At 44.8% G+C, this 72,089-nt stretch overlaps 1 protein-coding gene across 1 annotated transcript; it reads left to right on the top strand.

Moving 5' to 3' along the window:
- The first annotated feature begins 13,342 nt into the window (after nucleotides 1-13,342).
- On the top strand, nucleotides 13,343-59,955 carry LOC141161201 (melanin-concentrating hormone receptor 1-like). The gene is made up of 3 exons (XM_073645979.1): nucleotides 13,343-13,560; nucleotides 15,099-15,195; nucleotides 57,078-59,955. Exons 2-3 carry the CDS (start codon nucleotides 15,111-15,113, stop codon nucleotides 58,115-58,117), a joined length of 1,125 nt encoding a protein of 374 aa, XP_073502080.1. The 5' UTR covers nucleotides 13,343-13,560; nucleotides 15,099-15,110; the 3' UTR covers nucleotides 58,118-59,955.
- The last annotated feature ends 12,134 nt before the right edge of the window (nucleotides 59,956-72,089 follow it).

Raw genomic sequence — 72,089 nt, 5'->3', positions numbered from 1 at the left:
GGCCCTGACCTGGTGCAGAGTAGGGAAAGGCCCTGACCTGGTGCAGAGTAGGGAAAGGCCCTGACCTGGGGTGGAGTAGGGGAAGGCCCTGACCTGGTGCAGAGTACGGAAAGGCCGTGACCTGGTGCAGAGTAGGGAAAGGTCCTGACCTGGGGCGGAGTAGGGGAAGGCCCTGACCTGGGGCGAAGTAGGGGAAGGCCCTGACCTGGGGCGGAGTAGGGGAAGGCCCTGACCTGGGGCGGAGTAGTGGAAGGCCCTGACCTGGGGCAGAGTAGGGGAAGGCCCTGTCACGCAAGGTGTGGGAAAGACTTAGTGCAACACAGAGGGAATAGGGAAAGGGAGCCCAGACCCTAGGGAAAGGGTGGAGTGGAGACCTAGTCTGGTCTAGTGTCACCCTGTCTCAACTATCGACCCTATATTGACTCTTCACTAATCGCTGCACGCGTTCCTCGCCCTGTCTTTCCCTAGCGTTAGACTCAGGCTTCGGAAGGGAAGAGATGAGCACTAGTCGATCTCCACTGAACTCTAAAGACTAAAAGGACGGACAAACAGGGGAAATCGCTTAGCTTTTAGACGACACCAGACAAATGCGCACACGTCCTCAAACACCAGAGAGGAGGAAGTACTGCTCTTGCTGAAGTCTCACAAGGCGTAATGAATATCGCCGGCACCTCCCTCTGTGCACAGCAGGTATTTATACACCCAGACAGGGAGTTAATTAGCCAGAGGAAGGTAGCCGCTAAGTCCTAGAGACAGCCTCTAAGAAGATATCTGTAATGCCAAAAGTAGAGATCTCCTGCAACCAACTGCAGAGCGACTGTCTGTCACTTCTGACACACCCGTGACAGTACGTTCCCCTCTACGAGTGGCCTCCGGACACTCAGGACCCTGTTTCTCAGAATAAGAGGCGTGAAATGAACGAACCAACCTGGGAGCGTTCACCTCTGATGCAGAAACCCACTCCTCCTCTGGACCATAGCCTTTCCAGTGCACCAAAGTATTGTAGAGAACGACGTTGGAGACGAGACTCTACAATCCTCGAAATCTGGAACTCCAGATTACCATCATCCATTACAGGGGGCGGTGGTAGAGGTAAGGGCTCAAGAGGTTCCACATACTTTTTGTGTAAGGACTTAAGGGCCTGAGGAAGTTCAAGACGAAACGCTGCTGGGTTAATGATGGCGGTTATTTTATAGGGACCAATAAACCTAGGTCCCAGCTTCCAAGAAGGAACTTTAAATCTTATATTCCTGGTAGACAACCACACAAAGTCATTCACATTCAGGTCCGGACCTGGCAAGTGTTTTCTGTCAGCCATACGTTTATACCTGTCTCCCATGATCTTTAAATTACTCAGCACACCCTGCCATACCGAGGAGAGCGACGAAGCAAACCGTTCCTCCTCAGGAACTCCTGAAGCTCTTCCTCCGCTAAAGGCACCAAACGGTGGGTGATAACCGTAAGCACCGAAGAACGGTGACCTGCCAGTGGATTCTTGACGATGATTATTAATGGCAAATTCTGCCAGAGGTAAGTAGGATGCCCAATCCTGATTTTAAGGCACGAAACACCTGAGGTAGGTCTCCAAATTCTGATTGACACGCTCAGTCTGTCCATTCGACTGAGGGGAAAAGGACAGCTGCACCCCAAGTCGAGAACAGAATGCTTTCTAGAACTTGGAAACAAACTGGGTCCCCCGATCTGACAAATCGGAGGGAACCCCGTGAAGCTTCACAATCTCATTAATGAACACCTGAGCAAGTGTCTTGGCATTTGGAATTGCAGGTAATGCAACAAAGTGAACCATTTTACTGAACATATCTACAACCATCAAAACCACCGTTTTGCCTGCAGAAACTGGTAGGTCAGTAATAAAATCCATGGACAAGTGTGTCCATGGCCTACTAGCGATAGGTAGCAGAAGAAGAGTACCAGATGGACGGGTATGCGAAACCTTAGAAAGCGCGCAAATACTACAAGCAGCTTCGTGTTCAATCACATCCCAAAGCAACCCTGTCCACAAAAAATGACGAGAGAGGAGGTCCGCTGTTGCCTTACCACCGGGATGTCCAGCAAGCACAGAGTTATGATGTTCATTAATTACTTTGCGGTGCAGATTAGATGGTACAAATAACTTTCCTGAAGGGCAGGAGACAGGGGTGTCCAACTGTGCCCCCAACACCTCACCCTCCAGTTCAGGATAAAGTGCCGAAATGACTACCCCTTTTTGTAATATCGAGGCAGGGTTCTCATAGTCAACACCACAAGGGAAGTTCCCGGACAAAGCATCAGCCTTGACATTTTTGACCCCTGGACGAAAAGTGACAACAAAATTGAACCTAGTAAAAAACAGGGACCATCTGGCTTGCCTAGGGTTGAGACGTTTAGCTGACTGGAGATATCACAGGCTCTTATGGTCAGTAATAACAGTAATAGGATGGACAGCCCCCTCCAACCAATGTTGCCATTCTTCGAACGCGAAGACAATTTTTTAGAAAAGAAGGAGCATGGACGCCATTTACCAGGGGATGGACCCTGAGACAACACAGCCCCAGCCACGACATCAGCCGCATCAAACTCCACAATAAAGGGTTGGGAAACATCGGGTTGACTGAGTATAGGTGCAGTGGCAAAATTATTCTTTAAGGAAGAAAAAGCCTGGAGGGAGGCATCGACCATTTGGAAAAATCAGACCCCTTCTTAGTCATGTCAGTAAGGGGTTTCACAATAACAGAGTAATTTTGGATGAATTTCCGGTAAAAATGTGTAAAGCCCAGAAAGCGTTGTAGAGCCTTCAGGTTCTCGGGACGTTCCCAATCAAGGACTGCACGGATCTTCTCCGGATCCATCCGAAAACCCGAAGACGAAAAGTACCCCAAAAACTGCACCTCCTGAACAGCAAAAACACATTTTTCCAGTTTGGCATAAAGTTTGTTGTCCCTTAATATCTGGAGCACCTGCTTAACATGCCCCCGATGAGTCTCAAAATCAGGTGAATAAACCAAAATATCATCCAGATAGACCACCACAAACCTTCCCACCAAATGATGGAAAATATCATTTATGAAATGCTGGAATACCGCAGGTGCATTGGTCAAACCAAAAGGCATCACCAGACTCTCGAAATGTCCTTCCGGAGTATTGAAAGCTGTTTTCCATTCGTCCCCTTCTCTGATTCTAACCAGATTGTAGGCTTCCCTTAAATCCAACTTGGAGAATACCTTGGCTCCCACAACCTGGCTGAACAAATCAGGAATCAGAGGAAGAGGGTATGGATCACGGATGGTAATTTGATTTAATTCCTGGAAATCTAAACAGGGACGCAGACCGCCATCTTTTTTCTTCACAAAGAAGAACCCTGCCGCCACGGGCGAAGATGAGGGTCTGATGTGTCCCTTCTCCAGACTCTCCGCAATGAATTCCTTCATGGCTTGTCTCTCAGAAAGATTATACAGTCTGGACTTCGGTAGTTTAGCTCCGGGGGTCAGGTTAGTAGGACAGTCATAAGCACGATGAGGAGGCAAATCCTGACACCCCTTCTCAGAAAAAGCGCCCTCGAAACCAGACAGATAAACAGGTAATATTTCCGTAGAGACAGTAGCAAGGGAAATATCTAAACAGTTCTCATGGCAGTAATCTCCCCGGTTTGCCAATCCACCAACGGATTATGTTTAACAAGCCACAGAATACCCAAAACAATCGGTGTGGGAAGATTGTCCAGGACATAGCAAGGGATTATTTCACAATGAAAAAACATACCCCTTTTCTCTTGAGAATCTCCAGGGAGATGTATGATGCAGAGACATCCTCTAACTGCATGGGTTCCTCCACCTCCCCCAGTACTGGTTCACCCCCAGATCGCTCCCCCGGCAGAGGTACACAACCCGGGCAAGTAGGTCTCATCCATCTATCCCGAAGGTGTCTATCAAGACGTATGGCCAACGACATGGCAGCCTCCAAGGACTGAGGGGTTTCATATACTGCCAAGGCATCTTTCAACCTTTCAGTAAGCCCCTCACAAAATTGACTTCAAAGGGCTGAGTCATTCTATTTAGAATCCGTCACCCATCTACGGAATTCCAAACTGTATGTTTCTACTGACTGAATCCCCTGCTGAAGGCGATGTAGGCTAGACTCAGCCAAGGCTACTCGGTCAGGGTCATCATAGATGAGGGCCAGAGCCCCGAAAAACCCCTCCACAGACTGGAGACAAACCGAGCCCTGCTGTAACGAAAACGCCCATGATAGAGGATCGCCCTGCAGTAGGGAGATCACAATTCCAACCTGTTGCTCCTCATTTCCGGAGGAGTAAGGACGAAGTTTAAAATACAGTTTGCAGGCCTCCTTGAATACAAAAAAACTTGTCTCTACCTCCTGAAAACCTGTCCGGGAGGGAAACTTTGGGTTCAGGCTGGACAGGCCTACCTGCAGAGACCCCCACATTGGTGACCTGTTGCTGATGCTGCTGTACCTCACAGCGGAGGTTATTCACCTCCAGAGACAGCCTGTGCAGCCGCTCTGCAAGATCTGCAACTGAACCCATACCAAGGGAGAAAGGAAAAAAAAAGGTCCACGCCCAAAAACACACAGAAAAAAAATCCCCAAAGTGTCAGTTTTCTTTTTTTTTTTTTCTTTTCAAAACGTGCTCGGCCAGCGATAATGTCACACAAGGTGTGGGAAAGACTTAGTGCAACACAGAGGGAAGAGGGAAAGGGAGCCCAGACTCTAGGGAAAAGGAGGAGTGGAGACCTCCTAGTCTTGTCTAGTGTCAACCAGTCTCAACTATCGGCCCTATATTGGCTCTTAACCAATCGCCGCACGCGTTCCTCGCCCTGTCTTTCCCTGGCGTTAGACTCAGGCTAGGGAAGGGAGGAGATGAGCACTAGTCGATCTCCACTGAGCTCTAAAGACAAAATGGAAGGACAAACGGGAAATCGCTTATCTTTTAGACGACTCCAGACAAATGCGCACACGTCCTCAAACACCAGAGCGGACGAAGTACTGCTCTTGCTAAAGCCTCACAAGTAGTAATGAATATCGCCGGCACCTCCCTCTCATAATACACCCAGGTCAAGGAGCTAATTAGCCAGAGGGAGGTAGCCGCTAGGTCCTAGAGACAGCCAGCCTCTAAGAAGATGTCTGTAATGCCAAACGTAGAGATCTCCTGCAACCAACTGCAGGGTGAGTGTCTGTCACTTCTGACACACCCGTGACAGGCCCTGACCTGGGACGGAGTGGGGGGACCCTGACCTGGGGCGGATTAGGGGAAGACCCTGACCTGGGGTGGAGTAGAGGAAGCCCTGACCTGAGGTGGAGTAGGGGAAGGCCCTAACATGGGGTGAAGGGGAAGGCCCTAACATGGGGTGAAGGGGAAGGCCCTGACCTGGGGCGGATTAGGGGAAGACCCTGACCTGGGGCGGAGTAGAGGAAGCCCTGACCTGGGGCGGAGTAGAGGAAGCCCTGACCTGGGGTGGAGTAGAGGAAGCCCTGACCTGGGGTGGAGTAGAGGAAGCCCTGACCTGGGGTGGAGTAGGGGAAGGCCCTAACATGGGGCGGATTAGGGGAAGACCCTGACCTTGGGCACAGTGGAGGGGCCCTGACCTCGGGTGAATTAGGGGAAGACCCTGACCTGTGGCGGAGTGGAGGGCCCTGACCTGGTACAGAGTTGGGTGGGTCCCTGACCTGCAGCAGATTGGGGGGCCCTGACCTGGTACGGAGTAGGGGGGGGTCCCTGACCTGCAGCAGAGTGGGGGGCCCTGACCTGGTACGGAGTAGGGGGGGGTCCCTGACCTGCAGCAGAGTGGGGGGCCCTGACCTGTAATGGTATGCCACCCTGGTGTATATAATCGGCACTAACATTACTCATTCGGATATTATACAGGATTTCCCGGCTTCGGTGATATCCGCATTATTAATAGACGCAGAGGGATAAGCAGCAATTATTTTTGGTTTTGGTTTAAATTATTGTCAGGATCTATTCTACGTGTTTCTCGTCCTTCTCTGATCCGCAGCTTTCATCTCAGGCAGAATGAGTCACAATCCACACAGTGCAACGAAAAATGAGTCATCGCTGCCTCCTGTGCTCACCCTCTGCCGGCAAGAGCAGCATCCCAGCTCCCAAACTGCTTCCCCTTGAGCTGCCCTCAGCTGTCAGGATGCTTCTCATTCTGTACAGTCACATCTTAGTTTTATCTGTTCCTGGGAAAGCTGGGTGATAAGGGGTACAACGTACAAATGACCACCAAATAGTCCCCCGACATATGTTTAATGCTGCGCTGAGTTACACCCTGTTCATGCTCCATTCACATCCAGAGCTGCAAAATGAGATCTTGAGAACGGTGAGAAAGTGAAACACAGAGTATATTAGAAAGTTGCAGAACTTTTCCTTCTACGATAGATATAGTCTGTCGACGGTGATTGTCCTGTATTTTGCAGAGCAGTCTGGTGACGTGTGCCGCCAGTCACAGGGGGAGACATGGAGCGCGTCGCCTTGTCCACTGCAGCAGAAGTTTATTGAGTTTCTAAACTCCGGGGATCTTAATGGCCGTGAGACAGGAGCGGCCGCCGCTCGCGGCTTTTTTGTCTTCTTTTCCATAGGAATTTGCAATAATGTGATAAGCGGTTTTCACGCTGCGCTTGAGTCATTGTTGCGCTGCAGACGTCAGTCACAAAACCCCGTCTGCTTCCTCGACAGGATCCTCCAGAATACAAAATACCTCTGCGACGTTTCGGGACCAAGCGCTCAATGTCTTCACCCGCTACAGAGTCGTGTGGTCGTACAGAACACTTCTACTGTTTACCGCTGTGTAACGTAACGGAGAATATCCTTCTGCGGAGGACGGAGACGACTCTGAGCCTGATCGGCCACTTACCTATATAGGGGTCACCAGACTGTTCCCAATGTCAGGTGTCAGGGAAAAGAAGGATCGGGCATGTCGTATTTCAATATGCCTGATCCTTTGCTCAAGCAGGAGATAAGCCGCTGTTAGGCTTAATGACAGCCAATCATATATGTGTAGGAGAATGTCATTAGAAATAGCTAAAGTATTAATGATATAGTGACATCATCAGTGCTGTAACATCATCAATATAGTGACATCTCCTTATGTGACATCATCAGTGAAGTAGCATCATCGATATAGCAATATCACCTAATGTGATACTATTAGTACAGTGACATCTTTTAATATGACATAATCAGTCCAGTGACATCATCAATGTAGTGACATCATCAGAGTAGTGACATCTCAATGTGTCATCATAAGTACAGTGACATCAATATAATGACATCTCTTAACCTTAGTATGACGTCATCGATCTTAGTTTGACATCATCAATGTAATGACAACTCATAATGTTATAAATTCAGTTTAGTGACATCATCAATGTAGCAACACCTCATAATGGTATATAATCATTTCAGTAACATCATCAATGTAGTGGGAAAGTTCTGGGAAAGTTCTGTGACAACCAATATGCCTCCCCAGACCACGCACACTTCTTCCCATAACGCTGAATGGCAGATCAGCCGACAATACAGTGATCAGATGGCTGATGACCTTAACCATCTGGTGATGGATGAACTCAGAGACACTAATGTAGTTTTATGTGCAGGTGATGGTCGGACTTAAAGGTCATCGGGAAAATGTAATTTCTCAAAAATAATTTGCTTTCTCCTCACCATTTATCACTAAGGAAAAGAGATTTTTGGCAAAACCATTAACATTTAACTCACAAATGGAAGTCAACTAAGAAGTCAACGACTGCACACAGAGGCGATCACATGCAGGTCTGTGTAATGTACAGTCCAGTATAGAGGGTCCAACATAGAGAACTACTGGATATACAGTAAGCAGGACCTACACTAAGAACCACCACCCAATATCCCGGACAGTCAAAACCCACATTGTACTAATGCTAACCCATGAAGAAAATATAACTACTATAATACTGCTCCTAAATACAAGATTATAACTACTATAACACTGCCCCTATGTACAAGAATATAACTACTATAATACTGCCCCCTATATACAAGACTATAACTACTATAATACTGCCCCTATGTACAAGAATATAACTACTATAATAATGTTCCCTATGTACAAGAATATAACTACTATAATACTACCCCTATGTATAAGAATATAACTACTATAATACTGCTCCTATATACAGGAATATAACTACTATAATACTGCCCCCTATATACAAGACTATAACTACTATAATACTGCCCCCTATATACAAGAATATAACTACTATTATACTGCCCCCTATGTACAAGAATATAACTACTATAATACTGCCCCCTATGTACAAGAATATAACTACTATAATACTGTCCCCTATGTACAGGAATATAACTACTATAATACTGCCCCTATGTACAAGAATATAACTACTATAATACTGCTCCTATGTACAAGAATATAACTACTATAATACTGCTCCTATGTACACGAATATAGCTACTATAATAATGTTCCCTATGTACAAGAATATAACTACTATAATACTGCTCCTATGTACAAGAATATAGCTACTATAATACTGCTCCCCTATATACAAGAATATAACTACTATAATACTGCTCATATGTACAAGAATATAGCTACTGTAATAATGTTCCCTATGTACAAGAATATAACTACTATAATACTGCTCCTATGTGCAAGAATATAGCTACTATAATACTGCTCCCCTATATACAAGAATATAACTACTATAATACTGCTCCTATGTACGAGAATATAACTACTATAATACTGCCCCTATGTACAAGACTATAACTACTATAATACTGCCCCCTATGTACAAGAATATAACTACTATAATACTGCCCCCTATGTACAAGAATATACCTACTATAATACTGCCCCTATGTACAAGAATATAACTACTATAATACTGCTCCTATGTACAAGAATATAACTACTATAATACTGCCCCCTATGTACAAGAATATAACTACTATAGTACTGCTCCTATGTACAAGAATATAACTACTATAATACTGCTCCTACGTACAAGAATATAACTACTATAATACTGCTCCTACGTACAAGAATATAACTACTATAATACTGCCCCCTATGTACAAGAATATAACTACTATAGTACTGCTCCTATGTACAAGAATATAACTACTATAATACTGCTCCTATGTACAAGAATATAACTACTATAATACTGCTCCTATGTACAGGAATATAACTACTATAATACTGTCCCTATGTACTAGAATATAACTACTATACTACTGCCCCCTATGTACAAGAATATAACTACTATAATACTGCTCCTATGTACAGGAATATAACTACTATAATACTGTCCCTATGTACTAGAATATAACTACTATACTACTGCCCCCTATGTACAAGAATATAACTACTATAATACTGCTCCTATGTACAAGAATATAACTACTATAATACTGCCCCCTATGTACAAGAATATAACTACTATAATACTGCCCCTATGTACAAGAATATAACTACTATAATACTGCCCCTATGTACAAGAATATAACTACTATAATACTGCCCCTATGTACAAGAATATAACTACTATAATACTGCCCCTATGTACAAGAATATAACTACTAGAATACTGTCTCCTATGTACAAGAATATAACTACTATAATACTGCTCCCTATGTCCCAGAATATAACTACTATAATACTGCTCCTATGTACACAATATAACTACTAGAATACTGTCTCCTATGTACAAGAATATAACTACTATAATACTGCTCCCTATGTCCCAGAATATAACTACTATAATACTGCTCCTATGTACAGAATATAACTACTAGAATACTGTCTCCTATGTACAAGAATATAGCTACTATAATACTGCCCCCTATGTACAAGAATATAACTACTATAATACTGCCCCCTATGTACAAGAATATAACTACTATAATAATGTTCCCTATGTACAAGAATATAACTACTATAATACTACCCCTATGTATAAGAATATAACTACTATAATACTGCTCCTATATACAGGAATATAACTACTATAATACTGCCCCCTATATACAAGACTATAACTACTATAATACTGCCCCCTATATACAAGAATATAACTACTATTATACTGCCCCCTATGTACAAGAATATAACTACTATAATACTGCCCCCTATGTACAAGAATATAACTACTATAATACTGTCCCCTATGTACAAGAATATAACTACTATAATACTGCCCCTATGTACAAGAATATAACTACTATAATACTGCTCCTATGTACAAGAATATAACTACTATAATACTGCTCCTATGTACACGAATATAGCTACTATAATAATGTTCCCTATGTACAAGAATATAACTACTATAATACTGCTCCTATGTACAAGAATATAGCTACTATAATACTGCTCCCCTATATACAAGAATATAACTACTATAATACTGCTCATATGTACAAGAATATAGCTACTGTAATAATGTTCCCTATGTACAAGAATATAACTACTATAATACTGCTCCTATGTACAAGAATATAGCTACTATAATACTGCTCCCCTATATACAAGAATATAACTACTATAATACTGCTCCTATGTACAAGAATATAACTACTATAATACTGCCCCTATGTACAAGAATATAACTACTATAATACTGCCCCCTATGTACAAGAATATAACTACTATAGTACTGCTCCTATGTACAAGAATATAACTACTATAATACTGCTCCTATGTACAAGAATATGACTACTATAATACTGCCCCCTATGTACAAGAATATAACTACTATAGTACTGCTCCTATGTACAAGAATATAACTACTATAATACTGCTCCTATGTACAAGAATATAACTAATATAATACTGCTCCTATGTACAGGAATATAACTACTATAATACTGTCCCTATGTACTAGAATATAACTACTATACTACTGCCCCCTATGTACAAGAATATAACTACTATAATACTGCTCCTATGTACAGGAATATAACTACTATAATACTGTCCCTATGTACTAGAATATAACTACTATACTACTGCCCCCTATGTACAAGAATATAACTACTATAATACTGCTCCTATGTACAAGAATATAACTACTATAATACTGCCCCCTATGTACAAGAATATAACTACTATAGTACTGCTCCTATGTACAAGAATATAACTACTATAATACTGCTCCTATGTACAAGAATATAACTACTATAATACTGCCCCTATATACAAGAATATAATTACTATAATACTGCTCCTATGTACAAGAATATAACTACTATAATACTGCCCCCTATGTACAAGAATATAACTAATATAATACTGCTCCTATGTACAAGAATATAACTACTATAATACTGCCCCCTATGTACAAGAATATAACTACTATAATACTGCCCCTATGTACAAGAATATAACTACTATAATACTGCCCCTATGTACAAGAATATAACTACTATAATACTGCCCCTATGTACAAGAATATAACTACTAGAATACTGTCTCCTATGTACAAGAATATAACTACTATAATACTGCTCCCTATGTCCCAGAATATAACTACTATAATACTGCTACTATGTACAGAATATAACTACTAGAATACTGTCTCCTATGTACAAGAATATAACTACTATAATACTGCTCCCTATGTCCCAGAATATAACTACTATAATACTGCTCCTATGTACAAGAATATAACTACTATAATACTGCTCCCTATGTACAAGAATATAACTACTAGAATACTGTCTCCTATGTACAAGAATATAACTACTAGAATACTGCTCCCTATGTCCCAGAATATAACTACTAGAATACTGCTCCTATGTACAAGAATATAACTACTATAATACTGCCCCCTATGTACAAGAATATAACTACTATAATACTGCTCCTATGTACAAGAATATAACTACTATAATACTGCTCCCTATGTCCCAGAATATAACTACTATAATACTGCTCCTATGTACAGAATATAACTACTAGAATACTGCCCCCTATGTACAAGAATATAACTACTATAGTACTGCTCCTATGTACAAGAATATAACTACTATAATACTGCTCCTATGTACAAGAATATAACTACTATAATACTGCCCCCTATGTACAAGAATATAACTACTATAGTACTGCTCCTATGTACAAGAATATAACTACTATAATACTGCTCCTATGTACAAGAATATAACTACTATAATACTGCTCTTATGTACAGGAATATAACTACTATAATACTGTCCCTATGTACTAGAATATAACTACTATACTACTGCCCCCTATGTACAAGAATATAACTACTATAATACTGCTCCTATGTACAGGAATATAACTACTATAATACTGTCCCTATGTACTAGAATATAACTACTATACTACTGCCCCCTATGTACAAGAATATAACTACTATAATACTGCTCCTATGTACAAGAATATAACTACTATAATACTGCCCCCTATGTACAAGAATATAACTACTATAGTACTGCTCCTATGTACAAGAATATAACTACTATAATACTGCTCCTATGTACAAGAATATAACTACTATAATACTGCCCCTATATACAAGAATATAATTACTATAATACTGCTCCTATGTACAAGAATATAAGTACTATAATACTGCCCCCTATGTACAAGAATATAACTACTATAATACTGCTCCTATGTACAAGAATATAACTACTATAATACTGAGCCCTATGTACAAGAATATAACTACTATAATACTGCCCCCTATGTACAAGAATATAATTACTATAATACTGCTCCTATGTACAAGAATATAACTACTATAATACTGCCCCCTATGTACAAGAATATAACTACTATAATACTGCCCCTATGTACAAGAATATAACTACTATAATACTGCCCCTATGTACAAGAATATAACTACTAGAATACTGTCTCCTATGTACAAGAATATAACTACTATAATACTGCTCCCTATGTCCCAGAATATAACTACTATAATACTGCTCCTATGTACAAGAATATAACTACTATAATACTGCTCCTATGTACAAGAATATAACTACTATAATACTGCTCCCTATGTACAAGAATATAACTACTATAATACTGCCCCCTATGTACAAGAATATAACTACTAGAATACTGTCTCCTATGTATAAGAATATAACTACTATAATACTGCTCCTATGTCCCAGAATATAACTACTATAATAGGTGAAATTGGTTTTTCAGAGTTCTCTTTTGCAGACAGTTCCTTTACGTTCACCCCCCAATAATTCATTATTATTATTACGGAATGTCTATATATAGGATGACAGTTTTACGCTCCATGATCCCTGGATCCATCTGCCGCCACCATCCTCGGCTGCATCTAGTTTAGTCGTCAGCTGGCATCGTGTTGAGTGCGTGCACTGATGCTTCGCTCTTCGTCTGCTGGTGGCTGGAGGGCTTCGTGCCCCCATTGGCTGCCTGCGTTTCACGCTGCCCAGGATCACACAAAACCCTGACTGTAGCTCAGTTGTGCAGTGATTGGAGGGACGGCGAGCTTCATTCACAGAGACGGCAGCTTCCTCACAAGGTAGGTTCTGATAGACTTTGCTGGGGGTGGGGTGATTATTATTTGGATTCATGGGGGGGGGGGGGGGGGATTGTCAGAGGTTTGGTATATCTTGACTATAACAGTTCCGATGGACATTTTCAACCTATGCCGAGATGTAGCAGAGCTGAAGAGATCATTAAACTCTGATGAGGTACGATAATATAATAGTTTCTCCTGCAGTCCTATGTAAATGCAACGAGAACACTCATCATGATCTTGCGCCAAACGTTAAACCCAGGTAATGATGAATACACAGCCCAGGTCCAAATAGCTGAAGTTTGGATGGGAGTACCTCCGTTACATGTATAATGGATGGGTTATAACGCTCCAGTACAAAGTCACCTGTTTGATTTAACAGCAGCTTGACGGCTATCCTTCATGTCATGCTCACCGGGGTCCTAGATGTTGAGATATTGGGGGCTGAGAGATGATGGTCACCGGTGGTCAGTGGGAATTATTGGTCCAAAATAGATCTTGATGGCGGAGCAGGCGGCTCAGAGCCGTCCTTCCCCCCACATGTTGGGCTATTGAAGTTGTATTTAGCATTCAGAATTTGCATATTCAGCTCATCAGACAGAAGAAAATGAATTCAGCAGCTTGGATCTAAAAGGCTGACGATAGAAAACAGCCCCTTTATGAATAATCCATAAAAACGTAAACTTTTTTTTTTCTTTTTTTTTTAAAGTCTCGTCCATATGAAAATTTTATAGTAAAATCTAATTGTCCCGATAACGACTAGAAATATTGTAATTGGTTCCTATAATATTTTCTTCTGATTTCTCTCTGGAAAAAGTGTGTAAAGGGGAGAGCTTCTGCCAAAATCTGAAAAGCTGCTGTGCTCTATAGAGTAGTCAGGGCTCCGCCCACCTTTGCTATGATTGGATCAGAGGAGTTGCAACAATGTTGCAGTTCTCTTCATGGCAATTAACCCCTTAGGGTGAATTCTGCTCCATTCAAGAGCTTGTAATCCCAGTAGATGATATAAGTACATGCTTATGGAGAATTACTAGGTTTATGATTCACATGAGGGTTCCTGAAAGATACCCCCCCCCCAACACATTTTTATTAACGCACACAGATCGTAAGAATTTTTTCCACGAATGTGATTACTACATTTTCCGGAAACCTATGCATGGCATCAGTTGCACAATGTGTAGTACCGCTGTGTGACCAGCAGATGTCACTGCTGCTACGTAATCGGACGGAACCGTCCGCATAAGGTCAGACAATCGCAAAGTGGTAATTACATGACATTTGTATCCGGACTAGAAGAGAGCGAGAACCACAAAATGCCGCCATATCTGTGTACAATATCTACTAAAATAATCTCCAAGGTAAAAAAGAAAACAGATAACAAAAATAATGTTGCCCTTTAAAATAAAAAAAAATGTTAAAAAGTGATAAAACCTAAAGCTACTAGCAGCTAACAGTCCAGAAAATCCCCCCCAGTATTTTTTCTATGAGGCGCTACTACTTTATAATAATTTCCTTTACCCATCACTGCGTCTATATTACAGGGCTCCAGAAAGATGACGGAGCTGGAAAATTGGGTCCCCTTAGCCCTGCGCATCTACAATGACTCCAATCTAACTGGCACTGGAACGCCATCTGCAGGTAATTCCTTATAATTACAGCTGGATTATAAAAGGCTACATAACCCTGTAACTATTTGCACCCCCAGGAGATCTCAAGTGCCTCTTCATAGTGCTCCAAATCTCCTACTCATCGAGTTACAGCACACATTTGTGTTCCTGCCTGCAGTCACCACTAGAGGGAGCTCAGCTCCTACTGAACCCAATCATTAGTTTGTCTTCAGTAAGCTCCTGAGCTCCCTCTAGTGCTGGCTGCAGGTAGTCATAATTTTATCATATTTGGAGAGGTAGATCTGTATCTGTAAAAGTATATTATCAGATGAATCATCACAGAATTCTGGAGAGTGAGCCCACCAAGGCAACGGCATTTTCCTTCTTCATTATATTTCTTCTTCATTAATTCTTCCAGAAATGCACTGAAAAATTTGGATATAATCTGTAATTAGCTGCAAACGCTGCCGTACTGGAAACCATCCAGATATTACACAGTAACACGTGGGTTCAGGAGACAGATGTCTATTAGGGCTCTCAGCAGGCAAACATTTGCATTTCACATGAAGGGTATATATATATATATATACAGTGATGCTCTGGGAAGAAGGATATAAGGCAGATAACCTAACCTCCGCAGATCTTCCATGTGGAGGAGATCATTACAGTGTGGGGGGAAGGGAAGTGACAACCAGCCTGGATTTACAGGTCTTAGATCTGCAGTTGGGATGGGGAGGCGGTGAGCTGTGACTTCAGTTATATAGTTACCTATATATATATATATACGTATTACCTGTGATTGTAATGGCAGAGTGTTGTGGGCATGCTCTGTGACCTGTGCAGAGGTCATTGTGCTGGGAGGCAGGAGGTGAGCTGTGACTTCAGCTATATAGTTACCTATTACCTGTAACTGTAATGGCAGAGTGTTGTGGGCATGCTCTGTGACCAGTGCAGAGGTCATTGTACAGGAGGAGGAGGTGAGCTGTGACTTCAGCTATATAGTTACCTCTATATACGTATTACCTGTAATTGTAATGGCAGTGTTGTGGGCATGCTCCGCGACCTGTGCAGAGGTCATTGTACAAGAGGAGGAGGCGAGCTGTGACTTCAGCTATAGTGAATGGTGGATCCTGTGTTATCTATATATAGGTGTTACCTGTAATTGTAATGGCAGAGTGTTGTGGGCATGCTCTGTGACCAATGGAGAGGTCATTGTACAGGAGGAGGAGGAAGTGAGCTGTGACTTCAGCTATAGTGAATGGTGGATCCTGTGTTATCTATATATAGGTGTTACCTGTAATTGTAATGGCAGAGTATTGTGGGCATGCTCTGTGACCTGTGCAGATGTCTTTGTGCAGGGAGGCAGGAGGTGAGCTGTGATATCACCTATTTTGATTCCCGGACGCTCTGTGATCTATATTTAGGTTTATTTCTTATTGTAATTTTGCCTGTGATAATAAAGAGATTGCTGAGAAGTGATCACTACACAACAGGAAATACCAGACTATAATGATGATTAGTGACCAGAGTAAAAGTATATTCCCTCAATGCCCTGTTTTATCATCTATATAAGAGACTGACCCCAGTGCTGCACAGACTTGTTTTAGATTGCTATCCATCAGACAGCAGAAAACACGAGGAGGCAGGTGGTGGAGAAAAGCGATTGGACGTTAAGAAGAAGGAGGGGAAGTGCAGACTAATACCAATCAGAACTGAAATACTATGACAGCAGGGGACGATGTGCTGTTTTTGTGGGAGGCAGTGACCTCTACACTTATATTAGTAAGGAACGGTAGTAAGAGCAATGCCAGGATGAGTAATATAGTCTCTCAGTAGCACAGAGTATTTTAGGACAGGAGTGTGCTGATTTTGTGCAGGGCAGTGACCTTTTATTAGTGAGGACAGGCTGTACTTGTCAATGGCAGTGTCTTGAGAAGTAGGGTTGCTCAACTGCATTGAGTAGGAGTGTGTTGATCTTGTAGAGGGAAGTGACCTGTGAGAATAGGGTTCGTCTGTGACAAAGTTTAATGAGAATAAGAGTTGTGTAGCAGCACAGAGTATTTCAGAAAGGAGTGCTGATTTTCTAAGGAGTTGCAGTTAACATGCCGCACAGAGTATTTTGGAGGAAGAGTGTGTTGCTTTTGTGGAAGGGCAGTAACCTCTGAGTACAGTTTTGTCTAGAGTCATTCGGCAGCACAGTGGATGTAAGCAGAAGAGTGTGTTGATTTTGTTAGAGCAGTGCCCTGGGAGGGCCAGTGTTCATTAAAAAAAAAGGTAAAGTCATAACGATGTCACTCAGCAGCACAGAGAATTTCAGGGAAGAGTGTGCTGACAATGCTGTGAGGCATAGGGCCGGACAGCAGTACAGAGTGTTTCAGGGGAAGAGTGTGCTGACAATGCTGTGAGGCATAGGGCCGGACAGCAGTACAGAGTGTTTCAGGGGAAGAGTGTGCTGACAATGCTGTGAGGCATAGGGCCGGACAGCAGTACAGAGTGTTTCAGGGGAAGAGTGTGCTGACAATGCTGTGAGGCATAGGGCCGGACAGCAGTACAGAGTGTTTCAGGGGAAGAGTGTGCTGACAATGCTGTGAGGCATAGGGCCGGACAGCAGTACAGAGTGTTTCAGGGGAAGAGTGTGCTGACAATGCTGTGAGGCATAGGGCCGGACAGCAGTACAGAGTGTTTCAGGGGAAGAGTGTGCTGACAATGCTGTGAGGCATAGGGCCGGACAGCAGTACAGAGTGTTTCAGGGGAAGAGTGTGCTGATTTTGTGGTAGGGCAGTAAGCTTTGTAGTGGGTTTGCCTGTGACTTGTTGTGATATGAGGCGTATTTCATCCTGCATAGAAAATGATATTTCCGCTCGGATAGTGTTTTTGTTTTGTACGCGTGGACAACCTTGTGGCCTAATGGAGTGGAGCGCCCCGTACGTCTCGTCTCGGTGCAGGATGAGTCACCGACTCCTTAATCCGCCATCTGATCCCTCAGCGCTGACAGCTCGCTATACGTCTCCCGCAGACATAACAACACAGGCCGCACTCCACCGACACGCGTCTCGTGGTTCCTTTATTACCCCGAATAAATGAAGTGGATAATGCATTTTTTTTTTTAATTAAAATTTCTTCCGGATTAGACGCTGCGGCCCTTCCTTTCAGATGATCTTTCGATTTGTAGAACGTCTATGGTGGGGGAGGGGTGACAAATCTGATTGATTTAATTGGGACATGAAGAATCTCAGTTTAACCCCTACATTGCCGATTGCCAACTCTTCCAGAGATTTGGCAACTCTTCTAGGAGTCCAGGAGAACTCCCCTTTTAACTGCGTTCCCTCCTCAGCCAGGAGAGTTCACAAATTGCTGTCATAAAATGTGAATACCGCCATACTGTGCTCAAAATAATACCAACATACAGTGACCAAATAATATGTAAAACAGTCATATAACCGCTATAATGCTGGTCCATTGCTGGTATCTCTGTACTCCCATGGGCTTCATAGGAAACCATTTTTATATAAATATATATATATATATATATATATATATATATATATATATATACACACATTTATGTATGTGTATATATAATATATATACAGTGCTGGCCAAAAGTATTGGCACCCCTGCAATTCTGTCGGATAATACTCAGTTTCTTCCTGAAAATGATTGCAATCACAAATTCTTTGGTATTATTCTCTTCATTTAATTTGCTTGCAAGGAAAAAACACAAAAGAGAATGAAGCAAAAATCAAATCATTGATCATTTCACACAAAACTCCAAAAATGGGCCAGACAAAAGTATTGGCACCCTCAGCCTAATACTTGGTTGCACAACCTTTAGCCAAAATAACTGCGAACAACCTCTTCCGGTAACCATCAATGAGTTTCTTACAATGCTCTGCTGGAATTGTAGACCATTCTTCTTTGGCAAACTGCTCCAGGTCCCTGATATTTGAAGGGTGCCTTCTCCAAACTGCCATTTTGAGATCTCTCCACAGGTGTTCTATGGGATTCAGGTCTGGACTCATTGCTGGCCACCTTAGAAGTCTCCAGTGCTTTCTCTCCAACCATTTTATAGTGCTTTTGGAAGTGTGTTTTGGGTCATTGTCCTGCTGGAAGACCCATGACCTCTGAGGGAGACCCAGCTTTCTCACACTGGGCCCTACATTATGCTGCAAAATTTGTTGGTAGTCTTCAGACTTCATAATGCCATGCACACGGTCAAGCAGTCCAGTGCCAGAGGCAGCAAAGCAACCCCAAAACATAAGGGAACCTCCGCCATGTTTGACTGTAGGGACCGTGTTCTTTTCTTTGAATGACTCTTTTTTTTCCTGTACACTCTATGTTGATGCTTTTTCCCAAAAAGCTCTAGTTTTGTCTCATCTGACCAGAGAACATTCTTCCAAAACGTTTTAGGCTTTCTCAGGTAAGTTTTGGCAAACTCCAGCCTGGCTTTTTTATGTCTCGGGGTAAGAAGTGGGGTCTTCCTGGGTATCCTACCATACAGTCCCTTTTCATTCAGACGCCGACGGATAGTACGGGTTGACACTGTTGTACCCTCGGACTACAGGGCAGCTTGAACTTGTTTGGATGTTAGTCGAGGTTCTTTATCCACCATCTGCACAATCTTGCGTTGAAATCTCTCGTCAATTTTTCTTTTCCGTCCACATCTAGGGAGGTTAGCCACAGTGCCATGGGCTTTACACTTCTTGATGACACTGCGCACGGAAGACACAGGAACATTCAGGTCTTTGGAGATGGACTTGTAGCCTTGAGATTGCTCATGCTTCCTCACAATTTGGTTTCTCAAGTCCTCAGACAGTTCTTTGGTCTTCTTTCTTTTCTCCATGCTCAATGTGGTACACACAAGGACACAGGACAGAGGTTGAGTCAACTTTAATCCATGTTAACTGGCTGCAAGTGTGATTTAGTTATTGCCAACACCTGGTAGGTGCCACAGGTAAGTTACAGGTGCTTTTAATTACACGAATTAGAGAAGCATCACATGATTTTTCAAAGGGTGCCAATACTTTTGTCCACCCCCTTTTTTAGGTTTGGTGTGGAATTATATCCAATTTGGCTTTAGGACAATTCTTTTTGTGTTTTTTTCATTGAAGACAAATTAAATGAAGATAATAATACCAAAGAATTTGTGATTGCAATCATTTTCAGGAAGAAACTGAGTATTAACTGACAGAATTGCAGGGGTGCCAATACTTTTGGCCAGCACTGTATATAGATATATATATATATATATATATATATATACACACACATATACATATATATATATATATATATATACATATACACATACATTATTATTATTTATTATTATAGCGCCATTTATTCCATGGCACTTTACATGTGATAGGGATATACATAGCAAAAACATTTATATAATCTTGAACAAAACGCGGCGGCGACTGGTACAGGAGGAGAGAGGACTCTGCCTGCGAGGGCTCACAGTCTACAAGGGATAGGTGAGGATACAGTAGGTCTGGGTAGAGCTGGTCGTGCAGTGGTATGGTGGAGCGAGGGTTACTGCAGGTTGTAGGTTTGTCGGAAGAGGTGGGTCTTCAGGTTTCTTTTGAAGGCTTCCATGGTAGGCGAGAGTCTGATGTGTTGGGATAGAGAGTTCCAGAGTAGGGGCGATGCACGGGAGAAATCTTGTATGCGATTGTGGGAAGAGGAGATAGGAGGGGAATAGAGAAGGAGATCTTGTGAGGATCGGAGGTTGCGTGCAGGTATGTACCGGGAGACTAGGTCACAGATGTATGGAGGAGACAGGTTGAGGATGGCTTTGTATGCCAGGGTTAGGGTTTTGAACTGGAGTCTATAGGCAATGGGGAGGCAGTGAAGGGATTGACAGGAGAGGAGAGGCCGGGGAATAGCGGGGGGACAGGTGGATTAGTCTGGCAGCAGAGTTTAGGATAGATAGGAGGGGTGCGAGAGTGTTAGAAGCGAGGCCACAGAGCAGGAGGTTGCAGTAATTGAGGCGGGAGATGATGAGGGCATGTACTAGTGTTTTTGCAGAGTCTTTGCTGAGGAATGCATGGATCCGGGAGATATTTTTGAGTTGGAGTCGGCAGGAAGTGGAAAGGGCTTGGATATGTGGTTTGAAGGAGAGGTCAGAGTCCAGGGTTACCCCAAGGCAGCGAGCTTGAGGGACTGGGGAGAGTGGACAGCCATTGACGTTGATAGATAGGTCAGTTGGGGGGGTTGAATGAGATGGCAGAAAGATGATGAATTCAGTTTTATCCATGTTAAGTTTTAGAAATCTAGCAGAGAAAAAGGATGAAATAGCAGACAGATGACGCGCCCCTGGGCCTACTTGGTGTAGTGTTGCGCACGCGGGGACTACCCGGAGCCGGGCCTGTTGGGGGTAGTAGTCTCGTGGCGGTGACCCGGTCCGTGCCCAGGGAGTCAAACTGTGTGGCTGAGTATTAGCAGTAGATGTTGGACGACTACGCCACCCGTTGAATGCAGCTATGGAGCTGCCGCTGCAGGGCAGACCGCTGAGGCCGGTGATACGATTGTGCAGCGTAGATGGTATAACCCCCAACGGGAGGGGTATGGCCTCAGGGCAGCCGACGTGGATGATGGGGGTAGCAGGAACCACTCAGAGACGATGCGGTGTAGTTCAGGGTCTTTACTGGTGATAAAGATAGACCCTCCCGGAGTACTGGCTAGCGATCGGGGCCTGGTCAGTCTTTGAGCAGATGGGATTTCCCCTGGCCAGGCGGAGTTGTAGGCCTCCCCAACTAATTGTACTCTTCCGGCTACCTTGCTAGAGGCGGGTAAAAGTAGCCCACGTCCCTGAGTGTACCGTGTGGTGCTCACCCGTATGGCCGATGACTCGGGGCCTTCTAGTGGCTTCCGCTCCACGACAGCGGTGCTGGTCCCACGCGTGTGACCGTGCCTTCGGGTTTCTTGGCCAGAGGACCTGAAATCCCCTGCCGGTCGGTTTCTGCTGCTGGGTAAGGATTAGTCCCCACAGCCTCGGACTCCGGGTCCGGTGGTAACTCTTCAATCAGGGCGAGCTCTACAGCTGCCAGCCCCTGATTCCTTTTAGCACGACTTCCCCAGAGCTCCTGATCTCTCTTTCCTATAGCTGCTTCTCTTCTTCTCAACTCCCTAACCCTGCCTCAGCCCCAGTTTTTTATAGGGGAAGTTCTTCCCCTCCCAGGACTGGGCAGGAGGTGTGGCATGCATAGGATTCCTGACCAAGAGACCTCCCACCTGCTCTCAGACGTAATATCTCTATTACTGTGGCAACCAGACCCCTGGGGTGTCACATTCCCCCCTAGTGAAATTTAGTACTCCGGGACTAAACATATTTTTGTAAAACATAACAAGTAAAAACAGAAACAGTACAATAAAGAAAAACACATTAGGATGGTCACGGCGTGTCCGCAACCGGGTGCAGTTTTTCAAGAAAACAAGGGTGTCCATTTCACCAAAAACAGGGAGACGTAACCAGGTAGGGGTCTGTCCTGCCCCGAGTCCTTAACAGTCTTTAGTCCGTCCTGGGTTACGCTCCAACTATATGCACAAAGGATTCCCGGTAAATCCACCAAAGACTCCTACAATTAACTAGAAACACATAATTATACACAAGCAACAATAAACAGGTAAATACAAATAAACAGTCTAAACACTTAGATCCTCCAACGTACGGGTAACTGGCCTCTAGTGGCCCTAGTGGACCTACGGAGCTGGCTGACTGGTCCTGAGCTACAGGGTATAGGAGCTGTCAAGGGTAAACTGGGCAGCCGTCTACGGACTCTTTGGCTCACTAGGGGTATGGCAGGCTCACTATAAGCAGAGGGTTGATTCTCCGGGTCTGCTTGTGTAGGGTCTTCTGCCTCCTGGACCGGCTGTTCTTCCAGTTCTACCTGTGTCTCCGTAGGCACTTGGGATGCTGGTTGGAGGAACGTGAGGACGGGTACCACAACAGCACCATTGACTTGAGTCCAAGACCGAGGGAAGTCTCCGAGCACAGTACTAACCATATCTTCCCTTTCCTCTACGGGTCGAGGGTCTTCTTGTTCCTCTTCAGGGTTCCGTAGCTGTTCGGGACACTTCTTCAGGTGATCCCGGGATACAATGGCTGTGGTTTCCCCTCCGTCTTTACTGATTGTACAGATCTTTGGGTTGTCGTGGCTTGAGGGCAGTACGGTGTACGGGTCCTTCTCCCACTGGTCGTCCAACTTGTGGAGCCGTCTTTTCCTCTTCAAGACCTGCTCTCCGGGCACCAGGGGAACAGCGGGAGCATACTGGTTGTAAGTTTTCTCTTGTCTTTCCCTAGCTTGACAGAGACTTCGCTCCACGCTCTCCTGTACTTTCCGGTACTGCTGCTGCCTCTCTGTGTCCCAGTCTGCTTCTGGTGAAGTGTCCTCGGGTGTCAGGACTCCCATCTCCAGATCAACAGGAAGCTTACCAGGTCTTGCCCTCATTAGGTAAGCCGGGGTACAGTTGGTGGAACCTACAGGGATGTGGTTGTATAGGTCCACCAGGTCGGGCAGCTTTTCAGGCCACAGACTACGTTCTTCCAGGGGCAATGTTTTCAGAAGATCTATCACCACCTGGTTCATTTTCTCACAAAGTCCATTAGTTTGCGGGTGATAGGGTGTTGTTCTAATCTTCCGGCAGCCATACAGGGTGCAGAACTCCTGGAAGACTTCCGCTTCAAAGGCAGGCCCCTGGTCCGTCAGCACCTGCTCCGGGTATCCGTGCGCACGGCAGAAGTGCTGCTGGAAGGCTCTAGCTGCTGTTTGAGCCGTTAAGTCCTTGACGGGGACGACAACCAAGAACCGGGAGTAGTGATCCACGATGGTTAATGCGTAGACGTAGCCACTTCTGCTTGGGGTCAGTTTTACATGATCCAAGGCTACCAGTTCCAACGGCTGTCTGGTGATGATGGACTGCAGGGGAGTCTTCTGGCTGGCACGGTCCCTCCTTCTTAGGTTGCATGGGCCACAGTCTCTGCACCACCTCTCGATGGTCCCTCTCATGCCTACCCAATGGAACCGCCCGCGCAGCAGAAACTCCAGCTTCTTCCATCCGAAGTGCCCAGCTCCGTCGTGGTATGCCTCCATCACCATAGCTGCGTCTCTTCTTGGCACCACTACTTGCCAGATTAGTTCATGCGTCCGGGAGTTAACCATTCTGCGGCACAACTTCCCCTTGTAAAGGAACAGTCGACTCTTCTCAGCCCACAGTTGCTTGGCTTCCTCCGGAGCGTCTGGGTCAAGGCGTGCATCTGGCCGAGTCAGCATCTCCTTTACCAGTCGGACGGCAGGGTCACTGTCTTGCGTCTCCGCCCAGTTGTAATGAGGTAATGGGTTGAACGTAGCGGATTGCTTACTCCTTACACGGTGGGAATACTGGATAGTCCCATGACGGTGGAACGCGGGGAGTTCAACTTCTTCCAGTTCCTCTGAATCTTCCCCTACGTCCGGTAGGTTCGGCATCCTGGACAGGGCGTCCGCATTGGTATTGGAGCGTCCTGCCCGGTATTTGATTGTAAACTCATAGTTTGACAAGCGGGCCATCCATCTCTGCTCTAGGGCACCGAGTCTTGCAGTGTCCAGGTGTGTCAACGGGTTGTTATCCGTGTACACGGTGAACCGGGAAGCAGCGAGGTAGTGCTTAAAGCGTTCGGTGACTGCCCACACCACTGCCAGGAATTCTAGCTTAAATGAGCTGTAATTCTCAGGGTTTCTTTCGGTGGGTCGCAGTTTTTGGCTGGCGTAAGCAATTACCCGTTCCTTCCCCTGCTGGATCTGGGACAGTACGGCTCCTAGCCCGACGTTACTGGCGTCGGTGTAGAGGATAAAGGGCTGGCTATAATCAGGGTACGCCAGGATTTCATCCCCCGTGAGGGCCATCTTCAGCTGGCGGAAGGACTCTTCTTCCAGCTTCTCCCATCTGAAGGGTGGCTTCTGGTTCTTGGCCTTCCTGGACTGGCCTATCAGGAGGTCCTGCATAGGAGCTGCCTTTTTGGTGAAACCGGGAATGAACCTTCAGTAGTAGCCTACCAACCCGAGGAACTGCCTCACTTCCTTTACGCTGGAGGGGCTTGGCCATTCCTTAATTGCGGTGATCTTATCAGGGTCGGGAGCCACTCCGTCAGCACTCACCACGTGTCCCAGGTACTGCACCTTTGGCTTCAGGAGGTGACACTTGGAGGGTTTCACCTTTAGGCCGTAACTTGCCAGAGCTTCGAACACTTCCGCCAGGTGTTTCAGGTGGTCCTCCTAGGTCTTGGAATAGACGATGACATCGTCCAGGTATAACAGGACCGTCTCAAAGTTTCGGTGTCCCAGACAGCATTCCATCAATCGCTGGAAGGTTCCTGGTGCGTTGCAGAGTCCGAACGGCATGCAGGTAAACTCGCTAAGTCCCATCGGGGTGGTGAATGCGGTCTTCTCCCGGTCCGCCTCTGCTACAGGAACCTGCCAGTACCCGCTAGTGAGATCCAAGGTGGAGAAGAAGTTAGCAGATTTTAAAGCAGCCAAAGACTCCTCTATTCTTGGTAAGGGGTACGCATCTTTGTGTGTGATACGGTTAATTTTCCGGTAATCTACACACATTCTCATGGTGTTGTCTTTCTTTTTGACCAAGACTAGTGGAGCTGCCCAGGGGCTACAGCTATCCCTGATTACCCCAGCCTCCTTCATGTCTCTAAGCATCCCCTTGGCGTGTTGGTAGTGTGCAGGGGGTACGGGTCGATACCTCTCTTTTATGGGAGGATGGTCTCCCGTGGGGATGTGGTGTTCTACCCCCTTGACTCGCCCGAAGTCTAACGGGTGTTTACTAAACACTCTCTCGTACTCTCGAACCACCCGGTAGACTCCCTGTTTCTGGTGGGAGGGAGTGGAGTCAGTACCCAAATGTAGTTGCTGACACCAATCCTCCATTATTTTCGTAGAGCCGTTACCTTCCTCCGGGTGAGATGGAGGCAAGGGTTCCACAGACTGTATAGAATTTTGGTTGATAGTATATAATTTGGCTAGCGTAGCATACCGGGGCAGGTATACTTCCCTTTTCCCGATATTTATTATACGAACGGGCACCCTCCCATGGCGTACATCAACTACCCCCCGTGCTGTCAAAATGGTGGGCCTACTGTCTGAGTAGACTGGTTCTACCATGGCCTGGTAATCTCTACCTCTCAGACCAATAGCTGCCCGGCACCAAATCATCATTTCACTTTTCGGGGGCATGGCAATAGGAAAAGGGTCACACATTCTTACGCTACCAATCTCACCACCGGAGAGTTCCACCTGTTGCCGTCGCATAAGTGCCCGGATCTCTTTCTGGAGCACTCGCTGCTGGCCAGAGCTGGCGTTCTTGGCAACCTGCTGTAAAATGAAAATCACCTCTGCAAGACAATTTTCAATCACATTAGTTCCTAGAGTTATCTTTGGGTGACTCTCGCGCTTGTCAATGTCTACAATGATCAGTCCCTGTGCTGCCAGCTCGACTCTACCGATTTTAATGGTCATTTCTTTAAATCCGATCTGTGGCACGGGCTGACCATTACTGGCGATGATACTCAAGTCGTCGTCTGGATAGCGGGTTATATCCGAGTCATTCCAGTACTGCTTAAAGAGCACGTACGGGATGGTGGTGACCTGTGACCCGGTGTCCAGTAGGGCACTCATAGGGATGCCATCCAGTACCACAGGCAAGACTGGACGTCCTCCCACATATTTGTCGCGCCAGTTCGATGGGCCTGGTGATCTTTTTCCTGGGGGTTGGCCCTCTACCCCAGGTTGTGCCAGTTTAAAGGACAGTACCTTGCCATATGTCCGGGTTGATTGCAGCGGCGGCAGATGGGTTGTCCGTCCTCGTTGTATCGGTCGCTGGGTCTTCCTCTGGCCGGTGGGGTCCTCCTTGGTCGACGCCACGGGATGTCCTCCGGTCCGGATGCCAGCTGGATCTTCCCTGGAGTGGAAACCTGTAAAGACTGCACAGTTCGGGTTAGCGCAGCAACGCTTTTAGCTAGCTCTTGGACCTGATGGTGCAGGTCCGGAGCCGGGTCATTGTTCAAAGCCTGCGCATCAGCCCCCACAGGCCCTGCCGACAAGGGCGCCGCCTCCTGGTGGTAAGTGATAGCTGGGCGCCTGTGGGTCACAACGCCACCCGGTGCCGGTTCTCGGAGCACCCGGATGGCTCTGTCCTTGAACTGTGCAAAGTCCAGATGAGGATCCTGTAAGGCTATGGCCCGCAACTGGGTTCGGTGGACATTGCAATATAGTCCCTCTATAAATTGCTCGGTCAACAGCCTGTCCTCGTTTCCCACGCTGTCAGGGTCGGTCTGCTTAATGGCTCTCAGGGCCTCTTGTAGGTTTAGCGCATAGTCCCTTATACTCTCATGTGCTCGCTACTTGCACCCATAGAATCTAAGCTTAATCTCGGCTGAGGTGCGGGTATCAAAGGTGTCCCTCAGCCGGGTTAGTATCCCTGCGACAGTCCTCCTCCCAGGTGGCCAGGACTTTACCTCCCTTTGGGCTGCCCCGGTTAGTTGGGCCACCAGGATGCTCACTTTTTGCTCTTCTGTGAGGGGGTACACCTGGAAGAGGCTATCCAGCTTTTCTTTAAAGTCATTCAGGGTATGTGACTCCCCTGAGTACTGGGGTAGCCAGGCTGCTCCCGGGATATAGGGCATGGTGAAAGGCATGACTGCAGCAGCGGTGGCGCTGGTGGGGGTTGAGGCAGTGAAGCTCTCCTCCGTATCCGACATCTTTCTCCCCCCCCTAGTGGACCGTGGCCTACCTTGCGATGATCCTCTTCCGTAGGCCGCGGCTCCGCAGTGGATCGTCAGGGTCGAGGACCTTCCGTCGCGCTCCTGTGACGTCGGCGTCTGCTGGGCTCCTTCCAGGACCTTACGCAACGTCCGGACGTGAGGCGGGGCTTCAGTTCTCGCGCGCTTTCGGAGTCCACGCCCCTCTTCTTCCCGCGCGGCGCCTTCAAGATGGCGTCCAACGGCGGGAAAACTCCACGGATGGCGGGAAGAAGGCAGAAGATGGCGCCGGATGGCGGGAAAACTTCGCGGATGGCGGGAAGAAGGTAGAAGATGGCGCCGGATGGCGGGAAACCTCCACGGATGGCGGGAATCTTCACCACTGGTAAGTTTGAACAGTCTTTTTCAGGCACGCAGTACCCGGTGGTTGCGGGCACGAGATCCTGCCGACTACGCCAAAGTTGACGCGCCCCTGGGCCTACTTGGTGTAGCGTTGCGCACGCGGGGACTACCCGGAGCCGGGCCTGTTGGGGGTAGTAGTCTCGTGGCGGTGACCCGGTCCGTGCCCAGGGAGTCAAACTGTGTGGCTGAGTATTAGCAGTAGATGTTGGACGACTACGCCACCCGTTGAATGCAGCTATGGAGCTGCCGCTGCAGGGCAGACCGCTGAGGCCGGTGATACGATTGTGCAGCGTAGATGGTATAACCCCCAACGGGAGGGGTATGGCCTCAGGGCAGCTGACGTGGATGATGGGGGTAGCAGGAACCACTCAGAGACGATGCGGTGTAGTTCAGGGTCTTTACTGGTGATAAAGATAGACCCTCCCGGAGTACTGGCTAGCGATCGGGGCCTGGTCAGTCCTTGAGCAGATGGGATTTCCCCTGGCCAGGCGGAGTTGTAGGCCTCCCCAACTAATTGTACTCTTCCGGCTACCTTGCTAGAGGCGGGTAAAAGTAGCCCACGTCCCTGAGTGTACCGTGTGGTGCTCACCCGTATGGCCGGTGACTCGGGGCCTTCTAGTGGCTTCCGCTCCACGACGGCGGTGCTGGTCCCACGCGTGTGACCGTGCCTTCGGGTTTCTTGGCCAGAGGACCTGAAATCCCCTGCCGGTCGGTTTCTGCTGCTGGGTAAGGATTAGTCCCCACAGCCTCGGACTCCGGGTCCGGTGGTAACTCTTCAATCAGGGCGAGCTCTACAGCTGCCAGCCCCTGATTCCTTTTAGCACGACTTCCCCAGAGCTCCTGATCTCTCTTTCCTATAGCTGCTTCTCTTCTTCTCAACTCCCTAACCCTGCCTCAGCCCCAGTTTTTTATAGGGGAAGTTCTTCCCCTCCCAGGACTGGGCAGGAGGTGTGGCATGCATAGGATTCCTGACCAAGAGACCTCCCACCTGCTCTCAGACGTAATATCTCTATTACTGTGGCAACCAGACCCCTGGGGTGTCACACAGACATAGTGGGATTTGGGTTAGAAGGGAGGAGATATCGGGTTCAGAGAGGTAGATCTGTGTGTCGTCAGCATAGAGGTGATACTGAAAGCCGTGAGACTCTATGAGCTGTCCTAGGCCGAAGGTGTAGATGGAGAAGAGCAGGGGTCCTAGAACTGAACCTTGGGGAACACCGACAGATAGGGGATGAGATGAGGAGGTGGTGTGTGAGTGGGACTATCCTGTCTGTTAGGTATAAGGAGATCCAAAATAGGGCCAAGTCTGTGATGCCGAGAGATGAGAGAGTCTGTAGTAAGAGGGAATGGTGCACTGTGTCGAAGGCAGTTGAGAAGTCCAGGAGGAGGAGGACAGAGTAGTGTCGCTTGGATTTGGCAGTTAGTAGGTCGTTGGTGACTTTAGTCAGGGCAGTTTCAGTAGAGTGATGCAGTCGGAAACCAGATTGTAGGCGGTCGAAGAGGGAGCAGGAGGAGAGGTGGGAGGACAGCTCAAGATGGACGTGCTGTTCCAGTAGTTTTGAGGCATAGGAGAGAAGTGATATGGGGCGATAGCTAGTCAGAGAGGATGGGTGATGGAAGGGCTTTTTGAGGATGGGTGTGATCGAGGAATGTTTGAAGCATGAGGGGAAGACGCCAGTAAACAATGTTTGTGTTTGTTTTCACTCTCACCCCCTTAATCCTTCACTTTTTACAACCACCCCTAATCCCTACACCTAGTAATGAACTCTTCATCTCTCCCTCCATCGTCCCCATTCATCTCACCTCCTCCTCAGAACTATTCCTCAACATTCTATCCTGTATCTCAAAACTTTGTACAGAACAAAGTATTCAATGAGAATATTTCATTCATTCAGATCTAGGATGTGTTATTTCAGTGTTCCCTTTATTTGTTTGAGCAGTGTAGATATCTATCTATATAGATATATATCTATATAGACATATATATATATATATACCTATATAGATATATATGTATATACACTGCTCAAAAAATAAAGGGAACACTGAAATAACACATCCTAGATCTGAATGAATGAAATATTCTCATTGAATACTTTGTTCTGTACAAAGTTGAATGCGCTGACAACAAAATCACACAAAAATCATCAATGGAAATCAAATTTATTAACCAATGGAGGCCTGGATTTGGAGTCACCCCCAAAATTAAAGTGGAAAAAACACTACAGTCTGATCCAACTCTAATGTAATGTCCTTAAAACAAGTCAGAATGAGTCTCAGTATTGTGTGTGGCCTCCACATGCCTGTATGACCTCCCTACAACGCCTGGGCATGCTCCTGATGAGGCTGAGTATTGTGTGTGGCCTCCACGTCCCTGTATGACCTCCCTACAACGCCTGGGCATGCTCCTGATGAGGCTGAGTATTGTGTGTGGCCTCCACGTGCCTGTATGACCTCCCTACAACGCCTGGGCATGCTCCTGATGAGGCTGAGTATTGTGTGTGGCCTCCACGTGCCTGTATGACCTCCCTACAAAGCCTGGGCATGCTCCTGATGAGGTTGCGGATGGTCTCTTGTGGGATCTCCTCCCAGACCTGGACTAAAGCATCCGCCAACTACTGGACAGTCTGTGGTGCAATGTGACGTTGGTGGATGGAGCGAGACATGATGTCCCAGATGTGCTCAATCGGATTCAGGTCTGGGGAACGGGCGGGCTAGTCCATAGCTTCAATGCCTTCATCTTGCAGGAACTGCTGACACACTCCAGCCACATGAGGTCTGGCATTGTCCTGCATTAGGAGGAACCCAGGGCCAACCACACCACCATATGGTCTCACAAGGGGTCTGAGGATCTCATCTCGGTACCTAATGGCAGTCAGGCTACCTCTGGCGAGCACATGGAGGGCTGTGCGGCCCTCCAAAGAAATGCCACCCCACACCATTACTGACCCACTGCCAAACCGGTCATGCTGAAGGATGTTGCAGGCAGCAGATCGCTCTCCACGGCGTCTCCAGACTCTGTCACGTCTGTCACATGTGCTCAGTGTGAACCTGCTTTCATCTGTGAAGAGCACAGGGCGCCAGTGGCGACTTTGCCAATCCTGGTGCTCTGTGGCAAATACCAAGCGTCCTGCACGGTGTTGGGCTGTGAGCACAACCCCCATCTGTGGACGTCGGGCCCTCATTCCACCTTCATGGAGTTGGTTTATAACCGTTTGTGCAGACACATGCACATTTGTGGCCTGCTGGAGGTCATTTTGCAGGGCTCTGGCAGTGGTCCTCTTGTTCCTCCTTGCACAAAGGTGGAGGTAGCGGTCCTGCTGCTGGGTTGTTGCCCTCCTACGGCCCCCTCCACGTCTCCTGGTGTACTGGCCTGTCTCCTGGTAACACCTCCAGCCTCTGGACACTACGCTGACAGACACAGCAAACCTTCTTGCCACAGCTCGCATTGATGTGCATCCTGGATGAGCTGCATTACCTGAGCAACTTCTGTGGGTTGTAGAGTCCGCCTCATGCTACCACGAGTGTGAAAGCACAACCAACATTCAAAAGTGACCAAAACATCAGCCAGAAAGCATTGGTACTGAGATGTGGTCTGTGGTCCCCACCTGTAGAACCTCTCCTTTATTGAGGGTGTCTTGATAATGGCCAATAATTTCAATCTATCGTCTATTCCATTTGCTCAACAGCATGTGAAATTGATTATCAATCAGTGTTGCTTCCTAAGTGGACAGTTTGATTTCACAGAAGTTTGATTTACTTGGAGTTATATTCTGCTGTTTAAGTGTTCCCTTTATTTTTTTGAGCAGTGTATATAAGTCTATAGCTATATCTATCTATCTATATATACAGTGCCTACAAGTAGTATTCAACCTCCTGCAGATTTAGCTGGTTTGATAAGATGCAAATAAGTTAGAGCCTTCAAACTGCAAACGAGAGTAGGTTTTATGAACAGAAGCATAAATCTTACAAACCAAAAAGTTATGTTGCTCAGTTGAATTTTATTAAATTTTAAACATAAAAGTGTGGGTCAATTATTATACAACCCCTATGTTTAATATTTTGTGGAATAACCCTTGGTTGCAATTACAGCTAATAATCGTCTTTTATAAGACCTGATCAGGCCGGCACAGGTCTGTGGAGTTATCTTGGCCCACTCCTCCATGCAGATCTTCTCCAAGTTATCTAGGTTCTTTGGGTGTCTCATGTGGACTTTATTCTTGAGCTCCTTCCACAAGTTTTCAATTGGGTTAAGGTCAGGAGACTGACTAGGCCACTCCAACACCTTGACTTTTTCCCTATTGAACCAGGCCTTGGTTTTCTTGGCTGTGTGCTTTGGGTCGTTGTCTTGTTGGAAGATGAAATTACGACCCATCTTAAGATCCTTGATGGAGGAGCGGAGGTTCTTGGCCAAAATCTCCAGGTAGGCCGTGCTATCCATCTTCCCATGGATGCGGACCAGATGGCCAGGCCCCTTGGCAGAGAAACAGCCCCACAGCATGATGCTGCCACCACCATGCTTGACTGTAGGGATGGTATTCTTGGGGTCGTATGCAGTGCCATCCAGTCTCCAAACGTCACGTGTGTGGTTGGCACCAAAGATCTCGATTTTGGTCTCATCAGACCATAGAACCTTGAACCAGTCTGTCTCAGAGTCCTCCAAGAGATCATGAGCAAACTGTAGACGAGCCTTGACATGACGCTTTGAAAGTCAAGGTACCTTACGGGCTCGTCTGGAACGGAGACCATTGCGGTGGAGTACGTTACTTATGGTATTGACTGAAACCAATGTCCCCACTGCCATGAGATCTTCCCGGAGCTCCTTCCTTGTTGTCCTTGGGTTAGCCTTGACTCTTCGGACAAGCCTGGCCTCGGCACGGGAGGACACTTTCAAAGGCTGTCCTGGCCGTGGAAGGCTAACAGTAGTTCCATAAGCCTTCCACTTACGGATGATGCTCCCAACAGTGGAGACAGGTAGGCCCAACTCCTTGGAAAGGGTTTTGTACCCCTTGCCAGCCTTGTGACCCTCCACGATCTTGTCTCTGATGGCCAAGGAATGCTCCTTTGTCTTTCCCATGTTGACCATGTCTGAGTGCTGTTCACAAGTTTGGGGAGGGTCTAAAATAGTCAGAAAAGGCTGGCAAAAGAGATCTTTAATCCACACATGTGAAGCTCATTATTCTTGGTGCCTGAACTACTTCTTAATACTTTAGGGGGACCAAACAGAATTCTTGTGGTTTGAGGGGTTGAATAATAAATGACACTCTGAATTAACTTTTTACGTTTTAAAAAAAAACAAAAAACAAAAACAAAAACAAAATTTGCTGCAGTGCATTTCCCACTTCCAGGCTGATCTACAGTACAAATGTCACAATGCCAAGTTAATTCCGCATGTGTCAACCAGCTAAATCTGCAGGGGGTTGAATACTACTTGTAGGCACTGTACAACTATATGTTGCACTATATATGATGAACGACCGCAGGTTCAAGCCAAGTAAAACAACAAAAAAAATAAAAAAAAACATTTCTTTATAAATATAAAAACATTATTTTCCAGTTCAAAAATTAAGAACTGAAAAAAAAGAAAGAAAGATGCTCGATATCGACATGTCCGTAAAAGTCCGATCCATGAAAATAAAATTAACCAATATAAAAGAAAGAATATAGGACGTCATAATTGCCATTTTTTAAGTGCTACACCCCTCTAAATAATGGTATAAAAGGCGATCAAAATGTTGTATGTACCCCAAAGTGCTATAAAAATATATATATATATATATAAATCGCAAAAAAATAATCCCTGATATGTCTATTGTGACCGAAAACTAAACAAGTTATGGATCTTGGATAAAAGAATGGTTTAAATGCGATTCCTTAACATTTCCCTAAATATTCATCTCACCGTTGTGATAAAAAAACACTCATAAAACATATAACACTGCCCACCCTGAATGAATAAAACTACATCTACAGTGAGGACTGACACCGTTGGCAGAGCAATAGGAAGTTTGCAATGAAATCTGTGTGTTGACCCCGATGAGCGATGTAATGGCTGCCATTATTTTGTCACCCAGTGTCCGTTTCATTACATTAATTTATTTTAAAAAGTTTGTTCACATCTTATTTCTAAGCTGAGATATGATGGCTTGAAGTTACAGGCCTGAAGCCTGAGGCTGTACTACTGTTGAGATGTTCGTTTCGGATGGTGTTGTCATGGAGACCTGGATCAAACACCGTCCACATCAATGTCCGCACGTATACAGACACAACAGGCACTAATCGGGAGAAGGCAGATATAGATATTGATGAGGAAGAGGACAGGATCCATACACAGTCTCCATGACAACAATCTGTGAGAGACACGCTCCTATGTCCCCCCCACTAGGCTGCGGCCTGGTCTCAGTTTTGCTATGGCCCCCACCATTTCTGTGTACACCGCTAATCCGGAAATTTAGGTTTTCGCGCCTTTATAGGCACTGTATGGAATGTATGGAATGACTGAATGTGATAAGATGGCGGCCATCTTTATGACTGCGTTTACCTACAGGCTTATAAAGCAGATGACCAACAACATCAATGGAGGAAATGGCTGATTTGCATATAGATTGGGTGAGGGTCCGGGGGACGTCATGTCGTATTATAACCCCGCCAGTAGCGGAAGATCAGAGACACTGCAGTTCTCTATCCTAATTAAGTTCCTGGCATGACAGATCCTGCAGACGGGGAAGAAATCGCGAGTCTGGGCTTCAGCTTCTAATTAGCGAGGAGGAATTAATAATCCAAATGACCCATGATTTACTGTACACCATTGTAATAGATCTCAGCATCTCTGTGCCCCCAAAATGTCGGACCCCTGTACATCAGCAGCACCCCAGCCCCATACAGCCCTACATGGCAGAAGAAACGTGATAACTAGTGTTAAGCGAGCACTAAAATGCTCGGGTGCTCAAAGCTCGCCCTGAGCTCGCCGTGATACTCGGGTTCTCGACCTGAGCAACGAGCCCAATGTTAGTCTATGGGAGACCCGAGCATTTTTGCGGTGGCACCCCCGGCAGTCTGTAGAAAGCCTAAAAAGTGCCCAAAACGATAGTGACAGTGCTCAAATGACATGGGGACAGCATGGGGATCGCCCCAGGAAGCATTTCTGACCCCCAGGTCACTGCTGTCAAGAACGTGGTCAGAGGTATTAAGCCACTTTTACGGGCTCACAATAAAACGTTCAAAAACTAAACTGAAACTGTTTTCCTGTGAAATATGTTAAGGAACATCCTTTCCAGGGTAAAGACTTGTGTATAAGGTAAAATAAATAACCCCCCAAAAAAATACTCCTCCACACCTTGGGCTATGTTCACAAGTAGCACTTTTTATGCGTTTTTGCACTTTTGTATTGCTTTCAACCGTGACAAATGCATTCACCGGGAAATGTCATTTTAACATTTTACAATCTTATCTGGCCATGTGCTGTGTGACACATGCATACAGTGCTGAAAAGACATGGGAACAGCATGGGGAAGACCCCTGGAAGCATCTCTGACACCCAGGTCACTGCCTGAATGTGTGCCCATCAGAAGTGATCCTTGCCGCATCAGAAGATGCAGACTTGCAACTATCCCCGTGCAAGTCCTTGTCCCAGGGCAATGCAAGCGCAAGTATGCAGCCTGCCACCCACCCACCCCCAGGCTGCAATACCATACTGCTTGCTTGCTTGCACTTGAAATTGGGCCTTTTAGGCATGTGGAGGAGGAATCTGGCCACCACGTCATAGCTGCGTCGGCGGCCTGGTATCCATACTCAGTCCCCAGCCGCCCGGCGGCCGGGTGTCCACGCTTGGTCCCCAGCTGCCAAGGGGCAGCCGGGTGTCCATACTCGGTCCCCAGCCGCCCCTATTTGTCCCGGTAACCTTCCCCACACTTTTCTTAGCCTGGCCTGCTTTAGGGCAGCATTGGCCGAGCCCACCAGACAACCAGACTCCTCCGGTGGGCCCTGGCTTCTCCATCAGGGGAGTTGAGAGTGCAAAGGTGAGGAGCATGATGATGATGATAGAAGTTAGCATCTGCTTTGTTTTCTTGGAATGCAAGCGTAAGTGTGCAGCCTGCCACCCACCAACCCCCAGGCTGCAATACCATACTGCTAGCTTGCTTGCACTTGAAATGTGGCCTTTTAGGCTTGTGGAGGCAGACGCCGGCCACCAATTCATGGCTGCGTTGGCGGCCTGGTCTCCATACTCAGTCCCCAGCCGCTCGGGGGCCGGGTGCCCACACTCGGTCCCCAACCGCCAGGGGGCGGCCGGGAGTCCATACTCGGTCCCCAGCCGCCCCTATTTGTCCCGGTAACCTTCCCCACACTTTTCTTAGCCTGGCCTGCTTTAAGGCAGCATTGGCCGAGCCCACCAGACAACCAGACTCCTCCGGTGGGCCCTGGCTTCTCCATCAGGGGAGTTGAGAGAGCCAAGGTGAGGAGCATGATGATGATGATAGAAGTTAGCATCTGCTTTGTTTTCTTGAAATGCAAGGGTAAGTGTGCAGCCTGCCACCCACCAACCCCCAGGCTGCAATACCATACTGCTAGCTTGCTTGCACTTGAAATGAGGCCTTTTAGGCTTGTGGAGGCAGACGCCGGCCACCATGTCATGGCTGCGTCGGCGGCCTGGTATCCATACTCAGTCCCCAGCTGCCCGGCGTCCGGGTGTCCATACTCGGTCCCCAGCCGCCCCGCGGCCGGGTGCCCACACACGGTCCCCAGCCGCCTTGGGGCGGCCGGGTGTCCTTAAACGGTCCCCAGCCGCCCCTATTTGTCACGGTGCGCCTTATACACAAGCGTGCATACCAAAACATTACCTGTGCCCTCCCCAGTGCATTTAGTGGGAAGGACAGCCTAACCACAAACACGTGGACAAATCAATGGGGCCAGAGATGGTCCATCTCACTGACGCCTTCACACTGGGTTAATATTGTGGAAGCCGGGACACAGTTGGACACTGGGATGCAATACGTCCTCCAGACATAAAGGATTGCGGGTCGTGGGTCAATCATGCTTCAACACAAAGTTCAGAAGGTAGACAGCAGCAGTGGTCGGCCTCCTACACAACGAGTAAATTATTCATGATCATGAGGCCATCCATCTCCTTAGCTTTCTGTTCCTTGGAATGCAAGCGCATGTATGTAGTAGCGGCTAGGCCTGAGGTGGTCAGCGTTTTGGCGCATATCCTACCTCCTCCGAGGATAGCTGGATGTTTTCCTGCTACTATCTCAGTTCTATGACTCCCGTTAAAACAAAGCTTCAGGTGATGAATGATGGATGAGGTGGTGGCAAAGGAGAAAGAGCAGGAGGAACAGGGACCATTCACATCAATATCAGGCCAGTCAACTACACATGTCTTGTAGGATATGTTTCTGTACCAAAAGGAGCGGTTCGGCTACACAGTTATAGGGCATACAGTGAGTGCAAAGCCTACCAAAAATTTCGAAGCACTCCAATGCCCCTTGGAAGTGACATGGAGGTCAGAGGGCCTTAACTAAACTGTTTTTTCCATTTATAGCAACTGGGTCTCCTGTACACTGTTGGCCTAAGCAGTGAATGGAAGGTTTTCCAAAAATTATGAGGAACTGCAATGTCCCTTGAAACAGACGTGGATTACAGCGTACTAAAAACCTTCTACCCATTATTGGGGAGTGGGTCTCCCTTAGTGTTTGCCTATGCATTGAAAAGGAAAAGCTGACTAAAATTAGGAGGAAATGCAATGCCCGTTGGAAGAGTCATGGAGGTTAGAGATAATTAGAAACAACATTTCAATGCCCCTTGGAAAAGCTGTGGAGTTCAGAGTGGTTTAACAAGACGGTTTTAATGCCCCCTGGAAGAGACGTGGAGGTCACAGTAGCTTAACAAGACTCTTTTAATGCCCCTTGGAAGAGTGGTGGAGGTCGCAGTGGAATAAAAAGACAATATCAATGCTCCTTGGAAGAGTGGTGGAGGTAGCAGTGGAAAAAAAAGACAATATCAATGCCCCTTGGAAGAGACGTGGAGGTCACAGTAGCTTAACAAGATGGTTTTAATGCCCCTTGGAAGAGTGGTGGAGGTCGCAGTGGAATAAAAAGACTATATCAATGCCTCTTGGAAGAGTGGTGGAGGTCGCAGTGGAATAAAAAGACAATATTAATGCCTCGTGTAAGAGACGTGGAGGTCACAGTAGCTGAACAAGACGGTTTTAATGCCCCTTGGAAGAGACGTGGAGGTCACAGTAGCTTAACAAGACTGTTTTAATGCCCCTTGGAAGAGTGGTGGAGGTCGCAGTGGAATAAAAAGACAATATCAATGCTCCTTTGAAGAGTGGTGGAGGTCGCAATGGAAAAAAAAGACAATATCAATGCCCCTTGGAAGAGTGGTGGAGGTCGCAGTGGAATAAAAAGACAATATCAATGCCCCGTGGAAGAGATGTGGAGGTCACAGTAGCTTAACAAGACGGTTTTAATGCCCCTTGGAAGAGTGGTGAAGGTCGCAGTGGAATAAAAAGACAATATCAATGCCCCGTGGAAGAGACGTGGAGGTCACAGTAGCTTAACAAGACGATTTTAATGCCCCTTGGAAGAGTGGTGGAGGTCGCAGAGGAATAAAAAGACAATATCAATGCCCCTTGAAAGAGTGGTGGAGGTCGCAGTGGAATAAAAAGACAATATCAATGTCCCGTGGAAGAGACGTGGAGGTCACAGTAGCTTAACAAGACGGTTTTAATGCCCCTTGGAAGAGTGGTGGAGATAGCAGTGGAATAAAAAGACAATATCAATGCCCCTTGGAAGAGTGGTGGAGGTCGCAGTGGAATAAAAAGACAATATCAATGCCCCGTGGAAGAGAAGTGGAGGTCACAGTAGCTTAACAAGACGATTTTAATGCCCCTTACAAGAGCCATGCAGTACAGCATATTAAAAACATTATTTCCATTATTGGGGAGTGGGTCTCCCATAGTCTTTGCCTATGCCTTCCAAGCAAAAGCTGCCAAAAATTAGGATGGAGGAACTTGCAATGTCCCGTACAAGAGCCATGCAGTACAGCATATTAAAAACATTATTCCCATTATGGGGGAGTGGGTCTCCCATAGTCTTTGCCTATGCCTTCCAAGCAAAAGCTGCCAAAAATTAGGACGGAGGAACTTGCAATGCCCCGTACAAGAGCCATGCAGTACAGCATATTAAAAACATTATTCCCATTATGGGGGAGTGGGTCTCCCATAGTCTTTGCCTATGCCTTCCAAGCAAAAGCTGCCAAAAATTAGGACGGAGGAATTTGCAATGCTGGCAACACGGACAACGGTCACCCTGGTGGTATAGTGGTGGTGGAGGCTGAGGATAAGGAGAAGAGCAAAAAACAGCCGAAATGAGGACGCGTATACCCATGTGTAGGTGTGAAGAGGTGCATGAGAATACACCTCCCGAAACAACACAGTGGATTTGACTTTATGTTACTCTGCTGTCATTTGAGGGTGATGAGAAGTCTGGCCCAATCCAGCCCTTGTTCATTTTGATAAGGGTCAGCTTGTCAGCATTGTCAGTTGACAGGCGAGTGCGCTTATCAGTTATAATTCCCCCAGTGGCACTAAAAACACGCTCCGATAACACGCTAGCGGCAGGGCAGGCCAGGACCTCCAAGGCGTACAGAGCGAGTTCATTCCAAGTGTCCAGCTTGGATACCCAATAATTAAAAGGCACAGAGGAATCACAGAGGACGCTGGTACGGTCGGCAAGGTACTCCCTCACCATCTTTTGAAACTTTCCACTCCTTGTGAGAGTACCCCACACCTCAGGGCCTGTAAGCTGGGCGGGTCTCAGAAAACTGTCCCAGAACAGTGTTCCCCTGCCTCTGCTGGATTGGAGTTGCGTCTCTCTCGCCTGTACGACTTGGTTGGTCAACGAACTGTGACCTCTGCCGCTAGCATGTTCAGATGGGAATTTTTTTAACAGTTCTGCAGCAAGGGCCTTCTGGTACTGCCCCATTTTTGTAGACCTCTCCACCTCAGGAATAAGAGAGTGAAAGTTCTCCTTGTAGCGGGGGTCTAAAAGTGTCACCAACCAGTAATGACTGTCACCCAACATTTTGACAACGCGAGGGTCACGGTTAAGGAAGCGTAACAAAGTCAGCCATGCGTGCCAGACTGGTAACGGGCAAGACTTCCGTGTCCTCACCAAGATGACGACTGACCATGCTCTCCTCCTCCTCCCCCCTGTCCTCAGGCCACCCACGCTGAACCGACGGTATGACAGTTGTACAGGTAAGACCGTCTACAGCGCATGATACCAGCTCCTGATCTTCCTCCTCCTCCTTTCCCTCATTGTCCCCCAATGCACGTTGGGATGAGATGAGGCTGGGATGTGTGTAATCGCCCGCTACGGCTTCTTGATCCATCTCATCATACTCTGGCTGCAATGCTTCCTCTTTAATTCTCTGCATAGAGCGTTGCAAAAGACAGACGCATTGCAAAAGACAGACAAGTGGGATGCTGACGCTAATGACGGCATCATCGCCACTCACCATCTTGGTGGACTCCTCAAAGTTCGTCAGGATGGTACATATGTCAGACATCCAGGTCTACTCCTGAGGTCTTATGTGTGGAGTCTGACCTGAATATCGACGGCCTTGTTGCAGCTGGTACTCCACAACTGCTCTCTTCTGCTCACAAATCCTTTGCAACATGTGGAGGGTAGAGTTCCAACTTGTGGGGACATCACACACCAGTCGGTGTGCCGGAAGCTGCAAACGCTGCTGCAACACAGCAAGGGCGGCGGAAGCTGTAGCCGACTTCCGAAAATGAGCTGACAGGTGGCGTACTTTGACGAGCAGATCTGGCAACTCGGGGTACGATTTAAGAAACCGCTGAACCACGAGGTTAAGCACATGAGCCAGGCATGGTAAGTGTGTGATCTCGCCTCGCCTCAGAGCCGCCACCAGGTTACGGCCATTGTCACACATGACCATGCCTGGATGTAGGTTCAGCGGTCTCAGCCACAGATCTGCCTGCTCTTTCACAGCTGCCCACAACTCACAAGCAGTGTGAGGTTTATCAGTTAAGCTTATGAGTTTCAGCACAGCCTGTTGTCGCTTGGCTGAGGCAGTACTGCAGTGCTTCCAGCTTGTAACTGATGTGGTGATATCTGAGATGGAGGTTGAACATGTGGAGGAGGAGGAGGATGATGTGCAGGAGCTGTACACTGTGGGGGCAACTCTGACTGACATAGGGCCCGCAATCCTCGGTATGGGGAGGATGTGTTCCGTCCCAAGGTCTGACTGGGTCCCGGCTTCCACTATATTTACCCAGTATGCCGTCAGGGAGATGTACCGTCCCTGGCCACAAGCACTTGTCCACATGTCCGTTGTCAGGTGGACTCTCCCAGTAACTGTGTTGTTGAGGGCACAGCAGATGTTTTGGGACACGTGCTTGTGTAGTGCGGGGATGGCACACCGGGCAAAATAGTGTCGGCTGGGGACTGAGTACCGAGGGACGGCTACCGCCATAAGGTTGTGGAAGGATTCCATCTCCACCAGCCTAAAATGCAGCATTTTCAACGCAAGCAGTCGTGAAATGTGCGAATTTAGGACTGTGGCCTGTGTGGCGTTGGCTGCGAATTTGCGCTTTCGTTCAAAGGTCTGGGATATGGACAATTGAACGCTGTGGTGGGACGTGGACGTTGATGCTGTTTCTTGAGAAACTGCAATAACAAGTGAAGACTGAGAGGAGGGGGCATCTTTGCATGCAGTATGGACAGGGGATTGCCTTGCACACACAACAGGGGGTTCTCTTACACGCACAACAGCGGAAGAAGCAGTGGTGACACCCGCTGACACTGGTCATGGACCCTGGGGTTCGCCCCACAAAGTCGGGTGCTTTGCTGACATGTGCCTGATCATGCTGGTGGTGGTCAGGCTGGTAGTTTTGTCACCCCTGCTGATGCTGGCCTGGCAGGTGGTACAAATGGCCTTTTTGGGGTTATCAGCAGAGTCTTTAAAAAAATTCCAGACTCTGTAAGACCTACCGGTTGTACTGGCAACGTCCCTCGTGTTGGTGTTACGCGTTAACGGTAGCCCACCTTCTGTCTGTGGCCACCACACTGCTTCTTCCTGCCTGTTGGGGTACTCTGCCTCCCTCCCCCTGTGTGCTGCTGGCCTCGCTCTGCGTGTCCTCCTGCCACATTGGGTCAGTTACTAGATCATCCACCACCTCCTCCTCTTCCACACCACGGTCCTCCTCCTCACTTCGTGGCAATTGTGTCTCGTCATCGTCCACCTTTTGTGACAAATTGCCAGTGTCGCCTTCCTGTGGCCGTGGCTGTTCAAATATTTGGCCATCGCTACATGGGATCTCCTCTTCCACCACTTCAAGTGGAGCAGGCGAGGGGCCCAAATATGGAAATAGACCAGTGAACAGCTCTTCAGAGTGTCCAAGTGTGGGATCACTTGCTGTCTGACGACACTCAGCATGGTGGGAGGAAGGAGCATCAGGGTGAGGAGGAGTATGCAGTCGAGACTCACGGCTACTAACACTTGACCGTGTGGAAGACAGACCGGAGGTGGTGGTGCCCAGGTGACTAGAAGTATTATCTGCTGTCCAATTAATAACCTGTTCACACTGATCGGTTCGCAATACTGGTGTTGTAGTGTGCTTCCCTAGTAATTCGGTCAAGAACTGGGAGCGAGAAGATGTGGCTGTTGGTTGTGGCACATTTTCACCTTGGCCACGGCCCCGTCCTCTACACGCACCATCACCAGAACGTCCAGTTCCACGTCCCTTGCCACGCGCCTTGCCCATTGTAAATGAAGTAAAATAGCTTACACTCGCACTATCAATGGCAAAAGGGTAATAAAAAGGAGATTAGAACCGTGGAAGATGAAAATCACAGTTCTATTTCTCTGGCCTACACCAGAATCTTTTAAACAGATATATTGGTGTCAGAAAAGTCAGCGAGACACTGAAAATGTTTTTTTTTTATGGAAAAAAGACAAAAAAGTGGATAATACAGAGATCTGAACCGTAGAACTGCTAAACCACAGTTATAATTTCCTGGTGTATACGAGACTTGTTAAAATAGATATATTTGTGTCTGAACAGTCAGCGACACACTCATTTTTTTTTGGGGGGACGGGGAAATACCAAGAGGTTAATAAGACGTGTATTTGTACAGTCTGACTGAGGAAAAAAAACAAAACCAGGATTTAGATGAAAAAAAAAGGATTTTTCCTGGCCCCTGAGACCGGGGGATAAGTCTAGCAATATGACCAGCAGGAGCACACAGGACTGTAATGCAGCGTTTGCTGGTATAACCACTGCGTCTCCTATACAGCCTACCTGCCTGATATCTGGGATGGATATTAGTCCTGAGAAGGACTGTTTGTTTGATTTTGCAGGCTTTAGAGACCTACACTACCTATTTCGCAGTATAAATCTCTCCCTACACTGTCTGATCCGGAGCGACTGTGTCCAAGATGGCGGCGCCCGGTTTTAAATACTCGAGGTGACGCTGTGCGGCCAGCCAATCACTGTAATGCCCACAAACAACATGGCTGCGGCATTACAGTGACTGGCTGGCAATCCCTGCATGTTCATTGGCTCTGTAAAGAGCGCCAACCATGCAGGGCGGAGACCAGAGCTCCCGCCCGAGTAACCTGGAAATGCTCGGTGCTCGAAGAACATCCCGAGTAGTGAGATGCTCGGGCGAGTACCGAGCAGTGTCGAGCATGCTCGCTCAACACTAGTGATAACCACTAAGTTTCAAAAGCATGTTACCCATAATGGTTTTCAAGGGTATGACGGTATAACCTGGGTATCTTCTGTATATAATTCTATATGTACAGCTGGTATAACCTGGGTATCTCCTGTATATAATTATATATTTACAGCTGGTATAACCAGGGCATCTCCTGTATATAATTATATATGTACAGCTGGTATAACCTGGGTATCTCCTGTATATAATTATATACAGTACAGACCAAAAGTTTGGACACACCTTCTCATTTAAAGATTTTTCTGTATTTTCATGACTATGAAAATTGTACATTCACACTGAAGGCATCAAAACTATGAATTAACACATGTGGAATTATATACTTAACAAAAAAGTGTGAAACAACTGAAATTATGTCTTATATTCTAGGTTCTTCAAAGTAGCCACCTTTTGCTTTGATGACTGCTTTGCACACTCTTGGCATTCTCTTGATGAGCTTCAAGAGGTAGTCACCGGAAATGGTCTTCCAACAATCTTGAAGGAGTTCCCAGAGATGCTTAGCACTTGTTGGCCCTTTTGCCTTCACTCTGCGCTCCAGCTCACCCCAAACCATCTCGATTGGGTTCAGGTCTGGTGACTGTGGAGGCCAGGTCACCTGGCGTAGCACCCCATCACTCTCCTTCTTGGGCAAATAGCCCTTACACAGCCTTGAGGTGTGTTTGGGGTCATAGTCCTGTTGAAAAATAAATGATGGTCCAACTAAACGCAAACCGGATGGAATAGCATGCCTCTGCAAGATGCTGTGGTAGCCATGCTGGTATAGTATGCCTTCAATTTTGAATAAATCCCCAACAGTGTCACCAGCAAAGCACCCCCACACCATCACACCTCCTCCTCCATGCTTCACGGTGGGAACCAGGCATGTAGAGTCCATCCGTTCACCTTTTCTGCATCGCACAAAGACACGGTGGTTGGAACCAAAGATCTCAAATTTGGACTCATCAGACCAAAGCACAGATTTCCACTGGTCTAATGTCCATTCCTTGTGTTCTTTATCCCAAACAAGTCTCTTCTGCTTGTTGCCTGTCCTTAGCAGTGGTTTCCTAGCAGCTATTTTACCACGAAGGCCTGCTGCACAAAGTCTCCTCTTAACAGTTGTTGTAGAGATGTGTTTGCTGCTAGAACTCTGTGTGGCATTGACCTGGTCTCTAATCTGAGCTGCTGTTAACCTGCGATTTCTGAGGCAGGTGACTCGGATAAACTTATCCTCAGAAGCAGAGGTGACTCTTGGTCTTCCTTTCCTGGGGCGGTCCTCATGTGAGCCAGTTTCTTTGTAGCGCTTGATGGTTTTTGCAACTGCACTTGGGGACACTTTCAAAGTTTTCCCAATTTTTCGCACTGACTGACCTTCATTTCTTAAAGTAATGATGGCCACTCGTTTTTCTTTACTTAGCTGCTTTTTTCTTGCCATAATGCAAATTCTAACAGTCTATTCAGTAGGACTATCAGCTGTGTATCCACCAGACTTCTGCACAACACAACTGATGGTCCCAACCCCATTTATAAGGCAAGAAATCCCACTTATTAAACCTGACAGGGCACACCTGTGAAGTGAAAACCATTTCCGGTGACTACCACTTGAAGCTCATCAAGAGAATGCCGAGAGTGTGCAAAGCAGTCATCAAAGCAAAAGGTGGCTACTTTGAAGAACCTAGAATATAAGACATATTTTCAGTTGTTTCACACTTTTTTGTTAAGTATATAATTCCACATGTGTTAATTCATAGTTTTGATGCCTTCAGTGTGAATGTACAATTTTCATAGTCAGGAAAATACAGAAAAATCTTTAAATGAGGTGTGTCCAAACTTTTGGTCTGTACTGTATGTACAGCTGGTTTAACATGGGCATCTAGGGTATATAATTATATATGTACAGCTGGTATAACCTGGGCATCTAGGGTATATAATTATATATGTAAAGCTGGTATAACCTGGGCATCTCCTGTATATAATTATATATATACAGCTGGTATAACCTGGGCATCTCCTGTATAAAATTATATATGTAAAGCTGGTATAACCTGGGCATCTTCTGTATATAATTATATATACACAGCTGATACGGTTTGTACATCTCCTTGTTCTTAATGACATTGGCTGGATGTTGGGGGTCGCTGTCCAGCTGCAGAATAAATTTGGACCCAATCAGACGCCTCCCTAATGGTATTGCATGAAGGAAAAACACCTGCTGTATGTATATACATATACATACATACATAAACTCACACGACTGCAGGGTCCGGTTTTTACAGAATAGTGGGCAGGACTGGAGCCGATAACTACAATTTTGACACTAACTCAGTTGCTATGACAACTGAGGGGACGTGCCTGGCTGCAGAAGAGATTTTCTCTGTGTGGACAGAGGAGAGCGTGTGTCTCCGCTCAGCCTGTGCTGCGCAGCCCACAATGGAAAAGAGTCAACAACATGAGAAAGCTGCAAGAGGACTAGAAACTGCTGCACATTATATTATAACCTGCACTGATATAAATCAGTGTGTGTGTGTGTGGGAGGAGGTTAGAATAGATACACTTTTATATTATAGTTAGTAGATTAGGGTGGAATTATACCCCATGGCGGTACCCATTTGTCATGAGCCCCTTTTGATTGATTTTTGATAGCTTGGTCACATAGGGTATTCCTTTTAAAAATTTTGAGACCACATAGTTATGGCAGGAACATGGATTTCCTGGCTCACAAAGGGTCAAATTCCCGTAGAAGCGGTATATATGAAAGAACTGAGCACATCAAGGCCCCCTTACAGCACAACAAGGGCCATTACCCTAAATACTCGCATCATGATCACCATTGCTGGCAAATACTTTTACACTCCCTGACAGAAGTTATGTCGCTTATCCATGTTATGTAAATAAAAGCTTATAACCTGACGTTAAATTCATCCATTGGTTTTATAAATTACTCTTTTGAAAGCTGAAACCCTCCCAAATTTGGTTTAGGTAAAGAAAATAAATTGGCATTAATGCTGAAATATTGATCATTTAATGAACACAGAATGGTCAGATTTTGGCAAGACAAAAGTTTTGTCGCCCACAGAAAGTAATGTGATATTCAAACAAATAATTATCTTAAAATACAAATATATGTTGCATAACATTTGTGAATGAAGTTGTGGTGCTATTAGAGTCATATTTAATATTTTGTGTGACTTCCATGAGCTTGAAGGACTGCATCCATGCGGTTCAATAATGATTCATACAATTTATTAATGAAGTCATCAGGAATAGCAGAGAATGCCGTCTTACATGCCTCACAGAGGTCATCTAGATTCTTTGGTTTTGTCTTCCAAGCTTCCTCTTTCATCCTACCCCAAACATGCTCAATGATGTCCATGTCTGGTGACTGGGCTGGCCAGTCTTTGAGCACCTTGATCTTCTTTGCCTGGAGGAACTTTGTTGTAGAGATGGATGTATGAGATGGAGCACCATCCTGCTGCAGAATTTGACCCCTTTTATGATTTGGAATGTAAGAGGTAGCTAATACTTCTTGATATTTTAGGCTATTGATATTGCCTTCCACCTTGCAAATGTTTCGCACACCCCCATACTGAATGTAACCCCAGACCATGACCTTTCCACCACCAAATGTAACTGTTTTCTGGGTGTATTTTGGATCCATACGGGCTCCAGTAGGTCTCCTGTAATATTTGAGGTGGCTGTGGTGTAATTCTACTGAAGATTCATCAGAGAAATCCACCTTCTGCCACTTTTCCAGCGTCCATCTGTTTAGCAGGCTGTGGGACTTTGCAAATGCCACACAGTTTTTTATTTGCCTTTTGTTTAGTGCTGGCTTCTGGGCACTGATTCGACCATGGAGGCCATTTCGAGACAGAATCCTACAAACTGTTCTAGTTGACACAAGGACTTGAGGTGACCAGGCCTGTTGGAGCTCTGCTGCAGTGGAAGAGGGGCTTGCTTTGGATTTTCTAACCAACAAAAGTTCCTCCTGAGCAGTTGTCTTGCGGGGTCTGCCCGACCTGGGCTTGTCAAACACATTTCCAGTCTCTTCAAATCTTTTTTTAATTCTTTGTACTTGACGCTGACACACATTAAAGATGCCAGCCACCTCTGCAGTGGATCTGGTCTTCAGCCTCTTGATAATCAAGGCTTTGGTCGCAGGGTGGATTTTTGGCAGTTCAAGTGAAGGTCTGGGGAGCTGGGTTTCTTTTTATACACACCCACTAATTAACCGATCATTTACTGAGCACTGGTGAGGATGTAAACTAGGATTGGGTGCATTATATGACCAGGCGACAAAACTTTTGTCTTGCCTAAACCTGACCATTCTGTGTTCATTAAATGATCAATATTTCAGCACAGATGCCAATTTATTTTCTTAACCTAAACCAAATTTGGGAGGGTTTCAGCTTTCAAAAGATTAATTTATAAAACCAATAGATGAATTTAACGTCAGGTTATAAGCCTTTATTTACAGTACAGACCAAAAGTTTGGACACACCTTCTCATTTAAAGATTTTTCTGTATTTTCATGACTTTGAAAATTGTAAATTCACACTGAAGGCATCAAAACTATGAAATAACACATGTGGAATTATATAGTTAACAAAAAAGTGTGAAACAACTGAAAATATGTCTTATATTCTAGGTTCTAGAAAGTAGCCACCTTTTGCTTTGATGACTGCTTTGCCCACTCTTGGCATTCTCTTGATGAGCTTCAAGAGGTAGTCACCGGAAATGGTTTTCACTTCACAGGTGTGCCCTGTCAGGTTTAATAAGTGGGATTTCTTGCCTTATAAATGGGGTTGGGACCATCAGTTGTGTTGTGCAGAAGTCAGCTGGATACACAGCTGATAGTCCTACTGAATAGACTGTTAGAATTTGTATTATGGCAAGAAAAAAGCAGCTAAGTAAAGAAAAACGAGTGGCCATCATTACTTTAAGAAATGAAGGTCATCAGTCGGAAAAATTGGGCAAACTTTGAAAGTGTCCCCAAGTGCAGTTGTAAAAACCATCAAGCGCTACAAAGAAACTGGCTCACATGAGGACCGCCCCAGGAAAGGAAGACCAAGAGTCACCTCTGCTTCTGAGGATAAGTTTATCCGAGTCACCAGCCTCAGAAATCGCAGGTTAACAGCAGCTCAGATTAGAGACCAGGTCAATGCCACACAGAGTTCTAGCAGCAGACACATCTCTACAACAACTGTTAAGAGGAGACTTTGTGCAGCAGGTCTTCATGGTAAAATAGCAGCTAGGAAACCACTGCTAACGACAGGCAACAAGCAGAAGAGACAAATTTGGGCTAAAGAACACAAGGAATGGACATTAGACCAGTGGAAATCTGTGCTTTGGTCTGAGGAGTCCAAATTTGAGATCTTTGGTTCCAACCAAAGTGTCTTTGTGCGACGCAGAAAAGGTGAATGGATGGACTCTACATGCCTGGTTCCCACCGTGAAGCATGGAGGAGGAGGTGTGATGGTGTGGGGGTGCTTTGCTGGTGACACTGTTGGGGATTTATTCAAAATTGAAGGCATACTGAACCAGCATGGCTACCACAGCATCTTGCAGCGGCATGCTATTCCATCCGGTTTGCGTTTAGTTGGACCATCATTTATTTTTCAACAGGACAATGACCCCAAACACACCTCCAGGCTGTGTAAGGGCTATTTGACCAAGAAGGAGAGTGATGGGGTGCTACGCCAGATGACCTGACCTCCACAGTCACCAGACCTGAACCCAATCGGGATGGTTTGGGGTGAGCTGGACCGCAGAGTGAAGGCAAAAGGGCCAACAAGTGCTAAGCATCTCTGGGAACTCTTTCAAGATTGTTGGAAGACCATTTCCGGTGACTACCTCTTGAAGCTCATCAAGAGAATGCCAAGAGTGTGCAAAGCAGTCATTAAAGCAAAAGGTGGCTACTTTGAAGAACCTAGAATATAAGACATATTTTCAGTTGTTTCACACTTTTTTGTTAAGTATATAATTCCACATGTGGTAATTCATAGTTTTGATGCCTTCAGTGTGAATGTACAATTTTCATAGTCATGAAAATACAGAAAAATCTTTAAATGAGAAGGTGTGTCCAAACTTTTGGTCTGTACTGTACATAACATGGATAAGCGACATAACTTCTGTCAGGGAGTGTAGAAGGTGGCATCATTAAAGGGGATGTGAATGCATTGCATACTTGCCAACAACAGTTGGTAAAATAGGGATAGATAAGTCCCGACTCTAGGTCTGCTGTGGGAACGTCCAAAACCCAGTCAGGAAGGAATAACTTGGACAATGTTTGTACAAATCCTGAGTTTGCCAGGATAGCTTCCAAATATTAGCAGAATACAGTATCCTGCTGCCGAGATCATTCGATCGATTGATCGACGCTGAGAACTGGTATTCAATTCCTCTGCAGCGCCACCAGAGGGAAAATGAAGTATTACATGGTGTCTATTGAAATTAAATGAATAAAGCAGAATGAATGGAACGCTGACGCGTTTCAGCCTGACTTTCCAAACCTTTGTCAAACACGGACACTGATCTCATTGGTGCAGCCATGTTTGCAAAAGGTGAAAAAGAAAAATGATACGATATATTATATAATTTATCCCTCATATAAGAAGTCACACTGACACTTAAAGGGGCTGTATCTGGGTGCCATATGGATTTATTTTTGGGTGCTAAGCCACAGGTCATGGAGATCCTTCACTTTTATTGTCCTGTCCCACATACCACTGTCCCTTATTATCCTTTCCAATCATGGGATTCATTAACCAAACCCATATCCACAACCAACTGATCGACTTCCTGTGATATCTGCAATTTATAATTAAATATCAATGTGTTGTGTTTAATGAGATCGCATCTCCTGTCTGCCTGACCCCCTTATCTTTCATCTGCTTTGAAGACATAAGCCTTAATAAACCATCAGGTGTTATGGAAGAGGATTGCGCTTTTCTCTATCTTGAAGAACTCAACAAACATAACCCCATAAAAAAAGGAGGGAAAGAGAAGATATCGCCCAGTTAAACAAAATGCCCTAAAATAAGAAGTTTCTATATTCGAATCTCAGCCATAATATCAAAGCTTCCTTTCTTAGACATAATGATTCTTTTTGAAATATAACTTCTATGAAATCTAAAAATTCTTGTACATAGGAGCAGTATTCTAGTAGTTATATTCCTGTACATAGGAGCAGTATTATAGTAGTTATATTCTTGTACATAGGGGGCAGTATTCTAGTAGTTATATTCCTGTACATAGGGGCAGTATTATAGTAGTTATATTCTTGTACATAGGAGCAGTATTATAGTAGTTATATTCTTGTACATAGGAGGCAGTATTATAGTAGTTACTGCTCCTATGTACAAGAATATAACTACTATAATACTGTCCCCTATGTACAGGAATATAACTACTATAATACTGCTCCTATATACAAGAATATAACTACTATAATACTGCTCCTATGTACAAGAATATAACTACTATAATACTGCTCCCTATGTACAAGAATATAACTACTATAATACTGCCCCCTATGTACAAGAATATAACTACTATAATACTAACCCTATGTACAAGAATATAACTACTATAATACTGCCCCTATGTACAGAATATAACTACTATAATACTGCCTCCTATGTACAAGAATATAACTACTATAATACTAACCCTATGTACAAGAATATAACTACTATAATACTGCTCCTATATACAAGAATATGACTACTATAATACTGCTCCTATGTACAAGAATAGAACTACTATAATACTGCTCCTATGTACAAGAATAGAACTACTATAATACTGTCCCCTATGTACAGGAATATAACTACTATAATACTGCTCCTATATACAAGAATATAACTACTATAATACTGCTCCTATGTACAAGAATATAACTACTATAATACTGCCCCTATGTACAAAAATATAACTACTATAATACTGCTCCTATGTAGAAGAATACTAACCCTATGTACAAGAATATAACTACTATAATACTGCTCCTATATACAAGAATATGACTACTATAATACTGCTCCTATGTAGAAGAATATAACTACTAATATAACTAATAGGAGCAGTATTATAGCAGTTATATTCCTGTACATAGGGGACAGTATTATAGTAGTTATATTATTGTACATAGGAGCAGTATTATAGTAGTTCTATTCTTGTACATAGGAGCAGTATTATAGTAGTTATATTCTTGTATATAGGAGCAGTATTATAGTAGTTATATTCTTGTACATAGGGGCAGTATTATAGTAGTTATATTCTTCTACATAGGAGCAGTATTATAGTTGTTATATTCTTGTATATAGGGGCAGTATTATAGTAGTTATATTCTTGTACATAGCGGTCAGTATTATAGTAGTTATATTCTTGTACATAGGGTTAGTATTATAGTAGTTATATTCTTGTACATAGGGGCAGTATTATAGTAGTTATATTCTTGTACATAGGAGGCAGTATTATAGTAGTTATATTCTTGTACATAGGGGGCAGTATTATAGTAGTTATATTCTTGTACATAGGGGGTAGTATTATAGTAGTTATATTCTTGTACATAGGGGCAGTATTATAGTAGTTATATTCTTGTACATAGGGGGCAGTATTATAGTAGCTATATTCTTGTACATAGGGGGTAGTATTATAGTAGTTATATTCTTGTACATAGGGGCAGTATTATAGTAGTTATATTCTTGTACATAGGAGGCAGTATTATAGTAGTTATATTCTTGTACATAGGGGGCAGTATTATAGTAGTTATATTCTTGTACATAGGGGGTAGTATTATAGTAGTTATATTCTTGTACATAGGGGCAGTATTATAGTAGTTATATTCTTGTACATAGGGGCAGTATTATAGTAGTTATATTCTTGTACATAGGGGGCAGTATTATAGTAGTTATATTCTTGTACATAGGAGGCAGTATTATAGTAGTTATATTCTTGTACATAGGGGGCAGTATTATAGTAGTTATATTCTTGTACATAGGAGGCAGTATTATAGTAGTTATATTCTTGTACATAGGGGGCAGTATTATAGTAGTTATATTCTTGTACATAGGGGGTAGTATTATAGTAGTTATATTCTTGTACATAGGGGCAGTATTATAGTAGTTATATTCTTGTATATAGGAGCAGTATTACAATTAACATGTGACGCGATAGTCTTGAATATTACCACTAATGCAGTTTCGGTGCAGGGGCAGAGCTCTTATAGTGCGGACGGAGTTGTCAAGGTTCCTTTTAAGCTGTTACTGTTGTGATTTGTCACGTACATTACTGGACATAAAATAAACCTCCCTCCAATACTTGCTCCAGGCCCAGATATTTTTTCGATGCGTGTTCAGTTCTCATTTCCAGTGCGATGTAACCATGGTAACTAGAATGCCTTCTGATCCAGGTGAACTCTTATATTGGTTTTCTTGACCACCGTGTCAACTCACAAAATTTCATCCAAAAAAAGGAACTCTTTTCAATCATTTTAACAATGCTGATTTTTTATAGTAAACTGGAGGGGCATATTTTATTTCTTGTTATTATAGAATATATAAAAAATATTTCTAATTTCGTAATAACCTGAAGAATAGTGATTGCAGCTCCTTAATTCACGATCAAATAATTTGGGTAATCTGGGTGACAACCGTCATGATGGCAGCAGTACTGGATGACATCCAGCTTTCCAGGAAGAACGATACAGAAAAACTGATTGAATGGAACGTTTATCATCTCATCGGAAGAAGACGGTCCAAGGACTTGAGGAATTCTATGATTTATTCATCGACACACAAAAGAGATTTGCTTGTTTTTCTTCTCATTGGTAAAATACATGTTCACAAGGGTCTACACTCAGATAAGTATTGATCTCCCCGCAGAAAAGGATTAATGTCTCCGAGACACAAGTAATTCTTTATGTGAATGAATAGGACTGAAGGTCACGTCTAGTGCCAAATGCAAAGAATTACTCAATTATGTTGTAATAAAACCTTTAAAGCAGAAATTACAGTATGTGGAAAAATGCACTCCAGTTTGCCATTATTTATCCTGTTGTAATCCAGTGGTACATCCTGTATTATACCCCAGAGCTGTACTCAAAGTTCTGCTAGTGCTTTCACTGTGTACATACATTACATTACTGATCCGGAGTTACCTCCTGTATTATACTCCAGAGCTGCACTCACTATTCAGCTGGTGCAGTCACTGTGTACATACATTACATTACTGATCCGGAGTTACATCCTGTATTATACTCCAGAGCTGCACTCACTATTCTGCTGGTGCAGTCACCGTGTACTTACATTACATTACTGATCCTGAGTTACATCCTGTATTATACCCCAGAGCTGCACTCACTATTCTGCTGGTGCAGTCACTGTGTACATACATTACATTACTGATCCGGAGTTACCTCCTGTATTATACTCCAGAGCTGCACTCACTATTCAGCTGGTGCAGTCACTGTGTACATACATTACATTACTGATCCGGAGTTACATCCTGTATTATACTCCAGAGCTGCACTCACTATTCTGCTGGTGCAGTCACCGTGTACTTACATTACATTACTGATCCTGAGTTACATCCTGTATTATACCCCAGAGCTGCACTCACTATTCTGCTGGTGCAGTCACTGTGTACATACATCACATTACTAATCCTGAGTTACATCCTGTATTATACTCCAGAGCTGCAATCACTATTCTGCTGGTGCAGTCACTGTGTACATACATTACATTACTGATCCTGAGTTATATCCAGTATTATACCCCAGAGCTGCATTCAGTATTCTGCTGGTGCAGTCACTGTGTACATACATTACATTACTGATCCTGTACTGATCCTGAGGTATCCCTGTATTATACCCCAGAGCTGCACTCACTATTCTGCTGGTGCAGTCACTGTGTACATACATTACATTACTGATCCTGAGTTACATCCTGTATTATACTCCAGAGCTGCACTCACTATTCTGCTGCTGCAGTCATGGTACATACATTACATTACTGATCCTGTACTGATCCTGAGTTACATCCTGCATTATACTCCAGAGCTGCACTCACTATTCTGCTGCTGCAGTCATGGTACATACATTACATTACTGATCCTGAGTTACATCCTGCATTATACTCCAGAGCTGCACTCACTATTCTGCTGGTGCAGTCACTGTGTACATACATTACATTACTGAACCTGTACTGATCCTGAGTTACCTCCTGTATTATACTCCAGAGCTGCACTCATTATTCTTCTAGTGCAGTCACTGTGTACATACATTACATTACTGAACCTGTACTGATCCTGAGTTACCTCCTGTATTATACTCCAGAGCTGCACTCACTATTCTGCTGGTGCAGTCACTGTGTACATACATTACATTACTGATCCTGAGTTTCCTCCTGTATTATACTCCAGAGCTGCACTCACTATTCTGCTGGTGCAGTCAGTGTGTACATATGTTGCTTATCCTGTACTGATCCTGAGTTACATCGAATATTATACTCTAGAGCCTTTTTCTTAATTCTGCCTTACTCTCATGGACATGCACACTGGATTCCTTACTCCTATAGAGGATTATGCCTTATGTAACAATAATACCATTGGAATGGAAAGAACCAGATCACGCTATGTGTAGCAAATGTAGCTCTGAAGGTTGAAGAATTATTAATTCAGCTTTGTAACTTCATCCAGATCCTTGTCCCCCTTCCCGCAGTATCCAGAGGGATCGCTTACGTATGGGGCAGTATATAGTCTCATCACACTGTTATATCAGGTCTCTGGTGCAGGCGATGGAAGCAGACGGCCGCCCTGACCGCACAGATGTGAGCGTCTTCTCGTGATGTCTGACCTTTAATAATATTTAATGATAAACGATTCCCTGGATCTCTGCACATTCCCCGCGAGCGCTGAGTCCGCGTCTCGTGCAGATGTCTCCGTGCAGTGTGTGAACATCGACAAGGATGTAATTAGGCAATTTACAGGAAAACATTGCCAGCGAATTGGTCCGTCTGCAGAAAGTGAAGTGTTCTGTTATCTCTGCGCTCCTAGAGCAACATACTGGCTGGAATTATCCCAATAAACGTGAGAAATGCGGGATAAAGCATTGGGATCATACGTACATCCCTCTGTTACTCCTCCTGGAACTATATAACTACAGTTACAATCCGGTGTTAGCACCATGGGGTGCGCTCCAACAGAGCGGACCTTTGTCGAATCGGTGATCACGCAGTATGGACACACCCCTTTGACAAATTAGATAGTATAACCCAGTTGTCATTTTTTTTTCATACATTTCCAGGAGGAATAACAAAAAAAAAAAATTTCAAGTCTTTTTCCGCCAGAAAAACTGCACAGAAAAGTCGCACAATTTTGGACAATTTAGCTGCCTCCCAAATTTTGTGACTTCTAGCCAGTTTCAACAGCGGGCGGGGCTTAGCGGAAGGGGTGTGGTGTAGAAAGACCCGCCTTCATGAAGAGGCGGACCCTGATTAAGAGGCGGACCCTAGATCAATACTGACGTATAAAACGTCATTCTTGATGAATTCGCCACTTCAGATTTTTAGAAAAAGAATCTCCAGAAATTTTACCAAACAGGATATCCAGGTATTGAGTTCACATTCCTCTGTTATTCTTCTTGGAAATATATTAATAAATTGACAATGGAGTGTTACCATCTGTGGGGGAGTCTCTACACAGCCTGTCACTCTTTAATCAGAGCTCACATTTGCGAGGGGAAGGGTATAACCCATTTATTAATATATTTCCAGAAGGATTAACAGAGGTATGCTAAAACTTAAGAGTCCTACAAAAAAAGGTACTCCAGAATTTATGGCGACTATAAGACAAGTCCCGAGAGGCGACAGGACCTCTACCTTATGTGCAGAGATCTTGTACATCATGATGAGCTAAGGGCAGAACTGTCAATCATAGTCTAGCCCCTCCCACATTCCGCTGCCCGGCAGAGTAAACCTTGTGATCATCCTTATCTCTCAGATTTCCTCTTTCTCTCTACAGTGTTCAGCAGAAGACAGGAGCACGACAGTATCGTCCTTCCCGTCATTTTTGGCATCATATGTTTGGTGGGCACAATTGGCAACTGCATCGTCATCTACACAATCACGAAAAAGCCAAAGGGGAACCACAACATCGCTGACATCTTCATCGTGAGCCTGTCGGTGACCGATCTCCTCTTCTTACTTGGAATGCCTTTTCTCATCCACCAGTTACTGGGCAATGGTGTGTGGCACTTCGGGGCCACCATGTGTACCATCATCACCGCCTTGGATGCCAACAGCCAGTTTGCCAGTACCTATATCCTCACCGCCATGTCAGTTGACCGCTACCTTGCCACCGTCCACCCCATCCGCTCTTCGTATGTGAGGACGACCTGTGCGGCAGCCATGGTGATCCTCCTGTTGTGTCTTTGTTCTCTGATCACCATCATCCCAGTCTTCATGTACACCCAACTCATCGAGCTTCCAGATGGCAATGCTGGCTGCGGCATCATCCTGCCCAACTTGTCCATTGATATCTATTGGTACACCCTCTACCAGTTCTTCTTGGCTTTCGTCATCCCTCTACTCGTCATTTGCGTTGTCTACATCAAGATCCAGAAGCATATCTCATGCATGGTGGTCCCTCTACCCCAAAGAAATTTCCGGGTCCGATCCAAGAAGATCACGAGAACGTCAGTGACCATCTGTTCTGCCTTCTTCCTCTGTTGGGCTCCTTATTACATCCTACAGCTGGTGCACCTCAAGGTGGAGCATCCCACCGTCGTATTCCTCTACGCTTACAATGTAGCCATCAGCCTCGGCTACGCCAACAGCTGTATAAACCCCTTTATCTACATCGTCTTAAGTGACACCTTCAAGAGGCATCTGATAAAGGCGGTGTGCCCCGGCCAGCAGCAGAGAAGGGGCGAGCGGCATGCCACCAGCGAGGTCAGCCCCTCCGTCAGGATATGCTCTGTACCAACTCAAGAGACCTCCTTGAGCATGATGTACTCCAACAACATAGACAATTATATTTCGCTGTCGGTTTCCGTTCCGTGACCAAACCCAAACTGCAAAATGCGACAGCTTAGAAGCCAACTACTCCTACAGTGGAAATACGACCTGAAAGAGTTTCTTAAGAGTCAAGAATATGCTGCTACAGTCAGTTCTAGTCTTCTGCTCATGTTGTCTCGGAGGATGTTAGATCAGAAGTCTAGACTGAAGCAGAAACACAGAACGGGCCCCGCTGAGAGCTGATGGTCACAATTCTGTATTTAGAGCCAAATTTCTGTAAAGATGACTATAATATGCTTGTATAGGAACGTAGGAAAGTTCATATAATTCTGCAGTCACCACTAGGGGGAGGTCACTACATACAGTTTTATATACAGCTACAACTAGGGGGAGCTCACTAAATACAGATTTATACAGCCACCACTAGGGGGAGCTCACTGCATACAGATTTATACAGCCACCACTAGGGGGAGCTCACTACATAAAGATTTATACAGCCACCACTAGGGGGAGCTCCCAACATACAGATTTATACAGCTACCACTAGGGGGAGCTCACTACATACAGATTTATACAGCCAACACTAGGGGGAGTTCACTACATACAGATTTATACAGCCACCACTAGGGGGAGCTCACTACATACTGATTTACACAGCCACCACTAGGGGGAGCTCCCTGCATCCAGATTTACACAGCCACCACTAGGGGGAGCTCACTACATACAGATTTATACAGCCACCACTAGGGGGAGCTCACTACATACAGATTTATACAGCCAACACTAGGGGGAGCTCCCTGCATCCAGATTTATACAGCCACCACTTGGGGGAGTTCACTACATACAGATTTATACAGCCACCACTAGGGGGAGCTCACTACATACAGATTTATACAGCCACCACTAGGGGGAGCTCCCAACATACAGATTTATACAGCTACCACTAGGGGGAGCTCACTACATACAGATTTATACAGCCAACACTAGGGGGAGTTCACTACATACAGATTTATACAGCCACCACTAGGGGGAGCTCACTACATACTGATTTACACAGCCACCACTAGGGGGAGCTCCCTGCATCCAGATTTATACAGCCACCACTAGGGGGAGCTCACTACATACAGATTTATACAGCCACCACTAGGGGGAGCTCACTACATACAGATTTATACAGCCAACACTAGGGGGAGCTCCCTGCATCCAGATTTATACAGCCACCACTTGGGGGAGCTCACTACATACAGATTTATACAGCCACCACTAGGGGGAGCTCCCTGCATCCAGATTTATACAGCCACCACTAGGGGGAGCTCCCTGCATCCAGATTTATACAGCCACCACTAGGGGGAGCTCCCTGCATCCAGATTTATACAGCCACCACTAGGGGGAGCTCCCTGCATCCAGATTTATACAGCCACCACTAGAGGGAGCTCATTACATACAGATTTATACAGCCATCACTAGGGAGAGCTCACTACATACAGATTTATACAGCCACCACTAGGAGGAGCTCACTGCATACAGATTTATACAGCCACCACTAGGGGGAGCTCCCTACATACAGATTTATACAGCCACCACTAGAGGGAGCTCATTACATACAGATTTATACAGCCACTACTAGGGAGGAGGTCACAACATACAGATTTATACAGCCGCCACTAGGGGGAGCTCACTACATACAGATTTATGCAGCCACCACTAGAGGGAGCTCACTGCATACAAATTTATACAGCTACAACTAGGGGAAGCTCACTAAATACAGATTTAAACAGCCACCACTAGGGGGAGCTCACTGCATACAGATTTATACAACCACCACTTGGGGGAGCTCACTACATACAGATTTATACAGCCACCACTTGGGGGAGCTCACTACATACAGATTTATGCAGCCACCACTAGAGGGAGCTCATTACATAGATTTATACAGCCACCACTAGGGGGGAGGTCACTACATACAGGTTTATACAGCCATCACTAGGGGGAGGTCACTACATAGATTTATACAGCCACCATAAGTCGGAGCTCTCTACATACAGATTTCTACAGCCACCACTAGGGGGAGCTCACTAAATACAGGTTTATACAGCCAGTACATAGAAATTTATACAGCCACCACTAGGGGGAAGGTCACTACATACAGATTTATACAGCTACCACTAGGGGGGGCTCACTAAATATAGATTTATACAGCCGCCGCTAGGGTGAACTCGCTGCATACAGATTTATACTGACACCACTAGGGGGAGCAGCCACATACATATTTATACACCTAGTATTGAATGCAACGTGAACTGTATAAACCTGTATTCAGGGAGCTCCCTCTACTGGTAGCTGCCTTGACAAGCATGGGAGACAATTTAGTATCAAGTATTCTAACATATGTAGTCCTGTATCCTGCCTCTATTGTGGATAACTACAAAACCCTCCAGTAGAAGTTTCTGGTAGCGCATAGTCTGGCCAACTATAGATGGCGCTATACACCCAGTAAACCTCCAATTAGACGACTGCAGAATTAATAAGGGTCGCATGTTATATGTTCCAGCTCTCCTGAGTACACGCCGTATTTGAGCAGCAGGGGCCGGTCTTCTGGTACCGCCATTGATCTAGAGAATTAGGGAAATGCAGCATTGGTGTTTTTATCTTGCACATTGGGGCGTCCAGCCACTTGTCTGTGCAGGGATCTGTGGTCAGCCTCGTTCACTTTAATGGGGCTAGACTGCAGTCATGTAGGAGGAGCCACCGTGTATAGGTGCGTAGCATTACACCAGTACTGAGGCCCCTTTGCTCTCAGGATCAGTGGGGGTCCCAAAACCTGAGCCTTCATCAGTCATGAAGTGATGGCATCAATTTATGAACTGGGACTACTCTTTTTTTTACACTTAAAAGTGCAAGTTTCTAATTGTCACTTTATGAGATGACAGTACCCCTTTAAGTGCTCTAGTTAAAAGGGGTCCGGAGGGATGAGATTATAATCTCTGTGTTCCCAATTGTTACTATAAGAGATGGGGATACCTATTTAAGTGCTCTTGTTGTAAGGAGTCATTATGGAGGGGCAAATCATCACTTTGGGAGTCATAAATTCACCTTTAATAAAAGACCTTTAATTTAAAGGGACAGTGTTACCTTTATGTCATATTATAGATATATTGGTCCGAACTCTCCAGGATGGGGTTGGCCCTCATCCCTGGTGAGTAAGAGAATGTAAATCTTACGCCTCGTGTACTCGACTGCAGCCGATCCCGCGCACGCGATGACTGTATGCCGTGCGCGCCATTTATATATTGTGTCAATATCAAGGACATTTTTTTTGCAATTATATTGCAGTTTCTACAGAACTCGTGACATTTGTACATTGTCACCGCAGGAGCGCCGCCATCTCCGTGTAACAAAGGCCGCACGAAGCGCGTGGTGAAGAGGCGGGCTTTTATTGTACGACTACGGCTTTTTGTCTTTAGAAATGATAACTATTTGATCTGTGAAGCTCCGCTGCATACTTTTGTATTAAAATAAAAGGAAAATATATGAGCTGTGCATAGCGAGACCTCATATTGTGAACATATATAGCGGTATATATATATATTGGCATACGGTGTATAGTATCACTACACCAATACTGTGCTAAAGAGATCTCATTCTACCTACTACGGGTCAGTCTTCACTGTCGTTCTGGCATTGTATTCATGAATCAGGAAGTCCCATTGCAAGGCCATAATAATGATGATGGAGGATCTGTTACAATATCAGCAAGATGATGATTTCCATCCAACCTAGAAAGGGTTAAACATAGTTCACGCGGACAGAAAAGATAATTATAGTCCTGAAGAGGTTTCTAGAGCCGCCGCTCCGCCGCTGTCTTGGTAATTACCGGGCAATTTTATACAAGTATTTCTTGTATTATGATGAAATACAGCAAGCAGATGTAGCCGCCGCTCCATTCATGACAGCACGTGGCCGGCCCTGTCCACGAGACACAATGCTGAGCAAAAGTATTAGGCAGGTGTGGAAAAAAAAAAACTGTCAAATATAGAAGTAATAATAAATTATTTTTATCAATTAACAAAGTAAATGATCAACAAAAAAAAAAAATAGAAATTCCAGCAATATTTGGTGACTGTCCTTCGCCTTCATCAATTCTTCTAGGTTTTGTAGGTTGAAACACAGTCATTAAAAGAAACAGCGATTTAATACTGGGTGAGGAACAGATAAGCTCTGCTACAAAGGTGAGGTTGTTGAAGACACAGGTCATGGCGAGATTGAGCACATCAACAAGAGGTAGTCATACTGCATCAGCCAGGTATCTCCCAGCCTAAGATTTCACAGCAGACTGGGAATTCAAGATGTGCTTTTCATGCAATTTAAAAAGCACCAAGAAATGGACAACGTTGAGGGCGTAGACGCAGATGAGGTTTCTACCCTCTGCCCATTCATTCATTTTGTCAACCTCCCGGCTCTTAGTGATTTTCATCTTTTTCCTTGTCAGACATATTAAGGAGCGATGGGCAACAAACATATATACCAATTATCCTCAAAATGCCCCATAAACAGCTGTGTAGAAGGTTTATTACTGGGTGAGGAACAGACAAACTCAGCTACAAAGGTGAGGTTGTGGAAGAAAGTTTCATCTTACAGGTCATACACCATGGCGAGACTGAGCACAGCACCAAGACACAATGTAGTTATACTGCATCAGCCAGGTATCTCCCAGCCTAAGATTTTACAACAGACTGGGATTTCCAGATGTGCTTTTCAGGTAATTTAAAAATCACCAAGAAATGGACAACGTTGAGGGCGTACATGCAATGGTCGACCGAGATGAGTTTTCTACGTTTCCCTCTGCCCATTCATTCATTTTGTGAACCTCCCGACTCTTAGTGATTTTCATCTTTGTCTTTGTCATATTAGGAGTGATTGTCAACAAACATATATACCAATTAGCCTCAAAATGCCCCATAACGCTACCATATTGCCATAAATTGCACCATATCGACCTATTTTCTCATCATCACCTCTCATACATCTACATATAGCGCCATATCTACTGTCATCAAGCACCTTATGCCGTCTATTGCATCACAATGCCGCCATATGTTATCTCCTAGCCTACAGATGTCCTCGTAATTCCATGATATAGTGATATAGCCATATAACGCCATAGTCCAACCTCATAATGCTGCCCTGTGCCATGACGTCTAATGCCATCTCTCATGCCCCCCATGTAACCCCATGTCGCCTATGACACATAATTCCGCCATATAGCTCCAGTATGATATCATAGAGTCACCATATAGAGTAGTAATGCTACCAAATAGTACCATATATCATAATATAGCGCCGTGTAACCATATATTCTTATAGAGCCATCACATAGCACCATAATGTCCCCATATATCCTCATAGAGCCATCATATAGTGCCATAATGATACCATATAGCCCCACAATGTCACTATCCTATCCTATATCCACCTTACTCCCCATAATATTTCACATAAATAATATCATTCATGTAGTTGTACTTTTTACGATTAGTTCCTGAAGTTTTTATGCAGAGTTTGCAAACCAAAATTTCAGATCTTGCAAAAAGCAGTCACTTAATATTCCGGCTGAATTCACAGATTATTACGGCCTTTGTTCCCGCGCACAATACTTGTCTGTATCTCCAGTGATTTTAGGATGAATTGGGATAATTGCAGAGAAATGCTATATACAGAGAGGCACAATAGTAGAAATTACCGCAGGAGGATCACTTCCCTGCCTTCAGCTGAAGATTAGGGGTGCTCGTCCCCATAATCTGTCACAGGCCCATTGGGGGATCTATGGATCAGACTTTCTTATAAGGGCCCTAAATATTTACTTATATCCATGCAGTCTTCAGTCTACAGTGGAAAACGAAGCTTTCTGGAAGGAGGAGCCCTAGGAGCTGTCCGGTGCTGAACCCGGTAAATGCACATGTAACCCCGCAATAGCAACTGCAAATGCTGATTGTGTGGAATCATTTACACCCTGACCAGTCTCTACAAAGGAGCGGCACACATCGGGGGTCCACTGGACAGTAATGGTAGAACATATGTGGAGTCGCAGGGGAAAGGGTTGAGATATCTTCACCAGGGGGCTGAGCCCCGCAGAAGCCAATGATCTCTAAAAGTGGGGACATTTTGGGCTACATTACATTACTTAATCTGTATTATACTCCAGAGCTGCACTCACTATTCTGCTGGTGCAGTCACTGTGTACATACATTACATTACTGGTCCTGAGTTACATCCTGTATTATTCTCCAGAGCTGCACTCACTATTCTGCTGGTGCAGTCACTGTGTACATACATTACATTACTGATCCTGAGTTACATCCTGTATTATACTCCAGAGCTGCACTCACTATTCTGCTGGTGCAGTCACTGTGTACATACATTACTTATCCTGTATTATGTTGCTGACTGTTGCAGACTACATTAGTCTTTTACATAGATACCAATGTAAAGTTACCACTCATTTGTATTATGCAGGAATCATTAGATGACGTTCTCTATAAATTGTTCTCCTTAATAGTTTTCTACAGAATTGAAGTTTGCTTCTTTTTAATTAATCAATACACCATTTCTTTGCCATTAGAATACAATGGAAGAGTAGAAAAACCCCAGCAAAACTCCCATTGTAATCTATGGGCTGTTGGAGGGGGATGGGCAGAATCAATTCTCTTTTTTGTACTGGTCGGATGGAATTTAAAATAAAACTTTTTGCAAGATTAATATTCTTTTCATTGCGAGTAGAGAAGGCTCATTGAGGTAAATGGGTTTTTGATTACGGTGGAGAAACATGTCAAACACTGTAAAGTGGCTTTTATTGCTAAAATCGTTATAAAAAATCTCTAGTAAAAATATTAAAGAAACAAGTTATTCTCGGTTTCTTACAAAACTGATTTAAACACTTTCTTAAAGGAAATGTTAACCCTAGAAAACCATTTTGCATCTCACATCTTAAAAGGGACATAAATCAGTCCTTATATATTTTATAATATCTTTTTCTGATACAAAGCTCCAAATCCTCTGCATAGACATGATAAAATTAATGACTTCCTGCAGCCACCACTAGGGGGAGCACACTGCATACAACTTACACATTGAACTCAGTCTGTACTAAGCTCCCTCTAGTGGTGGCTGAAGGTGACTACAAATGTATAATTTATTTTTGCAGGGTGATTTGAAGCTCTGTGTTAGAAATAAATGTATTTCATGCTCTATAAGGGAATATTAAAGGGGTTGCCCCATCATTAAATATCACATTCATTGAATACATTAGAAAAATAAATAGTATTCACCATATACATGTTAGAAAAGGATCCAGTGAAGAGTTTTGACATTTAATTTCATAGCATGGCGCCACCTGGTGGTCAAAGTGTATAGCAATGTGCAAGTCCACCTAAAGAGCTGAGTGCTGGTGGTCACACATGCTCAGTCGCTGGCTTACAGGACACTATCAAAATTGTAAACGCAGCTCTGGAAGTGACTAGAGTATAAGAAAAAGTCAGCCTTGTAAGAGGATTACCGCAGCTCTCTACATAGAATATTATATTCCGTGGAGGAACAGAATAATATCCTATATAAATTCATTAGATATTCTTTATGAATGGAAAACTCAGGAGAAATTCTCGATAGAAGGTGATCGGATTTCATTAACTCTTCGTTTTTGCATTTTTCCTTCCCTTTATCCAGAACTTTTTTTATTCTTCCGTGGCATGAGGACTTGTTTTTTTTCCTAGATGTAGTTTTGAATGACATTTTTACTTTAGAATGTACTGAAAATTGTTAAAAAAAAAAAAAAAATCCAAGCAGAGTGAAATTTTACAGGGAATTGTCAGCACGATGTAGGGATAGAGACCCTGATTCCAGCTATGTATCACTTAATTTACTGGGTGCAGCAGTTGTGATATAATCACAGTTTTCTCTGCTGCAGATCTAGCAATGCTGAGCTCTGCATAACCCCGCCCACACCACTGATTGGCCGCTTTCTTCCTATGCACACTAGAAGCTGCCAATCAGTGGTGGGGGCGAGGTTGGACCAGGAGGCACGAGACACTTAGTCCTGTAGTGATAATCTCCTGCTGATAAAACACTGATTTTATTGAAACAGCCTAGTAAGTGACACATCACAGGAATCAGAGTTAACAGAGAACTTGTCAGTGAACTCGCTATGACGGTCTGTTTATAACATTTTTATGTTTTTTCTGTTAGTTCCTCTCAGCCGATTTATAACCACAGACCACATCAAAGTTAAATGTCCAGGGAAATAAAGAGCCTGTAAAAGCAAAACGGTGCAACATTTTTAATGAAAGCGAATTGCAAAAATGATTTTTTTAGCCCCAAATACATGCATTTAAGCAAAAACAAAACAAAAAAACCTCTCCCTTTAATGGTGATGGAACGAAACAAATGACTGAGAACGACAGAAAACAAAAAGAGACGACAGGAAGGCAACCAGCTGAGAGAATTGATTGTCGGCATCAAAAAGTTTGACAATCATCAGAGAAGAAAAACCCTCCTACACTAAGTAGAACAGTAGACTCCAACGTCAACATTTATAATGAAGAGAGACATAAAGGAAATGGGAAAAGTAAGAATATAAAAACTATGGAATAAAACAAGAGGAAAACGTATGATTATGGTCCAGTTCAGCTTTCAAAAATTTCTAAAATGTTGGATGTCTTCTGTGGTTGAAAATTTTTGATTTCTAAAACCAGCTTATAAATTGGGTCTCGATGGAAGGTCCATTGATCAAAGCCTCCATTGGAAAGTCCAGAAGTCAAAAAATGTGTCAAAATGGTGTATAGACAGTTCCAAAAAGACTAAAGCCATAGACCCCACATGCCTGAAAATAGTGTGAAGTGGAACCTATGAGCCAGTCCTAAACCAAAGTTCTCAACCGGTGGTTCATTTATTCTAGTGGGTACTTGGATGGTGGTAAGACCCTATTTTATATAGGAAGTACAGGGTCTGGACACTTGGGGCGCTCTGGTGATATTTGTTTGAATCTGCGTCTTTTAAAGTTCCATAGCAAAGTCCGATCTAAGCCCATGGCCACTTCCCAGTCCCCCTCTAGTGCCATCATATATCATGCCCTTGAATCCCAATTTATAAGCTCAGTCACCAAAAAAATCATAGAAATTACCATTTTAAGTAAAATTTGCATAGCCTTCAACCTTTTGAGACAATCCTGCAAAAAAACACAACTGGGCAGTGCCGTTAAATAATTTTATTCCTCCTTTTGTGGAAACCCATTTAAAGAAGACCTGTCACTTGCTCAAAAAATGTAGTTACTTTATAAAAATCCCTGAGCTCCCCTGATTCTGCTGCTCTTTTCCATTTTGCACTGCGTCGCTCCATTGCAGAGATATTCACATCTGTTGCTTTTGGAGCGCAGTGTGTGAAATCTCTGCTTGTAGTCCAACTGGGCGTTTCTTCAGAGTCTTCTAAGGGGGCATGTGCGTTAGCCGCTAGGTCTCCCCGATCAGCACTCAGCAGCGCTTTGGACGCAACGTATTTTTGTTGTGTCCAAAACGCGGTGCCGTACTTTTGTTGTCGGTACATGTGAATCCACCTCATATAATGACACTTCAAATCGGTCAAAATCTACAGCGGAGACTAGCGTGTCCGCTACAGAAATTGACACGCTGCGGGTGAGTTTGGGTACGTGGCCACGGTCAGGAGCCGCTGCAGGATTGACACTGCGTGTTTATACAGCGTCAAACCCGCAGCGTCCAGATGTTACAGCATAATGGATGGGATTTCTACAAATCCCATGTCCACTATGCGTGCATCAGAGGCTGCGAATCACCCGCGGACACTGACATGTGGCGCGTCTTTCAGGACCGCAGCATGTCAAATTCTCTTGTGGAGTCACTAGTCTCCATAACAGAAATTTGACCACTAGAATATATTGAATGCGGTAATTTGCATAAACTATGCGCCCAAAGCGCTGCTACGTCCGGATCATGGACACAGAGCTGAAAATGAAAAAAAAAAAAATGGTGTCGGCTCCTGTGTCAATTTTATAACCAGCAGAGGGAAAGCTGACAGCTGGGGGCGGATATTAGTAGCCGGGGAAGGGGCCATTAGCAAACAATGTTCCCTGGCTATTAATATCAGCCGACAGCTGTTTGTTTAGCCTTTACTGGCTAGATTACTGGGGGACCTCAGAAAAAAATTGACATGTGGTCCCCCTATAAAATCTAAAAAATGCAAAACAGACAGCTGCGGGCTGATATTAATAGCCAGGGAAAGGGCCATGAATACTAGCCCCCTCCGCAGCTATTAATATCGCCCCTCATAATATCAATATTAATATCACCCCTTTCTTCCGAAAAAAACGTAAAATAAACAACCATATTTCTCACCTGTCCGCTGTCAACGACGCAGTCCACGTACCGCCAACGAGTGTCCCACGGCGATCTGGGTCACTTCTACAGCAGTGACATCAGCAATCACTGATGTCACTGCTGTAGAAGACAGCAGTGTATACTGACAGGGGTGTAAAATCACTCCTGTCAGTGTACATTGCTGCTGCAGGAGGTCACTGGGGTTTATCAGCTGAAGATCAGCTGATCAGCCCCGGTGAGCTCTCATCACCATCACCCTGGGAAAGCTCTTCAGAATGTTCCCATAGTGAGATCACGTGAGCGCTCAGCTGATCGCTCACGTGACCGCAGGTCCTGGAAGCACAGTATGCTGCTGGGAGCGAGTGTGCTTCCCGCAGTATACCGTCGGCCGCCAGGAGGAGAGGATCGCCGGGACCGAGGACACCGGGGGCCACAGGACAGAGGAGTATATGGATTTTTTTTTTTCCTTTTTTTCACTGCGGGTGGTTCCCGGCTTTGCTGAGGAGAACTACTGCTCCCCCCAGCAGAGCCGCTCTTGCTGTTATTAGCGGGAGCGGCGGCCGGATGAGAGGAGTTATAGTCCTCCTCTCCTGACCCGGGTACCACCCGCACCGCGTTTTCGGAGCATTTCACACTCATTTTCATTAATTGAAACGCAGCAAATCTGAAAGTATAAATATTATACCTGCAGATTTATTGCATTTCAATTAAAGTCAATGGGCAGGAATCGCTGGGCATAATGGTCATGCTGCGTTTTTTTTCCGCAATGCTAATCCTGAGCGGAAATTTCTGCATCATGTGCACAGCACATCAGGATTAGCATTGCTATACATGGCAGACCTATTAACAAGCGTTTCTGCAGCGTTTCTGGGGTGGAAAACGCATCAAAAACGCTTTGTGTGCACATAGCCTAATACGATGCCCTTTCGCTGCGTCATTTAGTCGTCACTCCCAATAAAAAGTTTTTAGTTTTTCAAATTGGATAGGGCTTATTTCTTTAGTCGAAAACGGGCACTTTGAGCAATACTTAGTGGGTGCAGCTATGACCAGTAGATGAGCTTTGGTAAGACATCATAGTAATGTAAGCATCTAAAGGATCTGGATCGGTTAGAAGCCCCCTTTACAGCCGTAACATATTTTTGATCCACTTTAATAAAAGTGGAGAAGAAACTTTCAGCTACTAAGCGTTGTAATGATCGGCAACTTTAAGTGGCTTGCGAGCGAAAAAACAAATCTCTTTCATCGTTCCAGACTTTTGTGGAAAACATAAAAGATGAGACAAAAACAATACAAAACATTCTGGTACGGCCCGAAATGAGCAGAATAAAAGAAATTCAAAAGAGCTGCAATCACAGTGATCGACGCGGCCGGGGATGTCCTGAAACATCTTGTACCCTGGGATAATAGGAACGCTTTTTTTCCATTAAGGATGGATCTTCAAGTAGAACAGACATTCAGATATCTTTTCTTTGATTTTATGGTGATGAGATTTACACCGGCACTTGTATTTTTGCAAATATGAGAACATCTTTTTTTTGTAATGAAAAGGATAAATGTAACTATTGGTGAATAGGGGACGGAAGGTAAAATGTTATTGGAGTCTACTGATTTACTAAAATTGTACAGATTAGATGGGAAATACGTGGGACCTCATGTGATCGCAGATGATCTCAGGATCTCGCTGGTCTACTGTAGGATGAGATGAGAAGGTCCCATGCCAGTCATGAAGGTGGCTGTTAGAACCTTGCTCTTAGGTTTTTTCCTTTGCTGGTCACATGACCTTGTTGGCCTATTTAATCCTGCTCCGCCCTTCTGGCTTTGCTGGACTTCATTGTATAACTACTTTCTAGCTAGCCTGTGCTCTGTATCTAACTCTGTTAGTTTGCTTGGTCTACGGACCTCTATGTTCTATATATTTTGTTTGTTCGTCTGTCTGCTACTATTTCTGTTAGGAGGTGTCCCATTTTCCTCCCAGTCCTTAGTACTTGTAGGGATTCCTTCCCCACATCTATAGGTCTCCGTACAGACTAGCTTAGGACTTTAGCAGGTCTGATCGCAGGATCAGGTTCCCTGTTACATCGTAGGGATTCAGCTGAGTTCTATCGTAGGGACAGATCTCCTCTCTTTCCTTAGCTCTGGTAGCAGAACATAACAGTAAGTCCAGCCTGCAAATTCTCTAAGGAAAGATTTTTCTGTTCCATCATGGTGTCGGTTCAGGATTTGGCTAAACACCTGCAGGGACTCTCTCTGGAGGTGGCCGAGCTCCGTCAGCACGTGAGTAACTGTCCTGGAGCACATTTCTTGGAGCCTAAGGTATGTTTGCCGGATTTATTTTTTGGTGAACACCGAGAATTTTTTTCATTTAAAAATGCTTGCTTATTGTATTTTCGTTTGAGACCCAAGTCCTCTGGGGATGAATCCCAGCGCATAGGGTTCATAATGTCACTTTTGCGCAAAGAGCCTCAGGAGTGGGCCTTTTCTTTGCAACCTAGTGATACATGCTTCAGATCAGTGGATAGTTTTTTTTCTGCTATGTCAGTTTCTGGTTATGAGAATGTGTGTACTAACAGTGGTGAATCGATGGAGATTGGATCGGTGGCACCTCGCTCTCAAGAAAAAGACCGTCGATTTTCTGAAGGCTTGTGTTTCTATTGCGGAAAATCTGGTCATTTGATTAAAGGCTGTGAGCTTCGTATGAAGAAAGAAAAAAAAATGGTCAGTCATGCCCGTATTGCCTGTTTAAATTCCAAGGGTGTATTTTTAGCTGCTTCCACGATTGCTCAGGAAAAATTAATGGAATTTCGGGTGTTTGTTGAGTGTCACGAATCTCGGTTGGCAGGTCATCCTGGAATCTCTGAGACCAAGAGACTGGTGGGTCGCAGTTTTTGGTGGCCTGGATGGCAGAAGGAAGTCATTAAGTGGGTGCGTCAATGTACTATATGTGCTAGATCTAAGTCCTCACATACTCCTGCTGCGGGGTTGCTTTGTCCTTTGGAGGTTCCCAGTGCTCCTTGGACACATTTGGCTATGGACTTTATAACTGACCTTCCCCCCTCTGAGGGTTTTACTGTCATCTGGGTGGTCGTGGACCGTTTTAGCAAGATGTGTCACTTGGTTCCCTTCGTCAAACTGCCCTGCGCTAAAACTCTCGCTAAGGCCTTTGTCAAGGAAATTGTCAGACTTCATGGCGTTCCTACTGACATTGTTTCTGATAGGGGTCCTCAGTTCGTGGCTCGTTTTTGGCGTGCCTTTTGTGACAGGTTGGGAGTTTATTTGTCGTTCTCGTCCGGATATCATCCTGAATCTAATGGCCAGACAGAAAGGAAAAACCAGGATGTTGAGCAGTTCTTGCGTTGTTTTGTGGCAGACAATCAAGAGGGGTGGTCTGAGTTTCTGCCACTTGCTGAATTTGCTCTGAACAATCATACATCTTCTTCTGCTGGTTGTTCGCCTTTTTTTTGTTGTTCTGGGAGACATCCGTCGTTTGGGTCGTTCTCCAAGTTGGGATCTGCCGTGCCTGAGGAGGAGAATTTTTCCGGTGATTTGGAGAGAGTTTGGACGGATGTGCGTGGTAATCTTCAGGAGGCCAACAGAAAATCTAAAGACTACTTTGATAGGAAACGACAGGAGGTTTTGTT

Source organism: Phyllobates terribilis, unplaced genomic scaffold (assembly GCF_046119375.1).
Source record: "Phyllobates terribilis strain yellow unplaced genomic scaffold, ASM4611937v1 Scaffold_9__5_contigs__length_417890890, whole genome shotgun sequence".
Taxonomy (NCBI): domain Eukaryota; kingdom Metazoa; phylum Chordata; class Amphibia; order Anura; family Dendrobatidae; genus Phyllobates; species Phyllobates terribilis.
Note: the sequence above shows the minus strand (reverse complement) of the source record. Positions and strands in the feature narration are given on the sequence as shown.

What these genes read in the sequence shown, in the direction of transcription:
- LOC141161201 (XM_073645979.1), top strand. Translation starts at nt 15,111, where the DNA reads ATGACGGAGCTGGAAAATTGGGTCCCCTTAGCCCTGCGCATCTACAAT. An exon ending in CACTGGAACGCCATCTGCAG is followed by an intron (nt 15,196 to 57,077) that starts GTAATTCCTTAT and finishes TTCTCTCTACAG; the next exon opens with TGTTCAGCAGAAGACAGGAG.